The sequence below is a fragment of the Chenopodium album genome, chromosome 19 (assembly GCF_948465745.1).
Source record: "Chenopodium album chromosome 19, dcCheAlbu1.1, whole genome shotgun sequence".
Taxonomy (NCBI): Eukaryota; Viridiplantae; Streptophyta; class Magnoliopsida; order Caryophyllales; family Amaranthaceae; genus Chenopodium; species Chenopodium album.
The window spans coordinates 1,478,440-1,550,528 of record NC_137852.1 but is presented as its reverse complement, the minus strand read 5'-3'; the positions used below and the strand labels follow the sequence as shown (position 1 = coordinate 1,550,528).

The window sequence follows — 72,089 nt, the reverse complement described above, 5'->3', positions numbered from 1 at the left end:
CTAGTTGATCAACAGATTTCAGTGTTTTAATTAGAATCAATTGTGGGTCCAAAAAAGAATGTCTTATTCAAAGTAAATGCGTAGGACACGATTTAAATGGATGTGGATTTGGAACATTGCTCTCCACGAATGATGCTTAATGTAGTGAAATAGCTCATGATTCTTGGTAGGGTTAGGTATTTTTGTCTATTTTACGACGACTAGTCGACTAATTAAAATGTTAAAATATGGATTTTTAATCAATTTACTATGCTTAATGCATATCCCATTTGTTGTTGATAATGATTAATATCATGGTAATCTAGGACATTAAAGTCATGGTTTTTATTATATTATAAATAAGCATATGGTTTTACATAAATATGCATGACATCACTAAAGAATTTGCTTTAACCCATTTGGTGTAGAGAATGATTAATCATGGAATTTAGAGGTTACAACTTACAAGTCTTGGTTTTTATTATATTAAATAAGCGTATGGCATTATATGATTAATTATACGAATTTTCTAAGACTTTTCTTTTTAGAACATGACTAGATTGTGTGTTTGTGATCCACAATAATGTGTACCAAACTAACAATAATGTAAAGTGTCTTTTTTTAAAAAAAAAAAAAAAAAAAAAATTGTATTGATAAGATTCTATATACACATATTTTGCTCAATGGGATCTCATAGCCTCAAAGTCAATTGTGGCCCACTGAAGAATAATGTATTGTTTATACATTATATATGATGTCAAACTATACCAATTTCGAAGGCAAAATAGAAGCACACACTACTTAATATTATGACACTTTTTTTCTAAGTTTTTTTTATTTTTTTTTTATTATTTTTTTTTTTTATATATATATAAAAAAACATCTTTTACTAATGATTTACCTAGCTACATGATAATCTATTTTATGTATTTTTGAAATATATTCTAGATTATTAGTAATTTTAAGTACGTCTGATCTAATAAATTACTGCAAAATTTTCTAGTCATGTACTCCATATACTACTTACTCGAAAGTTAATTTATCAATTAGTTAATCAACAAATTTCTCATGTTGAGTTATACATATATTTGACAGGGCATGGTACTCTTGACAATGGTTGTTTCTATTAAGTCCTTCAAACCAACTTGTATCAATGGAACATGCAACACTAGCTCTTCACTTCCGGTCGTGTTGTTTTACACTTCCCTTTACATCATTGCCATAGGCGCTGGAGGCACGAAGCCTAATATTTCGACGTTTGGGGCAGATCAATTTGACGATTTTGATCCATGTGAGAAAGAGCTCAAAGTCTCTTTCTTCAATTGGTGGATGTTTTGTGCCTTCTTAGGTGGTTTATTTGCCACTTTAGGGCTTGTGTATATCCAAGAAAACTTGGGATGGGGGTTAGGTTATGGTATCCCTACCATTGCCCTCATCTTATCTTTAATGGTGTTCTATTTTGGAACTCCAACATATCGACACAAGCCTAAAAACATAAAGAGCCCTGCAGCAGATATTGTGAAAGTTGTTATCAATTCAATGGCTAATTGGAATCTTAAGGTTCCTGCCAAATCTAACCAGGAGGTTCAACCACCTTACTACATCACCGATGGAAAAACCCTAGAAAATGGACCTTCGATTTTCAGGTTAGTTAATTCAAATACTGGTCTATTCTTTGACATTTTTACGTTTCGTATGTAATTTTATACACTATTTAGTAACACAGTATTTTACATTATTGTTCATAACTCATGAAAAGACATCTCACAAAATTCAAAATACTTCATGGATGCACTTTGTATCCGAGTTTATATAAAAAAAAGATTCGGTCCTTTTGTACTACTAAATTGAATAATGACCTTTTCAAATTAAATTGCACATAGACCCTAGAGTGAGGGAAACATGTTTTGTTGGAGGAGGGACAATTGCATTATTGCAAGCTGTAGCCAGTTTATGTTGGAATATTATAGTTGATTCTATGGTTCGTTGAGGCTCATTTATAACATTGGTGTTGATATTTGAGATTCATGTGTAGTAGAATTAGTAAAAGTACGTACGTTTTAACAACATTTTTCATTGATGAAATTATGAGTAAATGTTAATGGGCCCAATTTGTCGGGTACTGCTGGGATTGTGCTACTACTATGAAGCCTAGGAAAAAGGATAAAAGCGTACAGTAGTTGGCCCATTTTCATTATTTCTAGGCCATCCATTCATAAATAGATGCATGTGCATTATTCCTTCTTAGAATTGTACTAATAGTTGAACCCAAATTATTGGGGCATGTCCTATGATCATATCTTCTCAATGTGTATCATGCTTTTAGATGTACTATGTCAAAATATGCGTGTCCAAATTCTTTCTACCTTTGACATATTTTGTTTCTCTTGAAAAACAAATAAAATGGAACTATCTAAATACTCCGTATTAATGTAGATTTGGAGTATTATTATTAGACTTTAGTGCTGAACAGTATTACTAGATTCTTTTTACCTTTTTTGGGCATTCTAAAATGTATAAAAGTCAACATATTAATTAAGCTAGGTTATGGTTACTTTATTTCATATACTAATCAATTATGATTCAATATAGATGAGGAAAAAAAAAAAAAATTGATTCAAACTGAATCTAAGTAAATCTTTAAGGTTCAAATTACATTACCCTTCTAGAATGAAATGAAAATAACCTTAGTGGACCAAAAGGCGAAAAATGGGCCTACACAATTATCGTATCCCAAAGTTTATTAATCGATAGTATTGTTCAATATATCATTGGCTTATTGCTATACATGCCAGAAGCTAGTTGATTAGTTAGTACGATTGTACTACAATTTATGATTTTCTAGATGGCCTAAATCCCTAATCGAGTACGAGTAGTAGCTTTTGACATTTAAATTCATATAAATGGACCTCAAAATGATGGGAAGATGCATTGTGATTGAGGGCACTCTTGCAAGTTGTTTCCTTCCAAGATTATTGGTTGAGGCTCATTTATACCTAGATTTTGGAGTTGAAGATTCCCTTTTATACATTTTATTGGCAGCCACCCATTTACTGAATTGTGATATAAACGTGAATTGTACTCTAACCTCAACCTTTCAATGTATCGATGTTTTTATCTGATAACTTAATTTTTTATTCGTTATTTTATTAATTAAAATTGTCTTTCCTTAGTTTTGGAAAAAACTTTCAATGTTTTGTTCACCTTTTTATTTATTTATTTATTTGACGTACACTTTATTTAAATATGAGTACCTTATTACTTGTTTCGGATCATATTAGCAAAAATAGTTTTAGTCCGTAGATTATATCAGATTAGAAAAATAAGTTTAGATCAAACCTTATTGTTAAATTTGAAATTTTATATCGCTAAATATTGACCATGTTAAAATAAACTTTAATTAATACAAATCAAATAAGTTAGGTGTGAGCCACTAGGAAGAATCTTTTATCATTAAAAGGAAATTGTGAGAATGGATAAATGTTTAAAGTATGGTCCTTTACATTTTTACTGTATTTAGGTTTCCACTCGTAAATTTATACACGTGCTCCCTTGAATATTGCAATATTACTTGCCTTTTTTTTTTTTTTTTTTTTTTTTTTTTTTTTTTTTTGGGTTTGGTTTTTATTTATATTTTATTTTTATATAGTACTCCATACGAGGTTGGTTCTAAATTGTTATTGTCATTTACTAGTTGTTTCCCTCCTTTTTCCTCTTCTTTTTGCGTCGTCCTTTAATCATGTACCTAGCGTTTTTTTATTCTACTCAGTTCCTCTTTGTAAGTTTAATGTTTTTTCAGTCGACATGCTAGGTTTGTTCATTTGATTTGATATCAACATCATTGTCTCAAAAAAATAATGCTAAAACGATTTATTGTACCAACATGGAGAGTCCACATCCAATAAATGAGAGAGGAAGAGGATAAAAAGCTTTTTTTTAATTAAAAAAAAAAAACCTTAAATGTATCGGGTTGAAGTGGTGGAATGCTGGTATTGCTTTGAACCACTCGACTTCAAATCTTTGTATATTGGGGTCAAATTTTACAAGGCTCATATGAGAGTTTTTCTTATCGTCTAAACAAGAATATACAAATTAAATTAAACAAAAGTTTCTCATAATACCTAATAATCTGTATGCATTAGATGTCACAGCTTTTATAGTATGAGCTTTAAAAAGGGTAATAATACAATTTTTAACACAAAAAAACTTCTAAATTTAATATGTTGCAAGTATTAAAAACGGAGGAAATTTATGAAAGTTAGTTTATGGCTTTATGCTAAAGTAGTAAAGTGGTCTTGTTTCATTAATCCCTTTACTTATCGACTAGGGAAGCAAATACCTTAGCTAGAATACATGCATAGCACGATTGATGGAAGAGTTTTACTATCTTATCAGTGTCAAAGGCCAGATCAATATATACATCATGAAAGTGACAACCGTACCTCAACTTGAGTTGGCTTGATGTTATATCCTATGATGGAGGGATGATTCCTTTAATTTGTGACAAGCCCTTTCCTACCTTCCTCATAATAAAACGATGTTATCTATAGTACATGCAATTAATTAATATGCTTTTGTTAAACACTTAAAATTACCGACTAGTTTAACCGACAATAGTAATAATAAAAAAAAGTTACTTACAATATGAATTTTGAATGTGTTTTTACTAGTTAGGAAAGTCACGTGCTGGTGTCTACACTCTATAATAATGCAACGTAATTTTTAAGTATTGTTGCACGCACATTAGCACGAGTGGTCGAGTATGATATGTGTTATAATTTGATAAGTATCATTTGTGCTGTAGGTTTTGGGACAAGGCAACAATAAAAGAAGGTAGCTCAAGGCTCCCATGCACAGAAGCACAAGTTGAGAAAACAAAGCAAGTATGTGGGATGATTATGATATGGCTAGTACTCCTTATTCCAAGCACAATTTGGGCTCAAATCAACACCCTCTTTGTTAAACAAGGAACTACCCTAGACCGTCACATAGGAAGTACCTTCCAAGTCCCGGCCGCCTCCCTAACTAGCTTCGTTACCCTATCAATGCTCCTCTTCGTGCCTATTTATGACCGCTACTTCGTGCCCTTCATGCGAGCAAAAACCGGCAATCCTAGAGGGATCACCATCCTCCAACGACTAGGCATTGGTTGCATCATCCAAATTGTGGCCATAGCATTCGCCTACGTGGTAGAGATGCAAAGAATGCATGTAATTAAAAAGGAACATGTACTAGGTAAAAATGATATGGTTCCAATGAGCATATTTTGGCTATTGCCTCAATATGTACTTATTGGTGTGGCGGATGTGTTCAACTCCATTGGTTTGCTTGAGTTCTTCTACGATCAATCACCGGATGACATGCAAAGCCTAGGGACAACGTTTTTTACAAGCGCGATTGGAGTTGGAAACTTCTTGAATAGTTTTCTCATTACCATGGTAAATAAGTTGACAGGTAAAAATGGGGGGAAGAGATGGATAGGTAACAATTTGAATGATTGTCACTTGGACTACTACTACTTGTTCTTGTTTGGGTTGGCTATTGTGAATATGGGGGCATTTTTATGGGCATCAAGTGCTTATGTGTACAAAAGGGAGCCTAAAATTGTGCAAGAGGATGGAAACTATGCTCACATGGAAGGGAAGATTGTAGATGCTTCACTAGGATTATAATTATGTAGTAGGTTGATTTAACTAGGAAGGTTGTTATGTGTTTAATTTGTAAGCTTTCTTTAGTGTACTAATCTAAGACTCTAAGTGATGATATAAATAAGAATGCATCACTGGATGTCACTTAATTATAGATTGTCTCGTATATAAGACCTGGTAAAAATCTATTCAATATCAATGGATTTTGACAAATCTTAACTACATTTGATAATCGATATCATTCCGATTATATGTGTACAACTCCGTAACCTGAATATGACCTGATTTAAGTAACAACTTGATCAATACGATCACTTATAGGCTTTTGCCACTTTCTTGTAATTTAAATCTCAATCTTTTTCAACCAAAATTTTAAGTCCAATAATTTGAATCTAATGCAATTATGCAGTTAACTATATCCATTTACTCGGTATATGACGTGATGTTCTTGAATTTCTAACATTTCTTGTTCAAATAGTTGGCTATTACAAAAGATTGGGCCTAAAATGAGTGTATAACGAGGTGATCATTCTCTGACGTCATAGAAGGGGAAATTGGAGGGAAAGTATTCATTGTTAAATTGCAAAGTTGATGATGATACAGAGTAAATAAAAAAAAAAAAAAAAAAAAAAAAAAAACTACAATCAGAGTTACGGAGTAGAAGTTGTAAGAAGGTCAAAAAAAAAGTTTTAAGAAGTGTGTTGACTCGAATGAACAATACAAGAGGGGGGTGAATTGTATTGTGGAGGAACTGGGGTAATTTTGCGTGGTTCTAAAAGAAACTCAAACAAAAACTTTAAAGTGCAAGAGAGATTTTACGTGGAAAACTTCTTGGCCCTAATCAAGAAGAAAAACCACGACCACAAGGGATTTTAAACTCAATTCTTAATAATAATAGGGCAAACAACCTATTACAAATTAAGACTCTAAACTCAAGTTCCTCTACGAACTTAAGTTCCCCCTCAACTGATCCCTCAATCAGTTGAGCTCTCAAATCTCTCTCTTTCTCCTTGCTTCACTCAAAGCTAGCAATCTACACACTCTAGAGTTTACCCAAACTCTTCCCAATACAACTCGAATTAAAACTCTAAGATGCTAAGTACAAAGACACTCAAGGACTTAAGTGGATTTTCACTCTTTTCGAAAAGCTTAGAAGATTGTAATGCTCAAGTGTACTCTTCAAAATAGAAAACTAATTCTATTTATACCAGAGGAAATCAGTTGAAAAACTCCCACGTCTGCCTTGACTTCCACTTCACCACAACTCCCATGAAACTAGGAAGTGCAGTTCGTGGAGGCTTGGGCAGCAAGCTGAAGGAAATGGTTTACTGCTTCCTTAAATATCTCAACCTCCTTGACCAAGTAAAAGAACCGTTAAAAGAGTTTCAAAGAAGATTTTACCAAGTCAGATTTTCCAAAACAATAGGATAAAGTTAAAACAGAAAATCTTTAAAATAAATAGAATAAAAGATAATTTTCCGAAAATAAAATAGAATCTTTTTTAAACAAGGAAAATAAAATCTTTATAAACTGAAATTCAATCCACTTAAAATCCTATCAATAATCAAAGTACTTAACATATATACAAGAAGCCTAAAATAAATATTAAAGATACAATAGACTCCTTGGAACTTAGTGAAGCTTCGACTCTGGAGCTTCAGTTCCTCACTCAAGGAACTTGGCTTCTGATTGTCTTCTATCCTTGTCCAAAGCTCTTCCTTTGACCTTGTTCCATGCTCCATTCTGACTCTAGAACTTCGTAGCATATAAACCTGTCAACACTTCAAAGCTAATAGACAAATGTTAAAGCCCTTATGGGTTTGCTTAGGTTCCTTGAGTCATCATCAAAACTTAAGATCAACAATATTCCCCCTTTTTGATGAATGACAAACCTAAGCAAACTCATAAAAAAATAAAGACAATTAGAAAAAGAAAAACTTAAAATAAAATGAACTAGAAAAGAAAAATTTAAGGAACTGAAAAAAAAAAAAAAAAAAATTTATACCTTCTAGACTTAGATGGATGGAGAGCTTGTCAACAATTGAGTTTGCCTTCTTTTCCCCCTTTTGGCGTTCATCAAAATTAATGCACACAAATATACATATCTAAACACAGCACCATGATAATGGTTTGTGTCCAAAGCATAGAACAAAACACATATAGGCAGAAATAGTATGCAAATAGTCATAAAGCAAACATGCAACATCCATATAGACAAACTGATGTTCCTCCAGAACATCCAAAAGCAAACAAAATACCCTGTTTAAGTGTTTACAGACCAAAAGAAGCAAAATAAGACAAAGTTCAATCCAGACCAAGTTCAAAGATAAAAAGTTTCATGGCTAAGACATAAGAGAAAACAGAATTAGGCTTCAGGGGCAGAGGATAGATGCTCTTCTCCTGCATCTTCTGCTGGCACCTCTTCAATGACCAGATCCTCCAACTTCTTCAACAGATCTGATTGCCCTTGAGATATACTGGAGGTGCTCTGCTGTACTGCTGATGTGAGCTCAGTAGAAGCCTTTGCCAATTCTGCCACCATCTTCTCCAGAGACTTAATCCTCTGGACTAGAACAGGCTGTGCATCAACAAGTTTCTGCACTGTATCCTTGAGAGCCCTCAGTTGTAGAGTAGAGCTGACAGAACCAAGACCAGTCAACCCCACCTCATCTTCTACTTGAACTGCAGCCTCAGTGAAAGTGCCCTGTTCCCCCTGAACAAAAGTTCTCTCTTCTCCCTTATCATCACATAAATCCACAACAGCAGTTGATTCAGCTTTGTCTTTTCCTTTTGGCCTAAAAGCCAACCTTGTACTCTTCCTTTTTCCAACACTAGGAGCACTCTTTGCAGGCATTGTGAGCACTTCCTTAGCCTTCTTTTCTCCCTCACCCTCACTGTCCTCTCCCTCCAGCCATCTATCCAACTCCTCTTCCTCCATTTTCTTCACACTACCTTCATCCTGCTTGGGTTTTGGAAGAGTTTTGGAAAGGAATTGGGTGACTCCATCTATAACAGTTAGGTTTCTGGCCTCGAGGGTTCTTGGTTGTACATAATGGTTTGTTTTTAGCTTGAGGCTTTCATAGTTAGTCATGGAGACACCACAGCTTTCAAGGAGAGTGATTAGCAAATTTTCATATCCAACCTTCAAATGGTTGGCAAGGCAGTGAGTGAGATGCTGGATCATTAGGGAGGGGAAGTTTATTTGTATCTTGTTTTCAAGGCAGTACATGAGCACAGCATCAAGGTGGTTAGCCTCGTTCCTGTGCTGGGTTCTTGGTATAATGGCCATGTGAACAAAGATAAACAGCAGTTTTTGGATGGGAGAGAATTGAACAGGTTATGGTTGGTTTTTACTTTGGAAGCTTTACCTCCAATTGACTCAACAATTTTTTCAATAGAAACATCATCAACACTTAATTCAGTTTCTCCTTTAAAATACTCATCAAACCCCTCATTAGGAGTTCCAAACACAGCAGCCAAATCATCAGCATCAAAACTAATTTTCTTATTTTTAACTCGGCTAGTACACACACCATTCACATTCTTAAAATTTGCACAAAATTCTTTTAACGGAGCATGAGCAATCACATTGTCATAACATTCACTAAACAACTTAACCCAATTTTGAGCCTCAAGAATATCAAGAAGTTCAGTATACTTACTTATCTCACACCACTTGAGATTAATGCAGAGACCAGCGATGAATCGATCAGAGCTTGCTTCAAGCCTCTTGACAGCAGGTGACTTTGATTTTTCCCCCTGAATCGGTTCACCGAGTTCCTCGTAGTCCAATTCCTCTTCAACCTCTATCTTCCTCTTCTTTGAATCACTGCGAGCCATGGGCTTGTTTTGTGGGGTTTCAGCGATAGCTTGAGTTGAGGTTTCAGTCTCAACTTCCATGGGTGATGCTTTTTGAGGTGAATTTTGGATTTTTGGTGAGATTTCCATGGGAACTGGAGAAGAATCACTGAAGACAAGTGTGTATTTTACGGAGTAGGGTGGTGAGGAACAGTGGTTAGGGTTTGGTTTCATTTTATAGTGGGGTGAATTCTGAGAGGTGAATTAGGTCGGTGGAATAGTGTAGAAGGTGAATTGAATGGGGTATGTGTCGTTTGAAGAGATATGGTAAAAATGCTTCTCACTTGGTCAGATTAATCTTGAAGTGATTTGGCAAGATGGTCTAGATTAATTGCTTGATTAGAATGAAATTAAATGCGAAGGTTCTAGGGTATTTAAAAAAATTCAGAAGATAGATTTGAATTCAAAGGATAGATATTTAAGGGATGATTCAAAAATTCTGAATATATGATAAGATTTTTCAAAAAGATAAAATTAATTAACTGACTAGCTAATTAATTTAGGAATAGATAGAACGAAATCTTAAGAAATTTTAGGAGGAACTTGGAACAAATCAACATAGTTTGTTAGTAATACAGATAAGCAAGTGCAATTTGATTTCTTCACATACAGCCACAATCCCATATGCAATGCCATACATTCTAATACTCAGGACTATGTTTTCACATATACACGTTGTGTAAGACAAATATAATGCATGCATGATTGACTTATACCTTGGGGAAACTTGAGGTCTTCTAACTCAATTGTATCATACCAAGTTCCATGCGCATCTTTTCAAATTTGTCCCTGCTCAAAGGCTTAGTAAGAATGTCAGCAATTTGATTTTCAGTCTCACAAAAATCTAATTTAATTAAGCCTTTTTCCACATTATCCTTAAGAAAATGATGCCTTATATGAATATGCTTTACACGAGAATGATGAACTGGATCTTTTGAAATGCATATGGCACTAGTATTATCACAATAAATAGGAATGCAATTATATTTCATACCATAGTCCCTTAGTTGTTGTTTTATCCAGAGTACTTGAGAACAACAGGCAGCAGCTGCCACATATTCAGCTTCAGCAGTTGACAAGGCCACTGTGTTCTGTTTCTTGGATCCCCAAGAAACTAGACATGGCCCAAGAAACTGAATCATCCCTGAAGTACTTTTTCTGTTCACCAGATCCCCTGCATAGTCAGCATCTGCAAAACCTTTTAAATCAAAAGTATCACTTCTAGGATAGAAGAGACAAAGATTGTCAGTTCCTTTGAGGTACCGTAGGATCCTTTTCACTGCTATAAGATGTGATTCTTTAGGAATAGATTGAAACCTTGCACATAAGCCAACACTAAATGCTATATCAGGTCTACTAGCAGTTAAGTATAAAAGAGATCCAATCATACCTCTGTATCCAGTTTGATCTACACTAGTTCCTTGTAGATCTTCATCTAACCTTGTGCCTGTTCCCATAGGTGTATGGTAGGTCTTTGCTTGGTCAAGATTATATTTCTTCAGTAGTTCCTTGACATACTTTTGTTGGTGAATTGCAATACCTCTTTCTGTTTGTTTGATTTGTAGTCCAAGGAAGAAGTTGAGTTCCCCCATCATGCTCATCTCGAATTCACCACTCATTAGTTCAGCAAAGTACTTGCACAAGTTTTTGTTAGTTGCTCCAAAAATAATATCATCAACATATATTTGAACAACTAGTAAATCAGTTCCTTTAGATTTTAAAAACAAAGTTTTATCTACTTTTCCTATTTTAAAATCATTTTGAAGAAGGAACTTAGAGAGCCTTTCATACCAAGCTCTAGGAGCTTGTTTCAGCCCATAAAGAGCTTTATCAAGCTTAAAGACATGATTAGGAAATTGGGGATTTTCGAAACCAGGAGGTTGTTCTACGTACACCTCCTCTTCAAGAAAACCATTTAGGAAAGCACATTTAACATCCATTTGATACAGTTTGAAACCCATGAAAGAAGCAAAAGCAATTAATATTCTAATAGCTTCTAATCTAGCAACAGGAGCAAAAGTTTCTTCGAAATCAATACCTTCTTGCTGATTGTAGCCCTTCACAACAAGTCTGGCCTTGTTTCTCACAATTGTTCCATATTCATCCAGTTTGTTCCTGAATACCCACTTGAGCCCTATAACCTTTTTGTGTTCTGGTTTCTCTTCAAGATGCCAGGCCTTGTTCCTTTCAAACTCATTTAGTTCATCTTGCATGGCTATTATCCAGTCAGCATCCTTCAGAGCTTCGTCATGATTTCTTGGCTCAATTGTGGATAAGAAGGCTTGGAAGGCACAGAAGTTCCTCATCTGTGATCTGGTCTGAGTTCCTTTACCAATATCACTTATGATAAAATCTGTTGGGTGAGAGCCTTGATATTTGAATGGCTTTGTATGAAACTCTCTAGCAGGAACTCCAATTCGAGGCGCTTCTTCTTCGGTTTCTTCTGCATTTTCCTCGTTGCCGGATTCTTCATGATCTTGTTCCCCCGGGGTTTCTTGATCAGGAACTTCAGCATTTTCTTGATGTTCTTGCTCAGGTTCCTCTTCTACTTCCTTGGTTTGCTTGGAGGCTTCTTCCTCTTCTTTCCTGTCTCTAATCATTCCAATTTCATAATCATTAATGTCTTGTTCCTGTACATTCATAAACATATTAGATTCATCAAATATCACATGAATGCTTTCTTCTACACACAATGTATTTTTGTTGTAAACTCTGTAAGCCTTGCTATTTGATGCATAGCCAAGGAACACAGCTTCATCACTTCTTTCATCAAATTTTCCTATGTTCCTTTTCCCATTATTATGGACAAAACACCTGCATCCAAAAGCTCGAAAGTGAGAAATATTGGGTTTTCTGCCCTTAAACAATTCATAAGGAGTCTTATTGATGATTGGTCTCATCATAACTCTATTAATAATATAACAAGCAGTATTAATAGCTTCAGCCCAGAAGTTCCTTGGAAGACCACTTGCTATGAGCATAGTTCTTGCCATGTCTTCTAGAGTCCTGTTCTTCCTTTCAACAACTCCGTTCTGTTGAGGAGTTCTTGGAGCTGAAAAGTTATGATCCATGCCATTTTCTTTGCAAAAGTCATCGAATCTTGAATTCTCAAACTCTGTTCCATGATCTGATCGAATGTGGATAATTTGATTTCCACTTGACTTTTGAACTCTTTTGGAAAAGGACACAAATTCATCAAAAGTCTCGTCCTTGCTAGACAAGAAAATCACCCAGGTAAATCTAGAAAAATCATCAATAATAACTAAAACATATTTCTTTCCACTTCTACTTTGAACACGCATGGGGCCGCACAAATCCATATGGATTAGCTCCAATGGCTTTGTGGTGCTGACCATGTTTTTGCTTTTGAAGGAGGACCTGACTTGCTTGCCTCTCACACATGCATCACAGATATGTTGTATGAGGAACTTGACTGAGGGAAGCCCTATGACCAAGTTCCTTGCTCTAAGTTTATCCATGAGTGAGAAGCTAGCATGTCCAAAACGTCTATGCCATAATAAAGGATCATCATTAATGGCACTCAGGCAGGTGAGGTTGTTCCTTGGAACAGAATTCAGATCCACAATGTGTGTGTTCCCTTTTCTAGTTCCTTCAAGAACAACCCTTCCTGTTTTATCATTAATGATGTTGCATGAATCAGAGGTAAAACTTACAGAGTTTCCTTTATCACAAAATTGTGATATGCTCAGCAAATTGTGCATTAAACCCTCAACCAAAAGTACATTTTCTATTGAATGAGAACTGGACCTTCCTACTTTTCCTTTAGCAATTACTTCACCCTTCTTGTTGTCTCCAAAGGTCACAGTTCCTCCTGGATAGGCCTCTAGTGAGAGAAACTTTGATTTGTCTCCTGTCATATGCTTTGAACAACCACTGTCGAGGTACCACGTGTTGTTCCCCCTCACTAGGACCTGCAAAAGAACTCATTGGTTAGATTCAGGAACCCAGGTTTCCTTGGGTTCCTTGGACGTTGAAGCAATATCAGATTTCTTTACCCAGACTTGTCTAACATTCTTGTTAACAGACTGTTCCTTCTTGTTACAAGTAGCAACAAGATGGCCAGTTTTACCACAGAAGGTACATACTTTATAGCTGGGCAGGTCTACATATTTTTTCTTGTTCTTATGCTTTGAACGTATGAATCCTAGACCTCCAGTTCTTTTGGTTTGAGCATTCTCAATCCACTTAGGAATTCCAACATGACTGATGCATCTTTCTTTTCGAAGCTCAAGTTCCTTCTCCAATTTTGCCTTTTCAATTCTTAACTCATCAAGATCAAATTTTAATTTTTCAAAATCCTCATTAAATTTAGGCAAAGATTCAGAGGAGGAACTTGGAGATATTTCAGCATTAGCTAGTTTGTATTGAGTCAGTTCTACATTAATCATAATATTTTCAAACTTGAGTTTCTCATTCATTTCTTTTAAGAGAAGATTCTTGTCAAAAAGTTCAAAAAATCTGCTTTGCACATCAGTTCGTTGATTTTCAATCCACGTACTGTGTTCCTTGCAGACTTTGAGAGCTCTTTGACACTCACCTAGACGAATACTAGTGTGAGTCCATTCATCTTCCATTTCAAACACTAAATCAATGAGAGCATCTTTAGTATAAGTTTTAAGTACATTAGGATCAAGGAATACCTCTTTAGCAAGCTCATCATTGTAAGCCCTGTCATCACGTTTGGCCATCAAACACAGATGAGCTGATTCTTCTTCAGGTTGTTCCTCTTCATCCTCACTTTCAGAATCTCCCCATGCAGCTATCATAGCCTTCCTTATGTCTGTTTTGTTGAAAGGAGTTTTGTTGTAGTTGCTCTTAACTTGTTCCTTTGCCTTCCCTTTATCTTTCTCTGTTTCCCAAAGTGGACACTCACGAATGAAGTGTTCCAGTGATCCACATTTGTGACAACCAGAGTCAGCCTTTGAAGTAGAGGGTTTCTTGGTGAAGTTCCTTGACCTGTTGTTTCTGTTGAACATTCTTTTGAACCTTCTCACCAGCATAGCTGCCTCTTCTTCATCTACTTCAGATTCTTCTTGATCTCCAGCTTTGAGAGCCAAGCCTTTTCCTCGGTTTCCTTCACTGTTGCTTGTTCCCAGGTGCAACTCATGAGTCATGAGGGAACCAGCAAGTTGCTCAATGTTGAACTTTGTGAAGTCCTTTGTTTCTTGTAAGGTTGTTACCTTGGCTCTCCATCTCTCATCTTGAGGGAGGCTTCTTAGAACTTTTCTGACCTGCTCATCAATAAGGATTTGCTTTCCAAGAGAAACAAGCTCATTAATAATGTTAGTGAATCTAGTTAACATTTCCTGAATTGATTCTTTTGGTTGCATTTCAAACCGTTCATATTTTGACATAAGCAAGTCAATTTTAGAGCGTTTCACTTCGTTAGTTCCTTCATGAGTTACTTGAAGTAAATCCCAAATTTCTTTAGCATTTTTACAACCCATAACACGATTGTGTTCATGGGGTCCAAGACCACAATGAAGTAATTTAACAGCAAGTGCATTAATTTCCATTTTCTCAAAATCTTCCTTATCAAACTCAGACATAGGTTTAGGTACTACCTCATTTTCACTGTTGGTTTTGGTAATTTCAAAATCACCAACTTCGATAACTCTCCAAACCTGGTAGTTGTCAGCTTTGATAAAGATCTCCATCCTGTTCTTCCAATAGGTGTAGAATTTCCCATTGAACATAGGAGGACGCTGCGTGGAGTAACCTTCTTCCAGTTTCTCGTGATTGTTCATCTTGATTCCAGGAACTTAACTCGTCAGGGTTTCCTGATTTCTTCGAGGAACCTGCTCTGATACCAATTGTTGACTCGAATGAACAATACAAGAGGGGGGGTGAATTGTATTGTGGAGGAACTGGGGTAATTTTGCGTGGTTCTAAAAGAAACTCAAACAAAAACTTTAAAGTGCAAGAGAGATTTTACGTGGAAAACTTCTTGGCCCTAATCAAGAAGAAAAACCACGACCACAAGGGATTTTAAACTCAATTCTTAATAATAATAGGGCAAACAACCTATTACAAATTAAGACTCTAAACTCAAGTTCCTCTACGAACTTAAGTTCCCCCTCAACTGATCCCTCAATCAGTTGAGCTCTCAAATCTCTCTCTTTCTCCTTGCTTCACTCAAAGCTAGCAATCTACACACTCTAGAGTTTACCCAAACTCTTCCCAATACAACTCGAATTAAAACTCTAAGATGCTAAGTACAAAGACACTCAAGGACTTAAGTGGATTTTCACTCTTTTCGAAAAGCTTAGAAGATTGTAATGCTCAAGTGTACTCTTCAAAATAGAAAACTAATTCTATTTATACCAGAGGAAATCAGTTGAAAAACTCCCACGTCTGCCTTGACTTCCACTTCACCACAACTCCCATGAAACTAGGAAGTGCAGTTCGTGGAGGCTTGGGCAGCAAGCTGAAGGAAATGGTTTACTGCTTCCTTAAATATCTCAACCTCCTTGACCAAGTAAAAGAACCGTTAAAAGAGTTTCAAAGAAGATTTTACCAAGTCAGATTTTCCAAAACAATAGGATAAAGTTAAAACAGAAAATCTTTAAAATAAATAGAATAAAAGATAATTTTCCGAAAATAAAATAGAATCTTTTTTAAACAAGGAAAATAAAATCTTTATAAACTGAAATTCAATCCACTTAAAATCCTATCAATAATCAAAGTACTTAACATATATACAAGAAGCCTAAAATAAATATTAAAGATACAATAGACTCCTTGGAACTTAGTGAAGCTTCGACTCTGGAGCTTCAGTTCCTCACTCAAGGAACTTGGCTTCTGATTGTCTTCTATCCTTGTCCAAAGCTCTTCCTTTGACCTTGTTCCATGCTCCATTCTGACTCTAGAACTTCGTAGCATATAAACCTGTCAACACTTCAAAGCTAATAGACAAATGTTAAAGCCCTTATGGGTTTGCTTAGGTTCCTTGAGTCATCATCAAAACTTAAGATCAACAAAGTGGCATAAAATTCAAGAAAATATCCCTTAAATCATTCAACATTTCAACACTACTACACTAGTAATATAGTGGTGGTGAACTTGTGACTGCCACTTACTGGTAATAGTACTCCGTATTAAGAATAAGTCAAGGAATTCTTTTGAAAAGGAGGGGTAACGATTGTCGACTGGCGCAAGTCAAAAACTTTCCCACGAAAATGCTCACTCAGAAAGTCAGCAATTTATCACCCCGCGAAGAAAAAATAAATGTCCAGGTAATTAGGTAACGAAAGTATTTATTTTCCTTTAATTTTTTATTTTTAAGCAAAATTGAAGCCTATATATAGACCATTACACAACCATTATTATCCTTCCAAACCATTAAGCGATTGTTCGTCTCAAACTCCCAACATTTCTGCTCAATGCTGATAGCAAAAAACTCTTTTGCCCCCTTTTTCTTATTTCAATGGATCGGAGTAGAAGAGTTTTTGTTATCAGCATTGCGCGTGGTGTTGTTTTTTCGACTGGGCTGGGATTGGCATACATTTGGCTTCACTCTTGGTAAATCTCTCCTTTTCTTTTTTCAAAATATATATACTACTTTCATTTCTTATTATGGTGTACACAGTGTGTAATAGGGTAGTTTTTTCCCGACATTTTACACTATGATTATAATTTTAAACGTTAGGATTATAATTTTTCAAAAAGTGTTCTGTAAGGTTATTATTATCATGAATAAAATTTTAGTTGTTGACAATTTATATAAAGATTTGTAATTTCTTTTAGAATTAAATAATTCAGGTGCCACATAAGCAGGTTTAACAAATGAAATTTTCAAGTTTAAATTAATCAAATATAAAATATTATTTTTTGACTTTAAGAATTTTATCTAAATATATAACAATTGGGAGGAAATTCACGATTTATTTTAAAATTAAGAAAAATAATATACATCGAATAAAATCACAAATTTTGTTAACGATCATCTTGATTTATTAAGAAACATGTGATCATTAAATTTCTGGTCGATTCACTTTAATTAGATTATTATTTGTTTTTTTTTTTTTTTTTTTGTCTGAAATTATTAAATACGAAGTAGTAAAATAATCAAATACAAAAATATCTTTTCGTGAGATTTATATATGAAAAATCGTGCATCGCACGGGCTTTCATCTAGTTACTTCTAAGTGAGAATACAATGTAATGATATGATTAATTATAATCCAATTATTGATAAAAATATTTTTAGTCCATTTAAATATAGTTTTTAATTTCTTCCACCTTTTAACTCTTTTCTAACCCCCTTTTATATAGTTGTAGCATGTTGGTGTTTTTGTTCTTTGCCAGCGTCTTTATAGGTGAACAATGCTAGCGAGCTTTAACAATGAGATGCCGTTTACTCAGGGTTGAGAAGCATTGTAAGGAAGCCTTCATTAATCCTAGGAGCGCGCGCTCCTAACTCCTAAGTCCTCCTTCACATACTGCATATTTTAATTTGATCAGACAAAAAGGGTTAATAAAATTAAAACATGTATTGGTTGGTATCAAATAAATTCAGATCTAATCAAAGGATTCGTCGTCATCATCAGTGTTTTTAGGTTTTTCCAATTTAAACCGGCAAAAAGGGCAAACACATTTTTTATGAAGCCATCTAAGTACACAAGGCTCATGAAACACATGCTCGCAAGGCAACTTCACAAGCGACTTTGCTTTAATTTCAACATTACTATGAACATCAGTATTACTAGTAGCAGTATCATTATTATCGATCTTTAGACCTTCATCATCCTCTTTGTTGTCCATGATTTTCAATTTCAATAAACAAATACCACATGTATCCTCTCTTTTCAAAAACTCGCAATCATCATCGAAACTAACCTTTTCTAGCCCCATTATAATTGGTATCTCCTCCTCAAAAAAATCCTTGCCGGACCATGCCCTAAAAGATCAAGCTTATACTCGTAAATCTCAACCTGTCTTTGATCACAATCATTGCCACGTAATGCCATGACGATCAATTTACACCATACATCATCACTTAGATGTTTCAACTCATTATTCACCCCATCAACAGACATACAATTCTTATGTACTAAAAGATATTTAGCAATAATATTTCGACATGAAGGACAAAAAGGGTTGAAACTAAAACATGTATTGGTAGGTACATAACGCAAACTCACCAATTTTCGACTGTTTGTATGATAATATATTAAGCTTTCGTACACGTCGAAGACTAGCCTAACGTTGAGTTTCTTAGAGCAAGAAGACGAGTCGTCGTGTGGTTTATTAGGATTATCATGGCAACAAGGAATTACGACACCAAGAACATGGAGCAACTCATACTTTTTAGTTTCCATACTTAACTCCATTACAAACAAGTATGCACTAAATTTAATTTATGACAGTGTAGGATATCTTTAATTTTCTAATGAATAATTAAAGCTAGGGATTAGAGGCTTTATATAAAAATTAAAGTTAATTGGGGATATATTTTTGTGGGATATATTGAGGGTAGCAACAAAGATTTCATACACAATCACATAGGATTAGATTGCGTTGTACAAAAATAAAGTTCGATATCAACTATGATTTTCAAATTTGAGTGGAAATTAAATGATGATTTTACATATAGAGGATAAGAGGAAGTTATTGATAATATCATAATATACATAGTAAAATAAAATTAATTAATTTTATAACTTACCTAGCCTATTTTGAATTACGCTGAAAAGTAATTTAAATACATATAGGAAACCATAAAACCGGTTATACTGTGTAATATAACCTAGCTAATGTTTTCTTGTATTACTAGAAAACTAATACAAATAGGAAACTATTGGAAATTTGGAACGATTAAATAATAATAATAATAATAAAATTCTAATGTTTTCTATCCTATATCAGACATATAACAAACTAATCATATTTTAAGAAGTTTTAACAAGTGACCAAAAAGTCAAAATTCACCGTCAATTAGTCAAACCCTTGTAATTGGACTTATGGGCTTGCATTGTCTGAGACTCTGAGGAGGAGTCCTCTTTTATAAATTGGCTATTACGGCCCCTTTTTTACTTAGCGTTGAAAGTTTGCATTTCTTGGATTAGCAAGCATTTTTGCTAATTATTGAAGCTAAAGTATACTTAATACAAAGTCAGATCAAGAACTTCAACTTAATTATTACTCCAATAATCATAGTTAGAAATAAATAAACCTAGTGAGCTACGGAATTGATGCAAATAATATAAGTCATGGCATATGATAGCATGAATGTAATTTTCGCCAAATTATAACTCTTTTTTTTTTTTTTTGGATAATTGATATAAGCTCAATAGCATATTAACCAGGGTTTATAATATACATAAGTAAAGTTTTTTTTTAAAAAAACAAGGAAATCGAAATTATGCTTCTCTGGTTACACCCATTCTTAATTTCTTAGTTCTTTAACATGAAAAATTATACGCTGCTAGAATCTTTGGTTCGTTAGTTATATCAATTGATGCTTACATAATAAAGTGTTTTTTTTTTCGTTGTTGAGGGAATGCCTAAATTAATAAATATACTTCGTATTTTTTTTGACGGGAAAAGCTACCATTTTATTAAGAGCTCAAAGAGTCGAGCAGCAAAGCATTACAAACCTAAATAAATACTTGATCATGTAGACACTAGACAGTAGACATGCATGCCATGAAACATTATTTCTAAAGTTAGGTAACCAAAATTAATCAAATTCTAATATTACTTGCATTCCAAGAATGATATGGTAATATAAATCTCACACTACAAGTATTATTTAAAGTTTCTGATAGAATATACAGAGATATATTATGTCATAGGAATGATAGGATAAGATATATTTTGTGAATATTGTACAGTATATCTTTTGAGATTGTTTAACACGATTAAGACTTACGTTTGTAACCCTATATATAAATATCAATGAAAATCACTTCACCTTCAGGAGTTTCACATCAAAATGATCTAATGGTTACTTCTTATAAGTTATAAGTGTTTTTAATAGTATCATATTAAAGGTATTATTGTAATCTTGTTATATATGTAGATATACAAATGACAAACTATCAAGAGCCATTAGCTCAATTAATATTCAACATTATATTCGAATCATAGTGTAATTAATTATCTTTTTCTGTTACGAACTTACTGCTCCCTAAATAAGGTTCTCTTGGACATGCGAAAAGATGGACATCTTTAGAGATACATTGTACTAGCTAGGGAGTTGGTTCCCTATCAATATCATACATGCAATATCATATCGTTAGTGGTTTTTGATTTTTCATCATCATTAATTACTTTGACTAACCTTTTAGAAAATAACAATAGATACATATACATATAACAATAGATACATATACATATATACCCAACATGTTTCTTTGTTTTTGTTGTGAATTTAAATGTATTTTTTTTTTTTAACTGGGAATTTAAATGTTTCTTTAAGAATAAGTAGTAAAAGATACTCCGTTAGTACATATACTTGATCAATTTGGAAATTGATTAAAAACTTCTACTCCGTATGTAACAGATATTTTACGTAGAATATCTTTTAATATCTTAGAAATCTTTACATATCTTTTTAGCTCTACTTGAGAAGTTTACATTATCTTACAAGAAGTTCCTTTTGTTTGGTCATATAAAAGATCATGTTTTAAATCAAATAGAAATAGCCTCTAACGGAGTAAGATTCAATTTTCCTAATTACTCGAAAAACATCTTAAATTTACCCATTTGTTGGCATATGACCAAGGGATATTTTCTTAATTAAGTTCATTGCAAATAATTTAGGAAAAGGTTCACCAATTGCCGTCAATAATGCTAGCTTAGAAACAAAGTTATGCCAAATAAAAAGTAAATCATCTTAATCTTAATATAAATCTTGTCCAATGAATTGCTCACTACTGGCAACAAGGAAAGGGGTAAGAATAAAATTTAACTACTCAAATTTATTTAACAAGTCAAAAAGTTGCATTGTCTTTTTAGAGTGCATTATAATATCCACGTTTATCCAAATCCGGAAAATAAAAATCGTTTTTGATGCATTATGCATACATCTGAACATCTCCATTAGTTTCACCCAAAGATAAATAATATTATAGTCAATATCTTCATGATATTTCTAATATAATCGTTGTCTAGAAACATTTTTTTTTTTTTTTTTTGGGTGTTGAACTGTTGATTGGATTAAGTTTTTGAGTTAGGTGACTTGGAAATGACCAAACTTGTGAAAATTCGACAAACATGCATATAGGGGAAAAAAATCAATAGCTATAATTAATAGTCCTGATCATGCTAATAAGTCTTGCTTAAAACTAGCAATATAACAATTAAAATATAAAAAAACTTTGCGCTATCTAACATAAACATATCTTATATCATGTTTATAATATACGCACTCCATCTTATCTATGTAATATATATATTTTGAAGAATATGTTTTAATGTTTGGCTTGGACCAATTTGCACGGATCAATCAGTTAGAAAAGATGTACTAATAACAATTTCAGTTTTTAGAAGTAAAAAATAAATTGTGGAGGGAGTAAATAAAGACCAACACATCATGTAATTTAAATTGCATAACTAATGACATCAATCTCTTAGTAACATAATGTTCAATTCGCTGTTATTGAGGCTAAAAAAAATATCTAAAATAGAGTAGGTTTTTTAAGGCTATTAGACAATATATATGTATTTTAGATTGATTGTACTATCTAATTTATTAGTTCTAACATTGATTATTCGATTCCTTAATGTGTCAAAATACTTTGAACACGATTACGTCTCCTTTCAAATCTACACTTTCATAATTTGATTTATGCTATCGTTTCTTTAAAGTACTTGTCGTCTTGTCCTAGTATCATCTTATGTCAGCTGTACTAATTGCTTCAATTATGGTATTCAAAACACACATGATAGTAGCCATTAATATTTAAAATCATACAAAAACATCTATGAAAAATCTAAAAAAAAAATCCATATTCTTGAAATTAATTACTACATGCACGTTGAAAATTCTAACAATATTTTTGAGTGGTTAAAAATATATACTAGTATATGAATAAGATTAACAAGCTTTTGATTACTCAAATAAAAATCAAATTATGCAATTTTAATAATGGATAAGTGATACTAGAAAAGTTACAAATTATATATGCAATTTCAAAAGCACTTTTTTTTTTTTTTTTTTTTTTTTTTTTTTTTTTTTTTTTTGTAAAGACAACGTTAAAAAAAATTGTTAGAATAAAGCTGAACATGGCGACCAATAACTTGCTCACAACTAACACTAGAAAAATTGGCTAAAATGAAAGATGATAAAGCATGAAGCTCATGCAAAGAAATTTAACTAAGTCAAAAAAGTAACACATACATCCTGTTAAAGGTGAGCACTATGATCTCCGCGTATTATCAAATCTTAATTATATGGAGTTGTTGAGCATACTTTCATATCAACTAACAACGTAGCAAATTTACCATAAATTAATTAATCACCTTTATTATTTTTGTCAAATTCTTAATGATTTTTTTAATCTTAATTTATTATACCTTTGTGTGGAAACGTAGAAATTTAGTTCCATTTTAACTTTCTACAAGTCATGGAATTAGGTGCCTTGAAAGGGCCCCAACCTTGAGAGTGTTCGACCTAAAATCCTACATGCAAGAACTTAAGGACTACTATAAATAGCCTTGAATTGATGATCTTGTTCTCAACACACTCTTTCATATACATACTTGCTAGATAAGCATTGAGTTGCTTGATTAGTAACATACAAATGGCTTCTCCGTCTCCTCTTTTGCTAGTCTTGTTCGTCGTTCTTCCACTTTGTATCGGAAGATCTGATGCTAATTTATACTATAATTCTTGTCCACAACTATTCCTGACTATCAGAGGTGTGGTGCAATCTGCTATCAACAAAGAGCCTCGTATGGGTGCCTCGTTGCTCCGCCTTCACTTTCATGATTGTTTTGTCCATGTAATCAACTTATACCCTTCCTTGCAAATCATATGGTGCATAGTGCATATTCTAAATTAATGCTTCCAACTTTCATCTCGCATAGTTGCACTATTCCATCTTGCATGATATGTTAACATACTTCGTACATACCATTTTTATTTTATTTATATATTATTATTTTTAAAATTTTCATGTAGTGATTTATGGCACCTTGGCATTTTTCATAAGAAGTTAATCGTACGGGCAAAGTCATGGTCCTTATACTACGTACAAAAAATAAAGAAAATGTTACAATTCTATTTAGAATAATTCATGATTTGGGCCGGAACCAAAAATCCTAGTTGTTTTAGCCCGTGTATTATTATGGGCCGAGCTAATGATTGGGCCACTCTCCTAAAAGATGTTTGATAAATTGGGCTGAACTGGATAACATTTTTAGCCCAAACTCATATCTATTGGACCAACTTTTAATATACTGGACTGGATATTCTTTTTTTTTTTGTTTGGTTTTTATTTTTTTGGTTGTCAGTTTGTCACACATACAAGATGTATTAATATTTATGTTTTGTGATAAACAGGGTTGTGACGCATCAAATTTGCTAGATGATTCACCTTCTTTCAAGAGTGAAAAAGGTGCAGCTCCAAACCGAAACTCTGCTAGAGGATTTGAGGTCATTGATCAAATCAAATCAGCGGTCGAGAAAGTATGTCCTGGCGTAGTTTCTTGTGCTGATATTCTAGCGATTACTGCTAGAGATTCTGTTGCTATTGTAAGCATTCTAACTCGATCTTGCAAAATTTGAAAAAAAAGGGCTATAAATTGTCTTAATAATAATAAATTGATTATACGTTTATTTGATGAACTATTGTAGCTAGGAGGACCTAATTGGGATGTGAAGCTTGGTAGAAGAGATTCATTGACAGCCTATTTCGCCGAGGCCAACGCCACCAATACAATTCCTGCTGCAAATGCTAGCCTCAGTAATCTCATTTCTAGCTTCCAAAATCATGGACTTTCTACCAGGGACTTGGTTGCCTTGTACGGTATGCACAACATCGTACTCATATCTAATTTTCCGGTATTTATATGTTTTACTTAAACAAGACTTTAATCCAAAATCACCAATCTTATACATGTAATACTCCCCTGAGAATATTAGTAGAGAAATATTTGTTAAATGTAAATTTGTACTTATTTTACAAGTATGATTTTTATCTGACATAGTGTTTTTCTATTATGTTTTAAATCGACAAAAATAATAACAGGGGCCCACACAATTGGAGAAGCAAGGTGCACAAACTTTAGGCAACACATATACCAAGACAAGAACATTGATCCCTCATTTGCAAAATCAAACCAAGGAAAGTGCCCTAAAAATAATGGAAATGGAGACAATAACTTGGCACCCTTAGATGCTCAAAGTCCTAACAAATTTGACAACACTTATTTCAAGACCCTTCTTAATAGACAAGCAATTCTTCATTCAGATCAAGAGTTGTACAATGGAGGAGGTGCTACTGATACGCTTGTTCGAACTTATGCTTCGAATCCAAATGCATTCATCTCCGATTTTACTGCCTCTATTATTAAGATGGGTAACATCAATATTCTTACTGGTTCACAGGGACAGATTAGGAAGAACTGCAGAAGAGTGAACTAATTGTTTATCTAAAGGTTATTATTTGAATTATAAGTTTGAGTTTTAATTTGTGATGTATTTTTAGTTTTTTACTTCCCATAAGAATTGTGAGTTTTTTTTTTTTTTTAATTATTATGTATTTTTTTTTACATCGTTTGTATTGTGAGTTGTGAGACAGAGGGATTGTAAGTTTAGTGCTGCATTTATCATAAACATTAACAACTTTATATTTAAGAAACATATTATCTACAAGTTCTGCCTTAGTTAATTGGTTGTACTTTTTTTTTTTTTTAATTTTTAATTTTTTAATTTTTTTGAGTTAATATAAGTAAACTTTAAAAACATAAAGAGTAAGTACAAATTGTACTTTGTATTCTAAAGAACTCTCTTATCCATAGGTTATTTACAATTTCCCCTCTCATTCTCAAATTAATATTTATTATGTTAACTTGGGTCGAATCAACCTATTCACGATTTTGTTCTAATTGGCAAATTAAATTCTCTATACTTTTAAAAGAAAAGGTTAATTTGCAATTGGTTGTATAGTCGAAAACACTATAAATCACATAGGATGAGTCATTAGATGAATATAGTTAACATGCTTTATACACTTAGTATTAACAAATATTATGTAGTCTCAATATCCTTTATCTATCTACTATACATGTGACAAGATAACATAAAAAGAATTAATAATTGCATTTGAATTATTCCCACCATACACTTTTCAATAATACATGAGCTAATTAATTAGAAGGAATTTAAGAAATCAAATAACTATTTTTTTATATTTTTTATTTATTTATATAATTTTTTTTTTTGAGAACATCGAATAACTATTAATAAGTAGTATTTGAAAGGTTTTAAGTGTCAAGTTTTTGATAGGTTGAAATTTGAAAGATCTCAAACGTACACATTATATAAATACGTAGTACATACAATTTCATTGATGTTATAATTATTTATGTAGGTTTAAAAATCGACTTAGCTAGATACACCCAAATTTCATCTTGTATAACCCTGTCTAACCTAAACAAGCTCAAAATTTAATGCCAGATTGTCAGAAAGAAAAATGAAAATCTCTAACCCTAAACTCCTTAAGAGCATTCAGTAAATTTTGGTTCCATGATTTTGAAATCATAAGCTTAAACAAAGTTTAATTTGTTTAACATAAATGTTTGATTATTAATATCTCTACTCGACATCATATGAGTTGAGCTTACAACTATACAAGTAATGTTGTTTCCTATGACATTTCCTTAAGATAGTTGTAGTACACTACCAAAAAGATTTTCTAGAAGATGAAATATCTTTTAAAAGAATCAATCAAAAATCTCAAAATTGGGTAAAGTTGACACAATCATAGGAGTAGTATCTATTTCGAATATAACAACTATAGTCAGCATTCACACGTTCAAAACCTGGACAATTACTCAAATTATTGTTCCTTTTATTTTTTTATTAAGTAGAGTCAAAGTTTGTTGGGTGAAACATTAAAGTGGTAGATGACTGTATCAAACCTTGGCATCGAACCAATTAGCAATAGTTGTTGGTAAATTGTAGGCACATGTCGTTATTCTTTGAAGATTAATTTATGGAATATTCTACCAAACCTTAGCTTTTATTTTGTTCGAGCTTTTATGGCGTGATATACTCACATGGAATTTTTGTACTTGTTAATAAGTATGACTAGATGAAGCCCGTGTGATACACGGGTTGATCTATTTTTTTAAAAAAATATTTTCATATTTATGTGATTACATTTGTGATTTTATTAGTTGTACGTAATATATCATTTTTTCCGTATTTGTTTTATAATATTAGATAAAATTCATAATCTCAAAAGATAATATTTCGTATTTAATTAATGTAACCATTAAAATCTCATTGGTCAATTATGCTTATGTGGCACTTGAATTATTTATTGGATATAACTATAATTTATAATCCTACGTCGCACGTTAACTAATCTTAGGTGGCATAATCCTATTTAACGTTTTATAAATATTAATCCTATATGGCGCTCTAATAATTTTTTAAAAATAAAAATCCTACGTGACGCTCTAAAATCTTGGGAAAAAACTCCCCTTTATATATATATATATTAGATTGTAGTCGTTATACAATAATTAATACTTTAATCAAGAAATCAGTATGAAACAGAGTAGCTATACAAATTTTTTAGTATTCTTAACAATTTTTAATGTGGGTTGTTGTTATATGGAATGAGAAAATATACGATTAAAGTTGACCAGATAAGTATCAACACATTTTTTGTACAAGTTTTAGTTAGCTTCCCTCTCACTCATATTATCAAAAAACACCTATGAAAAGAAGAGGTAATAAGAGGTACTTTAGAGAAATTATCACATCAATATATGTTAAGTTTTGGAAAATATGTTCAAAAGGACCAAGGAAAGTGACTCTTTTGTTCAGAAGGACCAATTAAGACAAAAGTTGTTTAAAAGGACCACAAAAGAGACTTTGGGTTGTTCAGTGGGACCAAGTCACGTTTTCAGGCGAGTCAACGCCGGACTCCGGCGTTGACCATCACGTGCTAGTCACGTGGGTCATTAAGTTGGGCTTTTTTTTTTCTTTTTCTATTTTTCCCATTATTCCTAACTAATTCCCCCCAAAATCAGATTTCACCCAATTTTTTTAGATCTTCTTCTTTCTCTCTCCTCGAAGTGACGAACCCTAGAATCAAAGCAAGTCTGCAATTGCGGCTCTTTTTGGTGACAAATTATTCGAGATTGCAATTGAGGAGACGAGGAACAAGGTTAGTACTGTGAATTTGGTTGCAATTTGTCGAATTTAGGGGATTTTGCTTGATGTTGTTCGTTTTTGTACTTCAAAATTGAAATTGCAGGAACATGAATATGGGAAAATTGAAGAGGACTAAGTGCAATTGTGGGATTCCAGTGGCGCAAAGGACATCGTGGACCCATGACAACCCAGGTAGACGATTTAGAAGTTGTAAATTTTACAACTTTGAAACTGGGCAGAGGGGTTGTGATTTTTTTGAATGGGTTGATGAAGACATGGTGGAGTTGAAAAAAGATGTCACTAATGTGCTGGTGAGTCAGAAACAAAGGTTAACTTCGGACATGAATTTGCTCAAGGTTAGAGTAGCTTGCATGGAACAAGAGAAACAGAGGCTAAGTGAAGAGAATGAGAGGATGAAGAGGTTGGGTGTGAATCAAGCTAAAATGAACTGTGGTCAACAAGCTGACATTAACAATCATCAACTTCTAATTTTACTTGTATTTTGTGGAATTTTATCAGTAGTTGTTAGTTTCATTGTAGTTAAACTTAGCATTTGAATAAATAGGTTGGTGAGATATGTTGTACTGCCAATTTGATTTAATGAATCAGTGTTTGACTTCCTTTATCTTTTGGTTCCTTGTTTGTTTTTTAATGTAATGCTTAAATCTGGTAAATCAAAACAAATTCAGAAAAATAACCAAAGAAAAAATAGGGGATATCACATGAAACATGAGCTAATCATTGCAATCAATTCAAAACAGCCAAGGTGAAGGTTTTAGTACAAAAATATGCTAAAATTGCAAAGTTGTTCAAAAAATAATGAGAAGCTCATAATTTTGTTCTTCAAGTACATCACTAATTTCCTGATACACAACTGTTTTGGGAAGGTTGTGATGCTTGGATGGCATTAATTGAGGCCGTCTTCCTTTTTTTGTTCCTTGAGGGGGCAGCTTGCCTTGAAGAGGTGGGTGCTGGTAGAGTTGAAGTAGGAGCAGCTTGCCTTGAAGAGGATTTTGCAAGCTGAGATGAAGTTGGAGCAGTTTGTGTGGCAGCTGCAGCAGAGGTGGTTGCTCCTTTGTCATTTTTGCGTGGTCTGCCTCCTTTGTTGACAGGTCCCTTCTTCTTTAGTGGCCTGAAACACTTTTTTGCATTGTGTCCTACACCACCACACCTAGAACAGTTATTCTGCTTGTAGGGTCTTTTGACATACTTATCTTTACCCTCCCCTGGTTCTTTCTTCCTTTTTTTCTTTGATGGTCTTCCAGGAATTACTCTATAAGGTGGTGGTAATGGTTCTGGCAGTGCAGACCTCTCCCATTGCTTTTGTCCAAGCATGGCATGGAAAGCAGGACCATATGTTGCAGCATATGTTGTAACAAGATAAGCTGGATGCACATACTCCTCATAGTTGTGTATTTTCTTGGCAATGCAAGCCAAAGCATGCCAGCATGGGATTCCCATCAAGGTCCACCTATAACAGCCACAACTCTTGGATTCAAGGTTTACCACATAGGTATCACCCTCGTCATCAACTTCAAACTCATGGACATCTGCCTGTGTAACCCTCAGATTATAAATCTGTTTTTGACCCCTCTCTATCATCTTCACAACACTTGGCATGATCACTCCCTCAAAATCTTTTAATCCCTCCCTCTTTGCACAACATCTCATCATAACATATCGCCTTATCCACTCCATCAAAGATAATATTGGCTTAGCCCTAGCCTCTTTCAAAACATTGTTGAATGATTCACAACAATTATTCAACAACATCCCTGATTTGGCTCTAGTGCTAAACCCATGCCTAGACCAATGACTAACTGGGATGGCAGCAAGGTAGTTATATGCTTCAACATTCAGTTTCTTTATGTCCTTCATGTGGCTATCAAATTGGTGCTGGGTTCAAATACACATGTATCAGATTCTAAAAATTCAGTAAACATAAACATATACTCATAAACATCAAATGATGTCCTTAACACACATTCCATCAATCATCTAAGTTAAAACAAACATGCATAAACATATTTTGTTTTCAACACACATTTCACTAAGCTACTAACTTAAAACAAACATGCATAATCATATAGACCATCATATTGAGTAGTATTTATGACAACCAACATTTAAGCTTCATACCTTTGTGGAAGATCTAGCAGCTTTCCAAAAACACTCCCTGTATGCCTCACCAGGGAACTTTCCCTTAAAATTTGTCCAGATATGTCTACAACAATATCTGGTTTCAGCATTTGGAATTACAGTCCTGAAAGCATCCAATAGTCCCTACAAGGCAACCAAGAAAGTCAAAAGAAAACCACAAAGCACAATAAAAATTGCAATACAAACATGCATAAACATAACACATACCTTTTGTCTATCAGACATAAAGGCCACATCAGTATCCTCATGCTCTCTGACCCAAGTAACTGATTCAGCCACAGAACCCAAGTCCTTCACCAGCAGATCAAGAAACCATGTCCAGCTTTCTGAGTTCTCAGTCTCAACCACTGCCCAAGCCACTGGGAATATGTTATTATTCCCATCCTTCCCTACAGCTGTAAGTAATATGCCTGGGTATGGTCCTCTCAAATGGCACCCATCAACCCCTAATATAGGCCTACAACCAGCCATGAAACCTTCTTTACATGGCTGTAGGCATATGTACATCCTCTGAAATATAGGTGGGGGGTTTTCCAGTCCTTGAAGCTTCACAACAGCTGAGCTACCTGGGTAATACTTCCTAATAGTCTCCACATACTCCCAAACCTTCTTATACTCATCAGCAGCTTCCCCATAAATCATCCTCAATGCTTGTTGCTTTGCATTATAACAATTATAGTATCCAACCTCAACACCTAGCTCCCTCCTAACTCTTTTCATAAATGCATTCATCTTGTAACTAGGGTCATCCCTAAAGTCCTCAAGGTATCTTTTAGCTAGATACTCTGCATTTACCTTATCATTCACATGCTGATGCCCACAAACATGAGTTAACCTCAGACTTTTTATTTGGAAGGTCTCTTCATCCTTCACTTTTGCAGCATAAACCTTAAACAAACACTTCCTCCTCTTCTTACAGTTACACTCAACCAATCTGCCCTTCTTCCATTCACAATCACACCTTCTTCTACAGTATACAGTTATTCTATGGCTTTTATTGTGCAAAAAATAGTAGTTATAGCCATTTTCAATGGCATGGTGTCTTAAAGCCTTTCTAAATACATGTCTGGTTGGAAATTTCAAGCCAAGTGAGAACTGGATGTTTTTTTTTAAAGTCAGTGTCTGGGTTGAAAACAGGGTAGGCATCTAATTCATCATCAGAACCATGTACACTATGCAGATCATCATCACTATCATTCAGATCTTCATCATCATTCAGTTGGATATCCCCACCAACCACTCCCTCAGCATGACCCTCACTTTCTGTATTCCTATGGGATCTAATAGGGCCACCCAAACTATTAGCTACTGTATCACTTATCTCATGGTCTACAAACTTGGCAAACAAATCATCATCACTCTTGTCTTCATAATCACCTTCACTCAAGCACACATCTGGGTCACTAACATCACTGAAGCTCTCAAGTTCAGATGGTTGTACTACATGTTGTGTTTCTGGGATGGGTTGTAGCTTTAGTCTCAATCTTTTTTTGGTTTTTTTCTGGGTTGGAAGTGAATCAGTTTGCTGGGTGGGTTTTGAAGATAAGGACAATGTGTTTTAGTTTGTGGTGGTTGAGGGAGCTTTTTGTGAAAGAGATTCCCCATTCTCAGATCTAGGGTTATCAACAAAAGCATCTTCTTCCTGGGCCCCACTACTAACCATGTGTGATTGTGTTGCTGAGTCACATTGGTTTGACTCACTAGTGGCAATAAAACTGCCCAGATCTTTTGTACCCCCCTCAGACTCTGTGTCAGTGTAAAATCCATTAATTGGCCCATTAAACTTAGTATAATCCACCCCCTTAGGCTCATGCACAAGGTAAAGATGATACCATCCATCATCTTCTCTCCCAAATAAAAAGTCAGTAATATCCCCATCATCTTTTAGCTCCTGCCTACCAGAAAACAAACTATGCCCAGCCTTCCTAAACCATAACTGACCCATTTCTTTATATCCCAATTCCCTTATAACCCAGTCCTTAAACACAAAATAAGCCAATTCATCCACATTTGGGTGCAGTGACAACCCATAGTATTCACTGTCACATGGCTCATAGGTTGTTTTGCCCTTTTTTGTCACAAATTTACCCCCATAATATAATCTTATGTTAATTTTTTCACTCATTTTAATCACTTCGTATGGCACGTGATCCCTACCGTTAAACCTGATTGAAAGAAGAAAAAATTTGACTTAATTTCCTTCCATTAACCATCAGCCCAGAACACAAAACATTGTAAATCACAATTCAGACAACCAAATCAAACTACTAACAAAGTATTCACATATAACTAGATATACTGTTATTTAATCACCATTACATTATTTTAATCTAACTTAATTGAATGGACCACTTTTCAACAACGAATTAAAAAATCGCAACTAACCCTAACCAATGCAAAATTGTGATTGCTTACCTCGACTTCTGGATTTTAGTGTAGCTGAATATCAAGTCATTGAAAATTGCGCGTCTTTTTCCCTTTCCCTTGTGCTTTCCCTTCCCTTTAGCCATTGTTAGGGTCGAAAAACAGAGAAAAACACAGAGAAATGGTGAGAAAGCAACTGAAATAAGGTGAATGAAATTGACTGGAGAGAGAAGAACTTAAAAGACTATACCTTTAACCCCAATTAAATGGCTGCTCTGACCTCACCAACAATGGCAGAACATACTAAATGCCATGAACAGTCGTCATTCGAGGAGAGAGAAAGAAGAACAATTAGAAAAATTGGGGAAAAAAAAGAATTTTGGGGAAAATCGTGAAATAATGGGAAAAATAGAAAAAGAAAAAAAAAAGGCCCAACTTAATGACCCACGTGACTAGCACGTGATGGTCAACGCCGGAGTCCGGCGTTGACTCGCCTGAAAACGTGACTTGGTCCCACTGAACAACCCAAAGTCTCTTTTGTGGTCCTTTTAAACAACTTTTGTCTTAATTGGTCCTTCTGAAAAAAAGAGTCACTTTCCTTGGTCCTTTTGAACAAATTTTCCTTAAGTTTTCTTAGTACATTAAAACAAGTCATAGAACAAATGATATAAACAAGTATTAACTTGATTATTAACCAACTAAGCTACTTATCATCCACACATTGATGCTAATTATGAAAAAAAGTAGTTAAGCGTCTTAAATTTTTAATACGCTTTAGTAGGGAGAAGTGATGGGCATTTGACCACGACAATTCGACAAAGGGTTTTTCATGCAATTGAAAGCATGCACTGTTTAGTTAGCCGATCTATTTGAATTGCTCGTTTATACATACATACTGTAGCTAGGTGGGTAGTGGGTTCCTTTCCAAATGGACCAAATCGTTTGCTTTATCTTTCAAAATAATAATTGTACGTCTTTTCTTAACAGATTTCATCAATTTGAGTAGCAAAATTCTAAGGTAGCTACTGTTTTTGAACTCTGGTATGCCCGGTAAATACCTAAACATGAGACAATAATTAGTCTCACAATCATAGGAATCTAGACAATAGGACAAGGGGCAGAGTTAGAATTTAGAAACTTACTTTGGCGGGCTGAAAAGTGTAGGGGGAAAAAAAAGAAAAATCCCTGTGTCGAGAAAAAAGGTAAAATACTATGTATAAATGAAGTATTTCGTAGAATATATACCAATACAGATTTTTGAAGGGTATACCAAAACGATGAATGAGTGTATTAATACTCCAATACGATGTACGAGTGTTAGACTGTTAATTAACCAAAAATATTCTTGTTATATATCCATCATTTATAGCTAAGTACTCCTAGCTAATTTAATTATCTTATACGAGTGTTAAGATTTTATGATTTATAGCTAAGTACTCGCTCTTTTGCTGATATTTCCTAGCATGAATGAACCTAAACTCAAAATTACTAATGAAGTAATCATTCATTTAGCATACTCCTATACAATTAGCTCACATTTTGATTTGAATCTATCAGATCCGATCAACTTTTAGCTTAATGTCTAGTACAATAAAAAAAAAACAAAAAATTAATTTAGGTGATAATATATAGAGTACGTACTTAAGATTTAAGATCATCGAAAATAGTGCTCCGCGTTGGTGCAAGGTGATAAGTACACTACCGCGTAATTCCATGAAAGTGACAGCCCATGAAATAACACTAATTTGTGAGCAAGTCTTACATGCTTCGGTGGGAGCAGCTGAGCAGCATGCAATGGTGCATTTACTAATTTGTAGACTTGACTGGATGTAATTATCTGCCTTAATTACATGACAAATCCATATCATCCAAATTTGACATTATGTCATTATCCCTTGCTGCTTTGGACCCCGTTATCTAAAAATATAATTTAATTAAGGACTAATAATTAAAAATTAATTCATAAAGCATTGTCCTTAAGAAAACTTATTGGCAAGGAGTGACTTGTAAGTATTACCATTTAAATAACTATGTCAAAATATAAAGATTAAGACTCCAGGGAACATGTATGTAATCACCACATTTATTTTTTAATTTTGTATTTAAACATGAATTGACTCATTCAATTTTATTTGACGACTAATAATGAGGAGGCGAGTTGGAAATTATACTCCATATTATTTTTGTGATTATTTTCAGTATATTTTTAACTATTTATTTATATTGTTTAAATATCTTAATAATGTCATGTTCTTTTCACCTTAAAAAAAATTAATATTCAGCATAGTAAAATAGGTTAAGTTTATTTTTAAAGACATAAAATAAATTAAGTTCAATTAAAATAAACGACTTAAATAAACAAATATAATAATGAACTAACTATTACGGAGTAAATATAATTTATTAAATGCAGAAAAAAAACAATTAAGGAAAAATAATTTAATTTTAATAAATGTAATTTATATTTGAAAATGAATAAAACATGGGATGCTCAATTATTTTGATACTAGTAACTATTACTTGAATCAATAAGTGAGTTAAACCATTGAAAATGTGTCTTCTAACCGACACTCATACGCTAAGTAATTTACACCCCTAGTTATTTTCTAAAAAAAAGTGGATAGGCTTTTTGCATGGATATATAAAGAAACACGTACACTTTACTTGGGACAAATTAAAGCGGACACTAACCACTAACTCATTAACTAATTAGCTCAATTATTACTTACTTCCAGATTTCCAAAAAAAAAAAAAAAAAAAAAAAAATATTAGTTACTTCCAAAAGGTTCACTATATGTAACAAAGTCAAACTTTCGCAATTTTATTGTTTTTTCGACAGAAAGCCAAAATTGAACATAGCGATCAAGGGCAGCAAACACCAAATTTGAAGGTCTATTGGATTGACATATAACATACTTCGTATAAGAATTGCAAACTGCTGAGCCTATGAATAATCCACATGTGAGCATTATCTTGTACAACACTAAAAGACTAAAGAGAGAGTGTAGTGGTAGCGGAGTCCCACATTGAAAGAATTCAAGAGTTACCACCACTATATAATACTAAGGGACTACCCTCCTCGTTGCCATATGGTTTTGAGGTAAAACCTTCTTGGTCTGTAAAGTGGTAGACTTATACTCTTCCGTGACGGTTATGGCACATACCCGTGTTTGACACCTTAAGATATAGAAGTTGAGATTATATGTCTGAAACTTATTATTTACATATATTTGCATGGGTACTGAGGATCTCATATTTTTTTCTTCTAAGCTGAAGCATTGACTTGTATGAAAGAGCGGTTGATTTAGTTGGATCGTTTTCGCTTCTTACCAAAATAATGGGACTATGGGAGTAGTAGTAGTAGTACTAGTAGTAGAATAATATTATTATAATAATAACATAAATTATTATAATAATATATGCAATACATATTACTTGTATTATTGACTTATTGTATACAATAATGCCTATGATCTGTCTTATATGGAGTAACTCTAGCTTGTAGTTTAATAAGAGTAACATCTAAATCAGCCTAATAGTTAAACTTAAAGAATGCGTATTACACAGGTTGAAAGCCGCCACTATTTTATTATTTATTTATTTATTTATATAGGGAGGTGCAACAGCGCACCACAAAAATAAATATTTATTCATAAATAATTATTACTCCGTATTCTACAATAATTGTTTATGTGTTGTACAAAATTTGCAATACTGGTATACTACTGTACTATATATCTTGTTCCTGGTCGAATACATTAGAAACTAATTGTATGTAAGTTTTTTTTTTTTTTTTTTTTTTTTTGTATGACTCATTATATCAGTTTTGTTGATTTGAGAATTTTAAATGAACAAAAAAAAAAAAAAAAAGAATACTATCTATACATAATCGATTTACCGTACCCTTAAACTATGAAACCTCTATATTCCAAAGTCTACCATATCTCGTAAGTTCCAGCTACTGGTTTGATATGTGACAGTTTTTATGATGAGCTTATTAAGTTATCTTAAAATAACAATTGTTTTTATGTCCAAAAAAATAAAATTGCTTGGGTCACACTTGCTTAGCTTCATTCATAACAAAATAATTCCAATAATTGACTTATCTTTAGAGGATCAAACATTAATTAGCCTACCACTTAAGAACACAACTCAAAACCAACATTCAATTACATGCAACTAGGCATATTTATATTGGACTATTAATTATTGGTAGGGTTTCTTATAATATACGAAGTATAACCTTGATAAATCTTATCATTAAGATCACTATATATATCATACAATTTTTCCTTAAGCTTCTTCAATCCAACAACACGTCCTAGTTTGTTAGCAAAATTCGCTTGTCATTTGGCTAACAAACTTCCTTTAATTTTGAATAATAATACAAGTATATAATATGGCTTCATCTTCGTTCTTAGGTGTGTTTGTAGTTGTGGCTTTACTTATGGTTTCTATAGGGAGTTCAAATGCCCAACTTACTACGAACTTCTACTCTAGCTCTTGTCCCAATCTCTTTTCTACCGTGAAGTCTGTTGTGCAATCCGCTATCAACAAAGAGGCTAGGATGGGTGCTTCCCTCCTTCGTCTATTTTTTCATGACTGCTTTGTCAATGTAAACATCATGTCCAATCATATCATCTTTCATTTCATTTTTAAATAAACACACGTGCAAACATCTTTTTATTTTATAGTCTCTTAATTTATTACCTTAAGTATATTTCTGATTCATTCTTTTGATACATAACAGGGATGCGATGGATCAGTTTTACTAGATGATACCTCTAGTTTTACTGGTGAGAAAACCGCAATTCCCAATAATGGTTCACTAAGAGGATTTGAAGTCATTGACCAAATAAAAACCGCGGTTGAGAAAGCATGCCCTGGCGTTGTCTCATGTGCTGATGTTTTGACCATTACCGCAAGAGATTCCGTTGTCATTGTGAGTAAATAGCTAAGATTCATTTAACTTCTCTTCACTATAGTCCATGCATGAAATAAACAAATAAAGATGTTACCACTATCAAAATACACAATTTAAATTTTTTTATTGTTATTGTAGCTTGGAGGACCAACTTGGAATGTGAAGCTAGGAAGAAGAGATGCTACAACTGCTAGCTTATCTGCTGCCAACAACAACATCCCACCACCAACTTCAAGTCTTAGTGGTCTCATCACTAGTTTCAAAAATCAAGGGCTTTCCACCACCGATATGGTTGCTTTATCTGGTATATATATAAACTACTTACTTTTACGACTTTTATTTCCCCTCCAAATTGCATTTTATTTGGTATAGCTTAAGTTAATATTGCCTTGCTTAAAGTATTGCATAAATTAAATTAGAGAAGCTCAAATAAAGTTAGAAAACCAATGTAATTTAGCTTATAATTTTGGAAAGGCTATTATTAGCTTATCATTGGGTTCAATTGTGTACGTACACATGGACATAGATCCCTTGCTACATTCTTTTTTAAAGATATGCTACATTAGTTTTTATAAGGAGTTAGTTACTGCATTGATATTAAAGCATGATAATTATATGTTTAATTAGTTGTATTTTTAAAGTATGCTGTCGAATATACTTCGAATTGGGGTTTTGAAAGGAGAGCAATAATAGTTGAATTATTTAGACAAAAAGGAGTTACTAGAAGAAAAAAGAAAAGGAGAAGAAAAAGAGTGAAATAAAAAGACACTGTGCTTTTGTGCTAGAAAGAAACATGTTACTTGCCGGTTTCCTTAAATTATTGTAAAAGGAGTACGAAAATATTGACTAAATTTATAGTGTTTACCAATTATTTTTGTCATTGTTTGTTATGATTAGAACTTTAGAAGGTCCACTCCATTTAGAAATTAATTCAATAACTATCTATTCTATTAAAACAAAGTAAATATTAATCTTATACTAAAACAATTATATAATAAAAAATACCATATGACAACAAACATGATTAGTGATTATTAGTATTATATATCCAGATCTCTCATCAAACTTTGTATATTTAAATTCTATTAAAATAATTTATGAGGAGTCGGTGTGAAAATGACACATGTTAAATATAAAACAATCTTATAGAGAAATTATCATCCTTAATTATATTCATAATTCAAATATTAGGTTGACGCAATTCAATGGGAGGATGTATAGTTTTCTATTAGGAGTTGAAAGGCATGTATAATTTTTTAAAACTTAAATATGAATACTACATATTACTAATCAAATATCTATATCAGCATTGGATCAATACACATAGATTGGCATTTCAAGTCATTATTTGAGTATCTTATTATACAGTGCGTCTCCATCGATATATTTATTATTTAATTAATTATGTCGCATTTGCTTATTGTATAGGTATACTATGTCATAAATTTTGATAATAAATTTTGCTCACATAATTTATCTATTAGGTGCCCACACAATTGGACAAGCAAGGTGCACAAGTTTCAGGACTCGCATATACAATGAGAGCAACATTGACGCATCATTTGCCAAAACAAGGCAAGCAAATTGTCCAAGTGCTACTAATTCAGGCAGCAACAACTTAGCACCCTTGGATGTCCAAACCCCAACTTCCTTTGATAACGACTACTACAAGAACCTTGTTAGCCAAAAGGGTCTTCTACACTCCGATCAACAATTGTTTAGTGGTGGTTCCACCAACGCTCGCGTCCAAACTTATAGTAGTAATCCTAGCCAGTTTAACTCCGATTTTGTCACCGCCATGATCAACATGGGTGATATTAAGCCGCTAACCGGATCCAATGGTGAGGTTAGGAAGAACTGTAGGAAGACTAACTAGTTTAATTAAGATATGATTGTAACTAATAATATATGAGCACATTACTATGTTATAGTTGGGTAATTTGGTTCAAAAGAGCCTTGATGTGCTTATTGCTTTCATCTTGTCCTCACTATTGTTAGTTGAACTTGTGTTCTATGAGTAAGTTGTAATTGTAAAATGTTCTATGAATCGGATTGGATCGAGTTTGTTATGTTCCTCTTGTTTGCCCCTCTAAAAGTTTAGATTAATACTACCTCCGTTACATATTATTTGCAACGATTAGACACTTTTCCTCTCTACTTTATGTCAGATCGTTGCAAATCATATATAACAACGTAGTAATTTTTAGCATTGAGCACTCATTTGGATGCATGTTTTTTTGAAGAAATTTGAATGCAATAAGGCTCTAGAATTATCTGGCCTAATGCCTTTTTCGAGCTTACGGTATGATATTGTAAGCAAAATTCCGAATTGCACAAGTTAAATTTGTACAAATCATGTAGGAAGCATATAGAACATATATAGATGGTTCTAGGTTAGGCACCATGTGGAAGCCTTTAACTAAGTATGGACGTAATTAACGAAGGTGTTAAGGGCCTTATGGCTCGTTTGCACAAACCATCCAATCAAACATATAAAGTTGTGACTTCTCAAAAGCAATCAAATTAAAGCTTTATTTTAATCATCTTGATCTATATTTGTTGCCTTCTAATCATCCCACACTAGCAATTTTGTAGACACTCTTGACCTAACTTAACTATCAGGTAATTGACTTTTTGGACAGAAGTGTAAAGAAAGTGTGGGCCTTGACATTGTGATAATTTGAGTGAAAATTGACAACACCTAATATTATCGTAATGCCTTTTTTTCACAAGGATATGATTGAAAAGTGTAAATTGATTTTATTTTATTTTAGGGAAATTATCAATGGTACACCCAAGGTTCGAGCTTTTATCAATGGTACACCTACTTATTTTTGTTTATCAGCGGTACACCCAACGTTTCACACATTTATCAACTGTACACCTAACATTAAACAAACGTTAATTAAAAGTTAATTTTAGGTTAGTCTAATTAAAATTAAAGGCTGAGATGAACACTTACCTTTAGCTATCAACAATTCCAGGAATTTTGTTTCAATCGCGTGTCAATTAGGGTACCTCACAGTAGCAGAAACAAGGGAGAGAGTGAGAAGGAAGAAGATGAATGATCTTCTGACTTAGGGTGTTTTTTATCTACGTAGTTGGAGTTTGGAGGGAGCGATGTAATGTATGTGGGGTAGGGGGGCAATTTAGTCATTCCAATTTAATTAGATTAACCTAAAATTAACTTTTAATTAACGTTTGTTTAACGTTAGGTGTACTGTTGATAAATGAATGAAACATTGGGTGTACCATTGATAAACAAAAATAAATAGGTGTACCATTGATAAAACCTCAAACCTTGGGTGTACCATTGATAATTTCCCTTTATTTTATTTATTTATTTTTTTTGACGGAGTGAATTTTGAATTTGAAATCAAATGTTTAGTCTAAAATGCAAAGTATGTATTTTGAATTTGAAATCAAATGTTTAGTCCAAAATGCAAAGTATGCATAGTTCATTAGTTTGTATTAAAAATGGATTTTTTTGTCACAAAATTTATTCATTTTATTGAGATGTATGGGTTACACATAATTGAATATATTCAACTTTATTTTAACTAATTAATTCATGGATTTTTTTTTTCTTTTTTTCTTTTTTTTTTTCTTTTTTTTTTTGTGAAAAATTACCTTATATAGCTTAGATTTTGTGAAAACCGCCTTATAATTGAAAAAAAAATTGTTGTTACAAACTATCTTATAAAAACTAAATGTTGTAAGTTGCTACCATGTGCTTGTTTAACAATGAAAGGGAAGATGAATTAGGGGTTAAGGGGGCTATGGGGAAATTGATTGGGTGGGAAAAGGAGATGAAATGGGTCATTAAACATCTCTTATTCAATGCAATAATCCGGCAAAAGGTAGCTTCTTACAACATTTAGTATTTTATAAGGTAGGTTTTTTCAACATTTAATGTTTTACAACATTTTTTTTATAAGGTAGTTTTTCACAAAATTTGAAATGTATAAGGTATTTTTTTCAAAAAAAAATCCTTAATTCATCTGATGAAGAGCTACACCGTATCTTAACAATAACTTCTTTATTTTGAGTTGTCCCTTGTGGTTGGTCTGGATCATTTCATTTAACTTTGGATCAAATCAAATACTTGCATTGTAAGAAGTTTTATTTTATTTTAGGTTAGATCAATTTAGGCCGGCTAACCACTTAACTTCTCCATGCATAGTGTACCGCGTCCAATTCAACAGGTATGCATAGTGTACCGCGTCCAATTCAACAGGTATGCATAGTGTACCGCGTCAATTCAATGGGGAAGATGAGCCCGTTAAACCTAACATATTAAATTTCTTGTAACTATTCTCTTAGTGACAAATTCAAACTTCCGTTTCGTTTATATTAATGTTCTAACAACTCTCGTTGGTTAGTCCACTGCGTCAGCTAGGTCGCTATGTGACAGATATGGCTTGGTCGGTTTAATTTTCCCATTGAATAATTCCAAGTACTTGACTTTCCTATCTAGTACACTCATATACAATCCTTCCGCTAATTAAGTATGTTGAAAATGTAATCATATGTAACTAGGCATGTCATTAGGGCCCCACTTATAATATAACCTTGATAAAGCTTTACCTTTGACGACACCACTATAAATATCATGCATTTTCTCTAAGTTTGCTTCATCCACACTTCCTAGTTTGTTAGCAATATTTGTTAAATTTGCTTGTAATAAATTAAATTTGCTTGTAACTTTGCTAAAAACTTCCTTAATTCTAATCAATATCATGGCTTCATCTTGTTCTTCTTCCATTGGTTTTTTGGTTGTAGCTTACCTTCTTGTGGTTTTGGTTGGGAGCTCAAATGCTCAATTGACCCCCGACTTCTACTCTAGCTCTTGCCCTAACCTTGATTCGACGGTGAAATCTGTCGTACATTCCGCTATCAGCAAAGAGGCTAGGATGGGTGCTTCTCTTCTTCGTTTGTTCTTCCACGACTGCTTTGTTAACGTAAGCATATATCTTAACATATATGATCTCATTCTAAGATGAACTACATGCATATACTTACACATTGTTAATTCATTTATCTGAGCATCTTATAAAATAAAAAATCATAATAAGAAATACTTGAATATTATGCATTTACAATAGTGTTTTTTGACATAAACCCTAACATGTGTATAATAGGGATGCGATGGATCACTTCTACTAGATGATACCCCTAATTTCACTAGTGAAAAGATGGCAAAACCAAACAACGGATCAGCTAGAGGATTTGAAGTGATTGACGAGATTAAGTCTGCAGTTGAGAATGTTTGTCCAGGAGTGGTCTCATGTGCTGACATCTTAGCAATCACCGCTAGAGATTCCGTTGTCATTGTGAGTAAAGATTATGATATCACCATAATCAAACTATAAACTTATTCACATATTCTTTTATTAATTAGTTTAATTTATTTGTTCAACTTGGTAAAAATAATACAAGTTAAATATAAAAGTTGGTCTAATCTTAAATTTTTATTGTTGTAGCTTGGAGGACCAACTTGGGATGTTAAGCTCGGTAGAAGAGATGCTAGGACAGCTAGCCAATCCGATGCAAACAATGATATCCCTCAACCAACATTCAACCTTAGTCAATTAATTTCAAGTTTCCAAAATCAAGGCCTTTCTACCAATGATATGGTCGCTTTATCTGGTATAGTCTTTAACTATATATACTACTGTAGTAAATTACTAATACGCGTTTCCAAACAATTATTTTTGAAAGTATAATCATCAAAGTATTAATCTAACATATACAATTTTAACTTACCATAAAATTATTTATTAGGTGCTCATACAACTGGACAAGCAAGGTGCACAAGTTTCAGGGATCACATATACAACGACACCAACATTGATGCGTCATTTGCTCAATCTAGGCGTGCAAATTGCCCGATTACTAGCGGCATGGGGGATAACAACTTAGCACCCTTAGACCTCCAAACCCCGACTTGCTTCGACAACAACTACTACAAGAATATCATCAACCAACAGGGTCTTCTACACTCCGACCAAGAGTTACTTAGCAATGCTCTCGTGCAAACTTATGGTGGCAACCTCGGTAGGTTTTACTCCGATTTCGCCACCTCCATGATCAAGATGGGAGATATTAAGCCTCTCACTGGATCCAACGGCGAAATCAGGAAGAATTGTAGAATGATTAACTAGATTATCTAAGGATATTTACGCGGCCCTAATCAAATAGTCAAATACTACACGTACACTTTACACGATACACCATAATTTTATGTTTATTTGTTGTAGTACTTGGTAGTTCTTTATTGGTTTTGGTAAGAAATTTTATTTGCCGTGTTTGAATTTTTCATATTGGTTTTAAAGGTTGTATTTTGTTATAATAGTTTGTTGAATGTAATTGTAAATCAAATTGAAATCGATTAAATCTCTTTAATTTACGTGTAGTTATATAAGATTACAATTCGGTAATAGTTGTTATAAAATTTTGAATCATAAACGTACAGGTCTCTTAATAGATATACTATATCTTATAGATTTAATAAAACCAATTTAACATTCTTTTTTTTTTTTTATAATTGAAGAAATGATACTTTGATAAATATTAAGACAAATTTAAAACGATACTAGATTACTAGTATTTTAACATTTTAACATAATATATACTTCGCGTTAAAATATTGTTATAATTTGAATTGTTATCTGTACAAACACCTTTTGAAAAAAAAAAGGGGTTTACTATTACCTTGACAATTATAAATTCCTTGTCTCTTTTGTTTTCCTTTTCCTTAATTAGCTTTGGTCATTCAACGTAGGTTTTAGAGGTTCTTTAGATCATCAACATCGTCATTATCCATTCATCCAAAAATACCAAGTCTACATCAGTTACCATTTACCAACAATATAGTAGTCTAAGTCGTCATTCCTTTTCTTGCAAAAACGTCCATCGATCGGAGCCGTAACTATCTATTAAAATGGCGATTAGAACACTAAGCGTACGTTACATAAGGGCATATATTTAAATTCGTGACAATGTGACATGCCCTTGACCAGATGTGGAGACTATACCTTCTAGATGGCATCCTTGATTTTACTGTACTATTTTAGCCATATACATAGTACGTAGTATAAATTAAGATTCAATCAAAGGATCATATTTCACCAGGCTATCAACAAAGAGGCTAGATAGGTGTTCATCTCCTTTGTTAATTCATCCATGAATGCTTCGTCAATGTAGACATTCCAAATGTGTGCATATAGCGTTAGTCTATTACATAGCTACATAAGGGAAGGACGATGTGCTCACATAAAATGACCTTTATGTCCTTACTAATTGATTGTATATCTTGTGGTTTAAGACTTTATTTCATTTCTTATATCTATCTTCCGTTCTATGTGACTTAAGGCCGTGCATGTACACCAATTTGGTTGTTAACATTACATTCTAAATTTGTAGATTTTTCACTTTCATGTTAAATTTATGGGACAATATCTAATTCTAGATGATCTCCTTTAGCTACCTCCACTCCAATTGCTTGTGGTTCCTAGCAACATTGTTTTCTTAGGTGCAAATTCCTAACAACATTGAATTGAAGTAGTCTATTTTGAGAGCAAATGGTGGAACACAGCTCAAACACGGTTTAAGAATACACACAATTAGAGATTGAAGTGTAGGTTATACATTATACAATTTGAGTAATGTTAGTTCTAACTAATTATTTAGAGAAATTGCATAGTTTATTGACAATTTAGTGGTGGTTTGTACTCAGCTAGCTCCCTTCATCCCAATGAAAATAAAAATTATACTTGTATAACGTTATACTACAGTCAAATATAATTTTAAAAATTTACTAAATACATCTTTAGAAGTAATAATAATTTAGAATTACTTTTAATTTTATAAAAGAATTTATTATGCTAACTTAAATCTAATAATATTCATTGTGTAAAAAAATAAAAAGTTGTTCAAGATTCTAAAATCTATGAACATAAAGGGTCAAATATGAACTACATCTAGGAGGTTTTTTTTTTTTTTTTTTTTTTTTGGTTAAAAGGCCGACAGCTTACATTACCATAATATTAAACAGAATCATACACGATAGGATAGTAGTTAAGTGGCAACCAGCCCAAGTTACATCTAGGAGGTGAATGGAATATATATGATGGACAAGTATTACGTTCTAGTCTTTCACCTTTTGGAATTTTCTTTTTCTTTTTTTTTTCCTTACATTTTTTTAGCTATTATAAGATTATCTATATTATTCTCAACTTTGGAATTTTCTCAAAGAGGCCGTTGCAAAGTTTTTGTCGTTATATTATGGTTGATTTTAGGATAAAGTTCACTATAATTGAGTGACTCAAAGTCTATATTAGTACCGCCATTTTTGTTTAATAATTGCTACAAGTTAGCAATTCAAATTATTCAATCATATTCATTGGATCTAATTTAATTTTGACAAAAGCTTTAGGTTGTTGAAAAACATAAGTACTTTTGCTTATTTTGTTTTTTTCACGATGTTACAAATATACATAGTCTAATTGTCTTGTCAACTATAGGACTAGTGGTTTAACATAAGGAAGGAGCTATTTCTATCTCGATAGAGATCAATCACTCCCAAATTAAATTTTAACTATATACAAAGCGGCACAGCATAGAACTTCTCTAATGGGCGAACATCAAAACATGTATGTCCATTATATTCAAAGAAATTGGACCTAACTCCGCAAACTATGTTCCTGCTTCAAAACTTTCCATGAACTAGTACATCTAAATATCTAATGATGTAATTAGTATTTTTTTTAATTATTATTTGTCCTTGCAACAGTATAATATACTAGTATTAGGCTCTGTTTGATTCACCTTAATTTTGCTGAACTGAAATTATTTTTACTAAACTGAACTTATTTTTACTGAACTGAAATTATTTTTACTGAAATTAAATTATTTTTACTGAACTGAAATTATTTTTACTGATTTTCTATTATAATTCTTCTTTAAGAAAACTGAAATTTTACTGAACTGAACTTATTTTTACTGAACTGAAATTATTTTTACTGAACTGAAATTATTTTTACTTAATATTATTTTTTTAAGGTGAAAAGAACAGGGCCTTACTTTGACATGTAATTTAAAATAATATTACGAACAAAATTACTAGTTTATGGTTTTAAATTATTTTTACCACACCTTCATTTAAGTTTTCTAATCTCTTACTTAAACTGTATTGCCAAGAAAATACTTCACAATTATACAAATTGAAGGTGTACAAAACTACAAAGTGAAGTTCTTTCAAAAAAAAAAAAAAAAAAAAAAAAAAGTGAATACCCCGTATATGTGACAAAGTCAAAGTTTCATACAACGTATTTAAAGTTTTATCCGGAAGAAGTAGAAGCCTTGATTCGATATTACTTTTCGAACAAATCTCTGTTTGGTTAGATTCAGCAGGTGTGCGAGTAAAGTAGGTCCAACTTTGACATTTTTACACCGAAAATACATTGACCAAGCCGTATATGTCTATTTTTTTTGTCCTATAAAAGTCTCTAAAACAGTTGTATAATTATGGCGTGTTGATTTTTTAGACTATAGTTTTGACCTTTATATTTTCAACCAATTATTTCCTTTATACTACGTTCAAAGAACTGTCGCATGCAAATTACATAAATTATTGGGGTCCCACATTAATGTAACCTCGAGATAACTTTACTAGAGCAAGATTACTATAAATACATGCATTTCCTTAGCTTGTTTCAAACACACTTCTTATCGTTAGCAATATTTGCTTGTGAATTTGCTAACAAAAGAAAAATGACTTCTTCTTCTTCTTCTTTCATGTCGCTCACAATTGTGGCTTGCCTTCTCTTGGTTTCTATTTGTAGTACCAATGCCCAACTCTCCACGAACTTCTACTCGAGCTCGTGCCCAAATCTCGATTCTACTGTCAAATCTGTCGTACAGTCCGCTATTAGAAAAGAGGCTAGGATGGGTGCTTCTCTCCTACGTTTGTTCTTCCACGACTGCTTTGTTAATGTAAACTTCTTAACATTAATTATAGTCTTATTTTAAATACCATTTGCATGCACATGTTAGCATATGATCATATACATAGTGAATATTTTATAAGGATCCAAGGAAGTATAATATGTGGTAGTACAATATATTTTAGCATTATATGATACAAACTATATTTAACATGTGTACATTGCACAGGGATGTGATGGATCAATTTTACTAGACGACACTTCTACTTTCACGGGAGAGAAGATGGCAATTCCCAATAATGGCTCAGTTAGAGGATTTGAAGTGATTGACCAAATAAAGTCAGCGGTAGAGAAAGCTTGCCCTGGTGTTGTCTCATGTGCTGACATATTAGCAATTACTGCTAGAGACTCTGTTGTCACTGTAAGTAAAAACGATAATAAACTCACGTCATCAAACTTAAATGACCATCTCCAAAAACCATTGCCTAATCTTACTTTTGCTTGTTGATTATTGTAGCTTGGAGGACCAACTTGGAATGTAAAGCTAGGCAGAAGGGATGCTAGGACAGCTAGCAAATCCGCTGCAAACAATGACATCCCACAACCAACTTTTAGCCTTAGCCAACTTATCTCTAGCTTCCAAAAGCAAGGCCTTTCCACCTCTGAAATGGTCGCTTTATCTGGTATAACACACTTCCTCCATTCTTTAATAATTGCAACATTTCTTTTTTTATTTAAAACACTATTCACACACTATCATGTGACAATCTATCGTAACTATGCGTTGTCCACTTAGTTATAGCTAATGGTGCAATATTTTTGTAGGCGGACACACCATCGGACAAGCAAGATGCACAAGCTTTAGGACTCGAATTTACAACGAAAGCAACATAAACGCGGCATTTGCCAAAACAAGGCAAGCAAATTGTCCAAGGACTAGTAACACAGGGGACAACAACTTAGCACCCTTGGATGTCCAAACCCCAACTTCCTTTGACAACAACTACTACAAGAACATCGTTAACCAAAAAGGTCTTCTACACTCTGACCAACAGTTGTTCAGCGGTGGTTCCACCAACGGGCTTGTCCAAACTTACAGCAGCAACCCTAGCCGATTTAGCTCCGATTTCGTGGCAGCCATAATCAAGATGGGTGACATTAAGCCACTTACTGGATCCAATGGCGAGATCAGGAAGAACTGCAGGAAGACTAACTAATTTAATCAGTTAGGAAATTGTGTTACGTTGTTTTAGTGTTATTATGAACTGTACTAAAACATAAGGTGATTTTGTTATAGTTCGATTTAAAGGGGCTAATGTAAAGGCCTTATTAGTTTTAATTTTTGTATGTTCAGCAATATTTATACCATTTAAGTGTGTGAAGCTTTCATATTGTTTTCACAATTGTAGAAGTTGTTTTACAGATATTTGAGTGACTAAAAAAATATTAAGTGTAACATTATGCTTCTTCTTTTTTAATTGCATTACTTAGGCTTTTCACATAATTAATACTCTTTTACCATTTTTCTTGATTTTTTTTAGTAATAATATAGTTTTGTGAATTCTATAGATTGCTCCATTTTATTCTTTCAAAATATTAATTTGCTTTATATTTTTGCGAATATATAATTAGAGATGTTAATTTTATAAGAGAAAATGAATATTACGATGAACATCATTTGCACTTGAAGTCGTAGTTTCAAAATTCTAAGTAAAAAACTAAAAGAAAAAAAATAAACAAACGCTTGAATAGATGTTTGAAATTCATCTAGTTTTCTCCTTTCAATAAGCTACATTTTGAATTGAAGTAATCAATACACAAATTTGATCCTTGTAATTTTAACAATCGACAAATATAATATAAGAAATTAATATTTAAAATATTCGAATGTTTCCAATAATTATATATAAGATTGCATTTATACATTACGAAGAAAATCCATGGTAAAGTTGAATTTGTAAATTGTGCACAAAATCAAAGTAATTTAAGAAAATCAAATGAAGGGAGTGTATGTAGTAGGGCCTGTTCTCATTGACTGAACTCAGCTGAACTGAACTGAACTCAGCTGAACTGAACTGAACTGAACTGAACTGAACTGAAATGAATATTTTATAAGAGAAGGAAATTAGGAGCTGAACTGAACTGAACTGAACTGAACTGAACTGAACTGAACTGAATTGAGCTGAACTGAACTGAACTGAACTGAACTGAACTGAACTCAGCTGAACTGAACTGAACTGAACTGAACTGAATTTCAACGTAAGAGAACAGGCCCGTAGTCTTCACTCTTCAGTTTAACAAAGGCCTGTTAATACTTACATTGGGTTTGGGCCTCAATTTTATCATGAACTCTCTAAGAACAAATGAGCTTATTTTGAAAACATCTTTTATCATTATTTAAGAACAAGCCCATAATATTGGGCCAGTAGGTATGTTCACTTTTTTTTTTCACTTTTTTTTTTTTTTTTTTTTTTGACGGGAAGCATGTTCACATCATACCTTTTGCTTTTCATAAAAAATATTACGAAGTAATCCTATTTTAAAATTTATTAATGGAAATATGGAATACAAAGTTTCTTGCATAGTTTGGAGTATATTATAGACAGACAAGCAAACTCGACGAAGATAATGCGAAAGCGAGATGAGAATACCACAATGTCAAGCAACCATGACATCGGACCTAACCCTACACTATTGCATTACTAATGTGTAATGATGATTCTTATTAAAATTTTCATTTGGTCTAAGTAAGACATGAGGTGTGTTTAGTAGTCTTTTAGTCTATTAAGCTCATACTTAGATCGACGTGAGTCACTTCAGCTATACAAATTAACGCCTAAGAGTATAAGAGAATTCCTTACTCCCAGGTACATGGACATACATGGGGCACACACTTATCACATCAAAGTTACAATGTCAGTTATACGTCTTTTGTTCAATTTAATTAAAATTCATACTAGACTAGGGTTGTGTTTTTCATAAATATTTTCTTTTTAGGTGTTATAATAATCTCGAAGTACCTGTAATTTATCAAAAACACAAATTATTATTACGAGTATTTTTTTTTTTTTTTTGACAATTTTTATTTCTTTTATTTCAAGCATATAAATAAGTAAGAACCTTGTATTGACAGTTGGAGGGTTGACAACGTTGAAAGTTAATGCAACATTGTCCAAATAACAAGCAAAGCTTTAGCCGACCTCCTAATTTGAGAACAAAATTAAATGGAAATTGATAAAATAAATATGCACAAACAATCATGGCACGAAGTCCACGGTCAAACCGCGATCCCTCACACGTGCAAAAGTAACATTTTTACTTTTCTGAAAGTTTAATTCATAAAGCTTCAATTTCCAAACATGGCAATAGCATGCATTGGTACCTAATTTCATGAAATTTTTAATTACATTAAGCTAATGCTAGAAATAAATGTAACTCTATAAGTTCAATCTGCCTCTATAACACAAGTACTAACATAAATGAATATGCATTAAGACTAGTCAACCTCACTTGTTAATTTATACGGAGTACATATACTACTGAGTAGGAAAGTTTATAATATATCACTCTTGCTACTTTTCGATGTTAGGGTTGCTAATTTTGACATTAGCTACAAAATTTATTATTGAAAAAAAGATATGGACCGGAGTTCTCCATATATATGAAACCAAAAGAAAATGAATTTCATACCTTTGAAGGTTGATAAAAGTATCTTTCTAATTCGAGCATAACTTAGGTCAAAATATAGCTGCACTATAGACACATCAACGAGGTCTTTTGCAATTGATCAGATACATACGCTAATCTGTACAATATTGTATATGCATCCATATAACCAAATACTCATATTGTAGACGTCAATCATTTGAATTAATTAAAGTATCACATATTTTAAAATTGAACATTATTTATCCTTTATATATACATACACCTTATTGTTGGGGTGTCATCCCAAGTCCCACATGGAAGGAGAAAGGAGGAGAAGAGCTCCTTATAAGTGAGTGCACACTCCAAATAGTATGAGGCCTTTTGGGAAGGTGCCCAAAAACAAATCCGTGCGGGCTAGGCCCAAAGCGGACAATATCATACTAACGTGGAGTGGAGTGTGCGTGCGACCCGTCAAGGTGGGTGACCCGGGCCCAACACTTATATGCCCAAAAAATCAAATGTAGCACATACATACACTCAAATATTAAAACAATGGAACTTTCAATTCATAATTTAAATTTAATGTTTGTATCAATGTCTGTCATACAAACTATGCAAAAAGAAATAATTATTCCTCAACCATAAATATCTCTATGAGGAAGAATAATTTTACCACACTAAGGGCTTTTTACATCAATTCCACTCTACATAAACAAAGTAAGCTCCAATTTCCAATGAAGAAACTTAAAGCTAGAATCTGGATATTATAATCCTCATCTTATTACATTATAATTAATAATAATGATGTTATCAATCTTGGTTACCTTAAGATCTATGTTTAACCAAAGTAGGAAATGTTTTCATTAGAAATGGAGCTAAAATGATCATGATCAGGATTAGATGATGATGATGGTTCATGTGTATACATGGAGGAAGAAATCGAAGAATCGGGTGGTATACTATGATGAGGAGGCGGTAGTGGTGGAGGAGGCGGCGAAGGGGGTGGAATGGATGGTGTTAGTGGTGGTGGCACGGCTATAGAAACTGACACCGGTGCACCGGAAGAATAGAAAGAAAGATCATGAGAAGAGGGTGAAGGAGTAATATTATTATTATTGTTGTTGTTATTAGTAGAAGTACTAATATTATTATTGTTATGATTATGATTATGATTAGTATCTCTAAACTTGTACTTAAGAATCTCAGCTCTTACAGCATTAAGTTCAGCTTGTAAAAGTTGAATTTGTTGTTGTAACGCTGAAATAGCACCCATGCAACCGTAAACTGGATCTCTAAGTCTCACATTTGCTTCGTACACCAAACTGTTTGCTGCGTCCGCTCTTTGACTCTCTGGTACTTCCTATATAGATTCACCATAAAACATCAATATATAAAGTATATAGTTTTGAATCTTAATTAAATTATCATGTTTTTTTTTTTGGTAATGCGTTAGATTAATAAAAGATTTGAGCAATGAAATTTTTAGAAAATAATTCATAAACTTTGATTTTTGATGTGTTATTTATCAATTATATAATCTCTATTTTAATTAAATTATCATATAGTTTTGAATCTTAATTAAATTATCATATATTTTGTAGTTTGAGGCAATGCCTTAGATTAAGTTGATTGTTTTTTCTTTAATTTCTCTCCACCATGACCCACTTCCCTAGCGAAAAAAACCCAATAACTATAGGGAAACATTGCACACAACTAGAAATTAAAGGATAGAAAAAACACAATTTGACATATAAAAACAAGCAATGATTTGGCTCTTATTCAATTGAACTTTGATTAGAGATCAAGACTAATAGTTGTAAGTTGCAAGGCTAAATTTATAATAATTATCATATTATAATTGAGAGGGTTTTTCTTCCCCAAATTTTTGATAAATTGTATGAAAATAAATACCTAGCATTATTTACCTAAAAACAAGTACTAAAGAATAAGACAAAAACTTTGGAAGGCATTACCAAATACCAACCTATACAAAGTATATACTTCTTGCTAAAATAAAATCATTGGCTTTTTATTTCTTGGTGGGTTTGTGATGAGAAAATTAATTAATTAACACACAATGATACAAAAGATTAATTGATAAGGAGGAAAAATCAATTAGGGTTTGTACAATATATTACCATGAGCATCTTAGAAACATTGCTAGCACCAAAAACTTTGTGAACGGAGGCAAATTTTTGTGGTTCATGAGGTGAGAAGTAAGGTGAAAAGGGACATTCTTGAGCACATCTTCTCCTCAAGAGCTTACAAGCGGCGCAAGGGGTGATCGTATTAAGTGTTCCGGGAGGACCTAATTGAAAATGCCGCCTTCCTCCTCCTCCTCCTCCTCTCGGAATTGCATCGTTGTCTCTCTTGATCTTCTTGCCTATCTCATCAAATCTCTCCCTGCCAAAAGTTTGGGTAACACCCTAATTAATTAAAAATATAGCCTCATTCTTCAACATTTATTTATGTTTATGCATGTATATATACATTTATAGGGTTTTCATGTACATTATATATGTACATATAACAAAAAAGAGTTGATAACGTTATGAAATTAATTTGTGAGTATATTAGTTGTATACCTTTCTCTGGACATTCAGGCATGCTCAAGGTATGGAGGGTGGGGTTTTAGAGAGAGAAATAAGAGAGAGAAAGTTGGTGTTGAAGGGGAAAATGAAAGGAAAACAAGTGCTTAAAAGGTAAGTTACTAACAATTGAAGTTAGTACATTAGTGAACAAGGATAATATTAGCGGACCAAACTTAATATAATATAAGTCGAATTAATTACTATACATAAGCTAGGGATATTATTAGAAGCTTGGCCTTATTAAGATGAATGAATTTAATTTTGTTTGTAATGTAATTGTGTTAGTTGGTGAACTGACTGTTTTGATTGATGTACGAGGATTAGTGAGCAAACAATAATTAATCTTAATTACCATATTATTGATATTACATCATAATCAATTTGATGTGTTTGAAAGCTTATAATAGCTATTAATGAGAGACACTAGCTCCCAGGGTTTCTATAACGGCTCTTTTAATTATTTACCATATTTTGTTCTAACGAGTTACAATATGTAGAGATAAGTTGAATATTGAGTAGAATTTGAGTGAATAAAACAAACCTTTTTAGTTGGTTGATTAGTTACTTCTAATTTTGAAACTAATATAACAGATGGGGAAAAAAAAAATAATCAACATACAAGAATAATACAAATTTTACGTGATTTACTAATGATGAATTAGCTCATTCACTGATATTCAAGACCCCTATATGATCCTTGCTTAAAACGAGACTGATGACTAATTGATTAATTTAAGGCATATTTGATATAACATAAACATAAGTTACATGTAACTTTATTAGGAACATCCCATAATTTTTAGCACGAAATATTACCGAAATACTTAGTGTAATCCCCTTAGTTATGTGTTTATAACTTAGTTACAAAACTAACGCATACATCATTTCACAATTAATCGTGCTTGGCGATAGTAGCAAGTATACTACTTGAAGCATCTGTTTATCAGTTTATAGAGCCCAAACATATTGGAAATAGGAATATCACAAACAACTTAACACCTTACTCGTACATTATTATTACGTACTGTTCTTGAGCATGCCCAATCATCAATAGAGTAATTACATAATTAGTAACTTTGTTAAGAGAATACGTGGCATGTAATATTAATAGTAGTGGTAGTTTCTTGTCAAAATCAAGAACCCACCTTCATTAAAATCATCACAATCTGGGATCTAGTTCCGAAAACGATATTTATACTCCTTATATATTTGTATGTATCAATATCAACATCCCCGTGTAGATACCGCCACCTTACTTTGAAATATGGCTAGCTTAATTAATCTCCCTATATAATTACTGATTATGTATACCTAATCGCCTACTTTAGTGTACCTTTTTGTCATTTGTTTTATACACATCGTATATATTGTATTGAAAGTACATGGGTGCAACCTTTGCGCCGTGCATTTTATGCATCAGCGTGTGAGATACTGTATCTAATGTATACATTTAAATGCAATGTATGACATGCAGTATTATTAGATGCTATATGCCTATATCACTTTTATGTAAATATTCATTCGAGTTTAACCAATTATGTTGCTTATTGAATTAGGGGATAATTCTTGTATAAATTTTTGTTGTGCATGATAATTGACAATAAACAAATTAGAAAGTGTTCAATAACATGGATTAAATTGATGTACGAGTAATTAGCTAGAAAGAACTATAACATTTTAGTGCACCTAAACTCTCAACCTTACACACCTACTCCAGAGTATATGATCTATACATAGAATTGTTAATTAGATGAGTTTACAATAAGTGATTTATTCGTACTATTACTATTTAGTCAATTAAGCTTGCACTAATTAGCAATCTTCACATACTTGATTTATTATTGATCAATGCTCAATGTTTAGGTTTAATGTAAGCATTATACATACATCATAATATAATTTTACCCCCTTGATAGTCATAATAGATTAGACAAATTGCTATTGTTACACAATTATATATTTGGGTACATGAACTACGCGTCTACGCACAAAGATGGAATAAGTACATATAATTCCTCAAATGCATATCTTTGAATGTAAGATACCCTTTTGGCCTTTACCTTTTAAAATAAAATTTAAACCTAATAAGCTACTTACATGGTTAATTTTTGAACTTGTACACCAGCCTCAAAACATCCTAATACAAAATAATACAGTACTTCGTAAGAGTCCAACCAAATGAATCATGTCTTACTAATTAAAATATGACACGATAGTCTTTAATATATACTTAGAGCGAGTGATAACTATATTAGCATTGGCATTAAATAAGCTAAAAGCCGTGGAGAAGTACAATCTTGCTTTCATTTTAAGCAAATCAAACTATCAATTCTTGTTTGACCCGTATTTTGTGCCTACGTTTACTGATTTTTTTTTTTTTTTTTTTTTTTTTTTCCTTCGTGAAAATCATCTTTCTTCATTTACTGTCTCGTTTCATCAATTGGGCCGCTACATGACTATTGCTTTGTTGTTAACCTTTGAAGATAATATTTTGGACTTTAAGGCCCAATTAATCCTAACATGGCCCAATTCTAACTCTGACTCAGTCCAGCGTTTTTAGGGTAACTCCATTCACTTACTTTTTGAGTAGGCCTACACTCCTAAGTCCAATTCCATCCATCGATATTCAATTTAACTTCTAACAAAATGTATTATTTTGTTTAAAGAGCCACAGGGGCGAGCGATGAGGATCGATCTTAGAATTGGGTCTAGTCGGTGGAACCGGTGAACCACGCGCTGGAATTGAAAAGAAAACTTTAACCACTTGAGCTATCCCACCGTGCTCACTTTCAAAGAAACAATATTATGCATTAGCTAACTATTAATTAATCTTGCACAACAAAAAAATACTCCATAGTAATTAAAACTGAAGGTGCTTATTGCATAATACTTTGTACTTCTCTACATCCGTAGGTATCATTTTCCAAATTTCCAAATAAAGGACTATAAAAAGTACTGTACGAAGTATATATCAAGGAAAATATTCAATATAACTTCTAACAAAATGTTTTTTTTTTTTTCAAGTAAAAATACAGAACATTTTCTTAAGTTAAGTTGGTAAAAGTCTTGTAGTACCCAAAATTTCAAATTCCGTCTATATAACTATTCTTTTGTGAATTGTGATTAATCATGATTAATCACCCATCATTAATTAATGATTAGACTTTTCCTGAAATGCTTGACGCTGATACAATCGGGAAAAACGTGAACAAACCTACAACCTCTCACATTGGTAAGGCGACTTTGATTTCAACAATAGGGCCAGCATTTATTTATAATCTTCTCGCACCCAATATAATTTCTTAGGTTTTGAGCTTAATTAGTTAAAGAGTTTAATATTTAATGTATGGAAAATGACTAATTATATATAGATGAGTTTAACACTTGTATATGGAAAATGACTACGACATAGGACTGTAGGAGTATCCGAGTATGCATGAGTATCTTACTCGTATTTTATACTTCATACTACACATGAAGTATCAAATATTATACGAAATAACTACATAGGATTTTTATCATTTTATATACGGAGTACATATACTTGCTATATAGGATATCAATATGTATTTGCTCCATATACTTAGTATTAGCTAGGGTTTTGAGTGCAAGTTATGGCCAAAAAATAAAGATGCATAAATGGTAAAATAATTTGATAATCAACTACGTACATAAATCACGAAGTGAGAAAGATGCAAATAATAATGATTATAATAAACAAAAAAAGTGTAAGAAAGATACAAATAATAAATTTTTTTTTTTAAAAAAAAATGTTGTAAGTATTGTTTTGCAATAGTACTGGTATAGTCGTATATGAAAATTACACCAAGATAAAATTATCAAGACTTATTAATCTATGGATAACAAGAAAATCTTGATTTAGCAAACAAACACCACAAAATATGATTTTCGATAATATGTTGTCCAATTAAATCCTCTCAAAGTATGTATATTTCACATGCTATGAAATAAAGTGTGTATTTAAAGGCATGCAGGTCCATTAAAAAAAATCTTGCAAATTAAACGACAATACTTGAATCAACTCTTAAACAATAGACGAGTCAATAAACACACCATAAATCCACGATACCAAGCCATTAAAATACAACAAAATTGAGGAGATTACACAATATTACAAAATATATATATATATATATATATATATATATATATATATATATATATATATATATATATATATATATATATATATATATATATATATATATATATATATATATATATATATATATATATATATATATATATATATATATATATATATATATATATATATATATATATATATATATATATATATATATATATATATAATAATAATAATAATACATGATACATAAGAGAACATGTAGAATTTCACTCTGAAATTAAACATAACAATCAATGCTACAATATATTGCGGAAAGAATAGCAAGGGACTAAAACATGATACAACAACGATGACAACCACAACAATGCAATGTACCATCAATATTGTGTTACATGCATACAAGGTACAACTGGTAGTCTGGTACAATTAACGTGAAAATTAACTGGAAGTGAACTTATAAGCGCCATGACATAGGGTACCATGGTCCCAACTGGTATGAATAAGCTCAGCCTTCCACTTGTCACCAGCCGCCCCGACGACAACGTGCAATGGATAAAAATGCTCCGGGAATGGATGTGCTAATTCCCAGTTTGGAGCTTTGGTTTCATATGTATTCACTTCTTCAATCCTAAAAACCAGATAACATATTGTACAGTTATAAGGTTTATGAATGCATAATAATTTATATGCAAATTGGTGTAAAGAATGTTATATTTCATACTCCCTCCGTCCCTAAATTACATTCCTATTTCTAGCATTTATTTCTCATATAATAGAGAGAAATAGGAATGTAATTTAGGGACAGAGAGAGTATATCTTTGTTAGATTTCGGGAAAACTCCTCAATCTGGAGTGTGTACCATTGATCAAAATATATAGAGTTTACAATGCTAGGCCTAATTACATTAGGAATCCTAGATACGATAAACATACAAAATATACATTATTATATCCTAATCTGTGACAAATATTATCCTAAATATAATATCTATCACACCCCCGCAGTCGTAGCGGGAGGAGGTTGTACGCTAAGACTGGACCTAAATTCCAGAAATAATTCCCGTGGTAGGCCTTTAGTGAAAATGTCCGCAAACTGATATCTAGTAGGAACATGCAGAACCCGTACTTCCCCCAAAGCAACCTTTTCTCGAACAAAATGAATATCCATCTCCACATGTTTGGTGCGTTGGTGTTGTACCGGGTTGCCAGAAAGGTAGATAGCACTGACATTATCACAATAAACTATAGTAGCCTACCGTAGAGGACAATGTAACTCAAGTAATAAATTACGAAGCCAACACGCCTCAAAGACAACATTCGCGACACCTCGATATTCTGCTTCTGCACTCGACTTAGACAAAGTATGTTGACGCTTAGATGACCAAGACACGAGGTTGTCCCCAAGGAAACAACAATAGCCCGAAGTAGAACGCCGGGTATCGGGACAACCTCCCCAGTCAGCGTCAGTGTAAGTAATTAATCGATGAGAAACAGTAGGATATAAATGTAAGCCGTGATCAATGGTACCCTGAACATAACGCAGAATGCGTTTCAATGCCTCATAATGAGGTTCCCGGGGATCCTGCATAAATAGACACACCGGTTGTACCGCATAAGAAATATCTGGCCTGGTGAATGTGAGATACTGAAGAGCACCTGCTAAACTGCGATACAAAGTAGGATCCCGAAAAGGTGGTCCTGCATCTGCACGAAGTTTGGACTTAGTGTCAACTGGAGTAGCTGCAGGCTTACAAGAGGCCATACCTGCACGCTCTAAAATCTCCTGTGCATACTTTTCCTGTGAAAGTAGCATATAAGAGGGCTTGCGGGTCACCGCAATCCCCAAAAAATAACTCAAAGGACCCAAGTCAGTCATAGGGAACTCAGTTTGCAATTGTGAAATAATTTCTGTACGCAACCTGTCAGAAGAGGTAGCTAAAATAATATCATCAACGTATAAGAACAAATATGCCATATCATCACCCTGCCGGAAAGTAAAAAGAGAGTTGTCACTCTTGGCAATGACAAAACCCAATTTGATGAGAAAATTCGCAAAACGTTGATACCAAGCTCTAGGAGCCTGTTTCAAACCATAAAGAGCCCTGCGAAGCCGACAAACATGAGTGGGAGCCCTCCGATCAACAAAGCCCGGAGGTTGATGCATATAAACAATTTCCTGCAAATCACCATGTAAAAAGGCATTTTTGACATCTAATTGATGTACCGACCACTTTTTAGCCAAAGCTAAACTGAGAACAGTGCGAATAGTGGTCGGTTTAACTACCGGACTAAAAGTCTCATCACAATCCACACCAATTTCCTGTGACCTGCCATCACATACAAGACGAGCTTTGTGCCTTTCAAGGTCACCATTAGACTTGTATTTATGTTTAAAAAGCCACATGCAATTAACAATATTCACCCCCGTAGGCCTAGGCACCAATTCCCATGTCCCTGTTTTAATTAAAGCACTATACTCATCATTCATCGCCGCATTCCAATTTTGGTCATTTAAAGCTTGTTTATATGATTTTGGAAGAGGAGATTTTTGGTGAGATGGACCCGAGTTTTGAACGGTGAGGTTGCAATACTTTGGGTTTGGCTTAAATATGCCCCGTTGACTACGGGTGACTCGAGGTGATGGGGGTGGTGGCCGAGTGGGCTGTAGAGGGGTGAAGCCACGCATCGGGGGCGGTGAATAAGTGCCCACGGCTGGGCTAGGTGGCGAGGGAGGCAGGGGAGGGTGCGGGCTGCCTGTGGCTGGGCTGGAGATGCCACAGGTGGGCCGCGACCTGGTTTGGCAGGTTTGGGGTGAGTGTGTTGCTGGCCTGGTTTGCGTGGTGGGGAGATTTGGGGTTGTCTGGGCCGCTGGTAAACCAGCAAGAGTTGGCCCAGTTTGAGGTGTGACAGGTGGGCTTGGAAAATGGGCTTGTTGTGTTTGTTGTGTTGGGGCAGACTTAGTAAGGTGATTTCGTAGGAGGGGATGAATTAGAAAAGGGGATTGATCATCAAATCCTAAGAAGTCATATTCCGCAAGTTTATATTTAGTCAAATTTTTATAAGGAAAAGTTGACTCATCAAACACCACATGCCGAGAAAGAATGACTTTGTTTGTAGTAAGATCAAGGCATTTATAACCACGATGATTAGAGGGGTACCCTAAGAACACACAAGGAGAGGATTTAGGAGATAATTTATGAGGCATAGTAGCCGACAAATTAGGGAAACAAAGACACCCAAAAGCCCGAAGGTGATCATAAGAAGGGTTAGTGCGAAAGAGAGCTTGAGCCGGGGTTAAGTTCTTTAAGGACTTGGTCGGCAAAATATTTAATAAATAAGTAGCGGTCTCTAAAGCATGTGCCCAAAAATTGGGTGGTAAGGAGGCATGGAATAGTAACGTGTGCTTGAAATTGTTTATAGTCCGAATCATACGTTCGGCTTTACCATTTTGGGAAGAAGTGTGAGGGCATGAGAATCTAAAAACCATACCGTGGTCTAGACAAAATTATTTAAACGGGTCATTGTCGAATTCACGACCATGATCACTTTGAAAGGATTTTATGGGTCTTTCAAATTGAGTTAAAACATATTGTCGAAAAGAAAGAAAACATTGGTAGGCTTGAGATTTAGATGCTAAAGGAATTGCCCAAACATAATGAGTAAAGTCATCTAAAAGAACCAAATAATATTTGTGACCATTGCTACTACGAATAGGAGATGTCCACAAATCGGCATGAACAATATCAAAAGCACAATAAGTATTACTATTCGAAAGATAAAAAGGAAGTCTAACATGTTTCCCTAATTGACAAGAATTGCAAAAATTGGAGTCAAGCTCCTTATTACAATTAATAAAATTATTACTCCTAAGAAAGCTTATAGAGGGTGCTCCCGGGTGTCCTAGACGGTTATGCCAAGTGGAAGGAGCGACTGTGGTGAGAGATGTGGCAAGACAAGTGCTTGGTTCATTGGTGGTGATGGGATAGAGATCTCCGGAACTATTGCATCTGGTGACTACCCTCCCCGTTCGAAGATCCTTCACAGAAAAACCATTAGGGTCAAATTCAATAGAAACCGAATTATCAGATGTAAATTTACGGACTGAAATTAGATTTTTAATAATTTGAGGGGCTAGAAGGACATCTCTAAGGGCAAGTTTGTTTGGGAGATTAGTATGACCATAACCAGTAATTGGAATGCGATGACCATTACCAACTAAAATATGATTATTTGTGCTTAAATTAAACAGGGGTAGAAGATTACCGGAATTGTGAGTCATGTGGGTGGTAGCTCCCGAATCCATATACCATCCATTATCCGGTGTAGATAGCCCCGGTGAAGAATAAGCACTAGCAAACTCCGTTGGCGTCATGGGTGGACCGTACATAGGAGACCCCATATAGTAAGCTTGTTGTGGGTGTTGAGCATTGGGTCGCTGCTGAAATTGGCCCATTGTAGGAAAGGGGGCTGGTGGGATAGCCCAATATGGCCAAGGTGTTTGTTGCTGTTGGGCCCAAGGCTGTCCAATAGGCCCAGCAGGTTGTTGAGAAGAATTGGAAGCAGCAGCTTGTTGTTGTTGCTGTTGCGGTGTGCCACGACCTTGGCCACCACGAGCTTGTCCTTGGCCTTTGCCCCGGCCACCCTTGCCCTTTCCTCTGCCGCGACCTGAGCCGCCGCGTCCACCACCAGCAGCCGGTGGCTGTTATTGCTGCGTTGAATCTGCAGAGCTTTGTTGCTGTTGCGCAACAAAAGAGGATGGTGGAGTGGTGGTCTCGTTGTTCCGACGAGACTCCTCCAATAGTAGCCTTGAACGTGCGTTATTGAAAGAGGGCAAGGGGTCAGTCTGTGCGATCATGGTTGCTACCGTATCATAATCGGTTTTGTTGAGTCCGGCCACCATACGAAGCACCAATTTTTGATCGGAGATTGGTTGATCAACGTTTGCAAGTTGATGGGCAATGCTTTTTAATTGCTGGCAGTAAGCAGTTGCATTCGGGAAAGAATCCAGGTGGATTGCATTGAGTTGAGTCTCAAGAAACACCGCCCTCGTGCTCTTGTTGTCTTGGAATATGTCCTTGAGACGATCCCATGTTTGTTGAGCCGTAGACTTGCGAACCAGAATTGTTTCAAGAAGATCAGTGGAGATGGTGCCGTAAATCCACTGTTTCACGATTGCGTCCAAGCGATCCCACAAAGAGTCAGAGACATTGGAAGGACGAGGCACTTTTGGATCAATGTGATGTAAAACATTGTATGCAACCATGTGATTTTCAAACAATTCGACCCAATTAGAATATTGGACTTTCTCAAAGTCTAAAGTTAGAGGAATGGCGTTCTTGATGTTTGTGACAGTGAGTGCCGGATGGAACTCATTGGACGGTGGAGGAGGTGGCGTAGGAGGGGACTCATCATCCTTCGCCATAGCTGACTGAAACTAGCTGGGAACAAGAACAATAAAATAGAACTTGTTTTGAACGAAATCTGGAAAGAAACACAGAACAGAAACAGGGGAAACGTTGCGGAAAAACGTGAAGTAGGTCAAGGTCCCAATTAAAACCAAAAAAAAAACCAAAAAATTAATTTGGGAAAAAAAAAATAAAAAATTTGAGATCTAAAACCTAGGCTGTGATACCATGTTAGATTTCGGGAAAACTCCTCAATTTGGAGTGTGTACCATTGATCAAAATATATAGAGTTTACAATGCTAGGCCTAATTACGTTAGGAATCCTAGATACGATAAACATACAAAATATACATTATTATATCCTAATCTGTGACAAATATTATCCTAAATATAATATCTATCAATCTTTTCTAATTTAGCTCCAAATCTACATAACGCAGCCATCAGGGTTGCATAAAAATTTAAAAAATAAGAACAGTACAATTAATTATCGGAGCAATAGTTACACAGATCTGTAATAAATATATCTACATTCGTCCCAAGAAAGATTTTCCTAATTAACATACACAATCTTTAAGCCAAAACTTACTCTTATTTTTCACCATCAATATGTATACTTATATATTACTCAATCCTAATATCTTCATCGAAAAAATAATTGATATTAAAAACAAGACATTGAGATAAATCTAATAATATCTCACATGCAATATTTTGTCCAAAATTTTAAAGCTTGGTCACAAAAATTAGAACATAATTAATCATTTTAGAGTGGAGGAAGTAGTATATACGAGTACAATCATTTATATCATACCCAAAATCTGATACCCTATCATTCATTTTGCTCCAACCAAAAGAGTAAAAAGCCCTATCAATAAATGTACTTGCTACATAGCAACAAAATCCTAATATGGGGTCAACTTTTTTGAATTTCATTCCATTTTTGCATTGATTTTGTCTAAAAACGAGGGAAAAGAAGACATAAACAAGGGGAAAATCGATTTAGACATTGTTTCACAATCAGCATAAACAACAAAAGATAAGGTCTACATCAATCTATATGTGCTTGTCATTTCTAATTATCGATTGCATTATTCTTCTCACATTTATTTCAATAATTACCTTTTTAAAGTTTAAAATTTAAATTTAAAAAAAAATTAAAAAAAAAATAAAAAAAACCGATTAACATATATTGGTTGATTGACGAAAATATATGTTGGATATTATTATTATTTTTTCCGATAAAATCATTCATTTATTTATCACCTTATTGTTGTTGTTGTTATTATTATTATTATTATTATTATTATTATTATTATTTATTACAAGACACATTCCCAAGAGAAACTTTTTCAATTTTTTGAAAAGTCCAATTACCAATTGTGCTTGATCACGTAAGGTAAGTAAAATCCAAAAAAAAAAAGACAAATTACTTTAATTTGTTTTTTTGACAATAATACTCCCTCCATTTTTAAATACTTGCTTCATTTTTCCATGCACGGAGTTTTAGGAGAAATTGGATAAAGTAATAAAATATGGAGGTAGTAGGGTAGTTGAGAAAATAAAAAAATTGTAAAAAGCATAAGTAGTGGAAAAATAAGAGGAGAGAGAGTATTATGTTGGATCCACTAAGTGTGAGAAATGAATTAAATATTGTAAAACCTTTCCAAAAATAAAATGGAACAAGTATCTAAAAACGGCCAGAAAAAAAAAATAATAGAACAAGTATTCAAAAACGAAAGGAGTAATAAATTGAATCTTCTAATTTCAATTACCACCATTTATTAAACATGGTCATAGTAGCTCGAATATCATGTCAAAGGGTTCCCAATTCAATATTTCAATGTCCTACGGTCCTACCAACACAACAAATTATTGGGGAAGAATTGCCGACATAGGTGATGGGCTTCTTTTTGACACCAATATTGTGCACAAAATAAGTACAGACGTACAGTACACGGATAGTGATATCTCCCAAGCCAGTGAGCCACAACCAATATTATGACACTACGTGACATGTTACTATAGTTGAACAAATAAACAAAAGACATGATAACGATATTTGTCATATTTCTAACATGTCATCTTTACTTTGGTTTGTCGGATATCTTTATTAGGGAACATACTGTTATTATTCGCATACAATACAACCGTCGTATACAAATTTTACTATAAAGTAAATCTAATTAACAGGGTTAAAAAAAAGTTATTTACCTTCCATTAGTTAGAGCAGTGTCAAGCCAAGAATCAAACTCGGCAGCCCAAGGAGCAACACCACCATGATAATGAGGGGTTTCGTCCAAAGGGTGTGTTGCACTTCCGGAACCAATGATGAGTACACCTTCGTCTCTTAGAGGCGCTAACGCACGTCCCAAGTTGTAGTGGTATGTTCCGTCCATTTTCGGCTGAACGGAGAGCTGACATACCGGGATGTCGGCCTCCGGATACATGTACATAAGAGGCACCCATGCACCATGATCAAGCCCACGTTTTTGGTCAATGTGCACGGTTTCGAACTTGGATATGTTGAGTAGTTGCTGCACCCTTTTTGCCAATTCTAGAGACCCGGGAGCCGGATACTTAAACTGGAAATTTACCAAATGAAGAATTATGTTATTATTCCAACCACAAATTAACTTCCAATGTTTAAATAATTGCCTGCCTAATGATTAGACCAACAAAAATATGTCAATTTAGACGCAGCATTACGCACCAGTGTAAATTGTGTGATACTTATTTAGGTTTGTCATGGCACAAAATGGACTTGGTTCACACTAATTTATTGTGGACCACTAACATTAGAGAAACTATGATTATTTTATTTATAAAAAAAAAGTCACTATGATAAAATAAAGGTCACTATGTTGAAAATAAAAGTCATTTTTGTAATATATAGACTATAAGAGGTTAATTTTTTTAATGATATATTTTATAAGGTCAATAAAAATAATAAAGTTCACTATGATAAAATTAGGATCATAACGCCGGAATTCAAGTTCACAATAGTATTAAACGTTATACAACTTTTAATAAAGGTTACCATGTTAAAAATAAGGCTACTATGTTAAAAATAAGGGTCACTATGTTCAATGTAATGTCAGTTGCGTGTGTATAAAGCTCGGGTCCACGCAAGTATTTCTGAAACAAATTCTCAAATGAACCTGGTTCACACTAATTTATTATGGACCACTAACATTAGAGACTATATGATTGTTTTATTAATAAAAAAAAGGTCACTCTATTGAAATAAAAATTATTATGTTGAAATAAAAGTTAGTGTGACATTATAAAAGTTATAAGAGGTTTATATTTTTAATGAAATTTTTAATATAATGTTCAATATAAATAATAAAGATCACTATGTTAAAATTAGGTCACTATTCAACATAATGTTGTACTTAAAGTTCATAATAACATTAAGGGTTACACAAGTTTTTAAAAAGGTTACTATAATAAAATTAGGGGTCACTATATTAAATATTATGTCAGTTACGTGTGTATAAACCTTAGGTCCACATTAATGTTATTGTGGACCAGGTCCACGCAAGATTTTTTGGTTGAACTTTTAGTATAATTAAATATCAATTAATTAAATTAATAAATCTAATTAAAATTATTGAGACAAATTTAATAATAATTTTTTTAACATTTCAAAATTAAGGTACTCCATATGAAAAAAAAAAATCAAAATGATGCAAAAGTAGTAATAAGCAAGACTTACCCAAAATTTTAACAATAGCAAACATGTTTTTAAGCTATAGTGATGGATGCAGCTCAAAGCTAATTAATTATCTATTATATTATTTTATTATTAAGAAATGTATGGTAAAACCACACAAAATAAAAAAAATAAAAAATAAAATTTAAAAAAAAAACGAAGTATTTTATTTAACTTAATATTTCCACTTTTGATAAGGTAAATAAATCGATCATATTCCTTTCATAGCAACCCTACAAGGTGAAACCGAAGAGCGCAAAATTATTAAAGAAAAGCATGGAATTAATAATGATATACCATTAGAAAGAAAGAAAAATACCTTGTGTAATATGATAATTTATATAAGTAAATATCTTTTGTCAAAAAAAATATAAGTAAATATCATCTTCTTATTAAGATTACTTAAAATGCATGGGAAAACCTAATTTTATTTTATTTTCCTTTATTTTATTTCATGGCACATCTTCAAGTTTCTGAATATTTGCTAATTATTCAAGCTAAGTTTTCCCTACCATATATTGTTATCTTGAGCCTGACAGTATGTATGTACCTACTAGGCCACTACAATAAACACAAAAATAAATAATGAAAGAGTAATAATTGTAATTTTTTTTAAAAAAAATATATATTACCTTGTACATGGCTTCAGGATAGTCATCAAAATCGTAGATAGTATCGTTGATATGAACTGCATTAACAGCAGGATGATCAGTCTCCCAGTGACCAGAGATCACAAGTATCGCCTTCGGCTTCTTCGAAAATATTTTTTCTCTCCATGTTTGGAAGAATGGCCTTAAGGGATGTGAGTCTTCTACTGTCAAAATTGGGTTTCCATGGGTTATGAAGAAGGTTTCATTGAATTTCATTTCGTTATTTTTTCCCTCTTCAACAACCATTTTCATGTTTTTTTCTAAGTAGAAGTTAACAATGAAACACTCACTAGGATTTCCTTTTTTTTTGTTTTTGTTTTTGTTTGTTTTTTTGTTTTGTTTTGTTTTTTTTTTTTCCTGCTGATTTCTTGTGAATTTGCAGGTGAACTGTTTAGGTTACGAAGGATGGTTTTATAACAATGGTGTCTACAAGCTTTTCACCACGAAGTCCAGTGGCGGGATCAATGGGGGGCCTATCGGGGTCCTGGCATTGAATGTTGCTAAATATGGCATGAAAGATCTTTAGCACAATTGATTTTCCCTCCTTAATGTTCCATATCATTTTATCAATAAGGCTAGCACAAATTTTAAGATGTACCATGGTGCACCTAGAACTAGGTGCACCACGCCTATACTTTTGAACATTTAGTAAAAAAAATTTGAATAATTGCAAATTTTGAACATGTAGTAAAAACATCTAAATATCGCAACTTTTGAACATTTAGTTAAAAAACTGAACAATCTCAATGCATCATGCCTATACTTTTGAACATAAAGTAAAAAAATCTGAATAGTAGTGAATTTTGAACATTTAGTAAAAAATATTGCAAATTTTGAACATTTAGTAAAAAAAATCTGAACAATCGCAATGCACCACGGAAATACTTTTGAACATGTAGTAAAAAATATGAATAATAAAATTTTTTGAACATTTAGTAAAAAATCTAAACAATTGCAAATTTTGAATTATTACGAGTCATACAAATTTTGAAAGAAGTTTGTCTGACTCATAATAATTCAATAATTTTGTAATATAAACTAAACATTTAATGTATATAAAATTAAATGAACATTTCTTTATAAAATATGAGCATAAAAATTGTATGTTTATGTTCGTTTTTTGTAACGTGTTCATTTTTTTTACTAAATGTTCATTTTTTTGTAAAATGTTCAATTTTTTTACTAAATGTTCAAAAGTATAGACGTGGTGCACCTATTTCTAGGTGCACCATGGTGCACATAATACTAATTGATAATGCTGGTGGCAATTGGGTTATTTGAATTGGACTCAGGTCATGTCCGAGTGAAGAATTGTTCGAATTTAATTTTATGTCATTTGGTTTTATTACCAATTCGCTTACAATGATTATATCGGATATGTACATTATGCAATCATTAATCACATTGGTAATCAGATCTAGTCAAATCAAGTCAATTAATCAATAATGATAGATAGAGTTTCAGGTCGGATATGAATAGTTTTGTCAAATCATTGGCAAAGTATTTACTTTTATTCCATGTACTCATTTCTTACAATAACAACAAAAATAATACAAGTAATAATAACAATAACAAAAAAAACAACAACAATAATAATAAGATCTAACAACAACAAAAGATAATAATAATAATAATAATGATAATAATAATAGTAGTAGTAGTAGTAGTAATAATAATAATAATAATAATAATAATAAATAGGGGAATTAGACAAGGATGCTATTGCGTTGCTGAAGCGGGTTCAGGCGTTCTCTAAGACTCAGGATATTGGTGCTCGTGCAGCTGCTCACATCTTCAGTAGGATCGGGTTCGCTATAGCTAGAGGGGTGGGAGCCCAGATTGTATCTCGGCTCCCTACCAATTTCTTGTAAATTGATTGAATTTGTAGGTTTTTTTTTTTTTAATTTTATAATAATAATAATAATAATAATAATAATAATAATAATAATAATAATAATAATAATAATAACAATAATTCAATAGTTTATATATTTCTCAATTGAATTAAGTTTTTAAAACCTAGTATATATGGCTTTAATTTTAATTAAATGGAAAATTTTGACAGTTTTGACTCTATTAAGTATTTAGGTATATCTTCAAATTTTTCTAGATAGATAAATTCAAAAAATATTTAATGAGTTTAAGTCAGACAAATTTGTGAAAAATAAGTCTAATTAATTAGGTTAAAAACATTGATAATAAAGTTTTACAAAATATTGAATGTGGTACATTTGTACACCTAAAATAATTATTACTACATATTAAGTACTCCAGTTAAGCAATTTCAAATAATAATAATAATAATAATAATAATAATAATAAAAGAAAGAAAGAAAGTACTTCAGTTAAGAAAAAGGAGTAAATAGTTTATTACATTGTTTTCCCGTGAATCAACGATTTTCCTATTTACAAGTACAACCCATTAAATGTGGTAAATGAGGGCAGTTTAGGCCCTTTTTTGTTGAACGGATTTGGTGAAAAAGAAAAGAAAGGAAAAGGTTTTAATATGTTTTCATGTTTAATTTGATGAATGACATGAGAATCTAAAGGAAAGGAGGGGAAGTGAAAGGAATGTCTCTTTACCAATTTTCAGCTTTCCTTTCCTTCATTACCTTTCATTAACCAAACGTTGAAAATAAAATCTCCTTCTTTTCCCCTCCCTTCCTTTCTTTTCCCCTCCTTTCCTTTCTCTTCTTTTCCTTTACTAACAATGAACCAAAAGTGAAACAATTATTCTAAAAAAAAAAAGTGAAACAATTATTAGTAAGATGACAAGAAGAATGGCCAAAAAAAAAAAAAAAAGATTTTTGAAGTTAGGTTAATTCTTTCAATTTTTATTCAACTCATCAATCATTGAATAATTCCATTAAGGCCCGCCTACTGAAAATGGGTTTAGATCTTTCCCGATTAGGTATGAAACAAAAAATCACGTGCATTTGTGGCTATGCCCATTTTTGGGATTTTATTTAACGTCAACTACCACATTAATAAAACGTGGCAAGTGGTTGGTCGTACGATGGGTTTCATCCAGCTATTATCTTTTGATTGGTTATTTTCTAATTTAATGAATGAATTAAATTTTTTTTGTGGCCAAAAATACAATAATGTATCAATGCAATTAGTATATGAATGTGACAAAATACGGGATTATTACTTATCATGCAATTATTCCTTTTTATTAAATACATTTGTCATTACTCAATTGATTTTGAGGCTTAGATTTTGGTGGGAATGTCATAAAAAAATCCGGGAACTTTGTCAAGCAAATCAATTTCTGGTAGAAATTATAGTTGGGGTCGTTAATAATATCAAATTTAGTAGTATCTTGGTGACTAGATTTTATTAAAAAAAAAAAAAAGGGTGATACTAAAGACAATTGTACCAAGACTAGTTTTAATTCGATATTGTCTTAGCAGAGAATGTTTTTTATGATAAAAGATGCTTTCGTTTAAAATTGAATAGTTTTTGTGTAGCTGTAATTGAATTATTATGAAAACGGTTTTTCATGTTTAAGATAACATTCTCTTTACCTAAATTTCATTTATTTGAATTTAAGTCTTATTGTCTTGATTAATTTATATTCATAAAAGAGTTTCAAGCATACACGTGTTATACTCCTAGCCTATTATTATTTTATCTTATTTTGTCTTGATTTTAACTTATTTATATTTGGCCTGAACTTAAAGCATAGATGTCGGATTTTCCTTAACTTATCTAGCTAGGCCAGCTTATCTGGATTAATCTAATACTCGTACTTGAATTTATATTAGTTGAGCTTATGAATATTAAACATATTTTACTAAACTTGTAATAAATCTAGTTAATGTACTTGAAATTATATTGTTTGAGCTTTTTTTTTTGAAGGCATATTGTTTGAGCTTAGTAAACATAAATTGATCGATCTTATTTGAACTTAAATCATAAGCTTATCTTACAATTGAATTCATACCCTCTAAAGACCAATGAATTTATGGTTACTAAAGACGAATGAATTCATAAGCTTATCTTACAATTGAATTCACACTTGGTCTTGTAACAATTACGAGTATATCCTATTTCTGACTATTTGAAGTTTTGAACTAGTAAGTGGACTGCTCTAAGCACGTTTTTTGTTTGTTTGTTTGTTTGTTTTTCAAAATCATATATCCTTCTCTTCTATTACTTGCAACACAGCTTTTAGGCACGTAGTTTTAAGAGGTTAAAAGTGAAAATAAATGAACTTTGTTTTCAAATAATTTTAACACTAGAATTAGAGAAGGGTTAACAATCATTGCATGTGTTTAAAAATTATTTTGATTAATTTAGTCAATTACATTATGCAACCTCGACCTCAAATTGAGTGTCACAAGACTGTGTTGCAAATATTTTATGGAAGAAGTATACGATATACGTAGTATGTATGTCATATGATAAATTTAAAATTGGTCAAATTTATTAAAATTATGACAATATTAAAAAAATAATACAAGAAAGAAGAAGAGGAGGAAAAGGAAAAAAAACGTGCTTAGAGCAGTCCACCCATCATTTATCAAGGCCCAGCTCCCTAACCATTTCGTATAAGTCGGCTCTTTAGTCTTTTTTATGATGCGAACTTAACCATTTGTGGTTAATGCGATTATGAACTATCAACTACCACATTACATGACTAGGCCTGAATAAGTCCCTATTCTCTTATGTATTGGCGTGGCCTAGAAATCCTCAATATGATCTCTTGATTCCTATTTATCAT

At 33.0% G+C, this 72,089-nt stretch overlaps 7 protein-coding genes and 1 pseudogene across 8 annotated transcripts in view; 5 read left to right on the top strand and 3 right to left on the bottom strand.

The window, feature by feature from the left end:
• LOC145595373 (protein NRT1/ PTR FAMILY 5.1-like) overlaps window positions 1-5,877 on the top strand; it is a 7,159-nt gene extending 1,282 nt beyond the window's left edge. Inside the window, exons 3-4 of the mRNA XM_081651770.1 lie at window positions 1,075-1,625; window positions 4,784-5,877. Coding sequence (XP_081507896.1) covers window positions 1,075-1,625; window positions 4,784-5,651 — 1,419 coding nt within the window. The 3' untranslated portion in view covers window positions 5,652-5,877. The remainder of the gene's footprint in view (window positions 1-1,074; window positions 1,626-4,783) is intronic.
• Window positions 5,878-18,026: 12,149 nt separating this feature from the next.
• LOC145596076 (uncharacterized) lies at window positions 18,027-18,359 on the bottom strand. Its single transcript, XM_081652506.1, has one exon. The coding sequence runs from the start codon at window positions 18,357-18,359 to the stop codon at window positions 18,027-18,029; it is 333 nt and encodes a 110-aa protein (XP_081508632.1).
• Window positions 18,360-23,254: 4,895 nt separating this feature from the next.
• LOC145594500 (peroxidase 4-like) lies at window positions 23,255-25,432 on the top strand. The gene is made up of 4 exons (XM_081650808.1): window positions 23,255-23,455; window positions 24,016-24,207; window positions 24,310-24,481; window positions 24,704-25,432. Exons 1-4 carry the CDS (start codon window positions 23,255-23,257, stop codon window positions 25,096-25,098), a joined length of 960 nt encoding a protein of 319 aa, XP_081506934.1. The 3' UTR covers window positions 25,099-25,432.
• Window positions 25,433-36,686: 11,254 nt separating this feature from the next.
• LOC145593723 (peroxidase 4-like) lies at window positions 36,687-39,365 on the top strand. Its single transcript, XM_081650050.1, has 4 exons — window positions 36,687-36,982; window positions 37,118-37,309; window positions 37,430-37,595; window positions 38,776-39,365. The coding sequence occupies exons 1-4, from the start codon at window positions 36,767-36,769 to the stop codon at window positions 39,165-39,167; spliced, it is 966 nt and encodes a 321-aa protein (XP_081506176.1). The 5' UTR covers window positions 36,687-36,766; the 3' UTR covers window positions 39,168-39,365.
• A 2,621-nt stretch (window positions 39,366-41,986) lies between these two features.
• LOC145594576 (peroxidase 4-like) lies at window positions 41,987-43,878 on the top strand. The gene is made up of 4 exons (XM_081650895.1): window positions 41,987-42,252; window positions 42,433-42,624; window positions 42,775-42,940; window positions 43,076-43,878. The coding sequence occupies exons 1-4, from the start codon at window positions 42,031-42,033 to the stop codon at window positions 43,453-43,455; spliced, it is 960 nt and encodes a 319-aa protein (XP_081507021.1). The 5' UTR covers window positions 41,987-42,030; the 3' UTR covers window positions 43,456-43,878.
• A 3,174-nt stretch (window positions 43,879-47,052) lies between these two features.
• Window positions 47,053-48,694, top strand: LOC145593722 (peroxidase P7-like). Its single transcript, XM_081650049.1, has 4 exons — window positions 47,053-47,287; window positions 47,468-47,659; window positions 47,756-47,921; window positions 48,064-48,694. Exons 1-4 carry the CDS (start codon window positions 47,066-47,068, stop codon window positions 48,453-48,455), a joined length of 972 nt encoding a protein of 323 aa, XP_081506175.1. The 5' UTR covers window positions 47,053-47,065; the 3' UTR covers window positions 48,456-48,694.
• A 2,987-nt stretch (window positions 48,695-51,681) lies between these two features.
• Window positions 51,682-56,097, bottom strand: LOC145596075 (LOB domain-containing protein 15 pseudogene; annotated as a pseudogene). Its single transcript, XR_014103071.1, has 3 exons — window positions 56,057-56,097; window positions 53,025-53,289; window positions 51,682-52,246 (listed from the first exon to the last, which is right to left on the bottom strand). The product of XR_014103071.1 is annotated as an LOB domain-containing protein 15 pseudogene (transcript).
• A 1,887-nt stretch (window positions 56,098-57,984) lies between these two features.
• LOC145594908 (4,5-DOPA dioxygenase extradiol 1-like) lies at window positions 57,985-67,637 on the bottom strand. Its single transcript, XM_081651258.1, has 3 exons — window positions 67,343-67,637; window positions 65,207-65,577; window positions 57,985-58,216 (listed from the first exon to the last, which is right to left on the bottom strand). Exons 1-3 carry the CDS (start codon window positions 67,610-67,612, stop codon window positions 58,027-58,029), a joined length of 831 nt encoding a protein of 276 aa, XP_081507384.1. The 5' UTR covers window positions 67,613-67,637; the 3' UTR covers window positions 57,985-58,026.
• Window positions 67,638-72,089: the final 4,452 nt, after the last annotated feature.

Coding starts and splice junctions, on each gene's coding strand:
- LOC145593722 (XM_081650049.1), top strand. CDS start 47,066: ATGACTTCTTCTTCTTCTTCTTTCATGTCGCTCACAATTGTGGCTTGC. Junction 47,288..47,467: donor TCCACGACTGCTTTGTTAAT/GTAAACTTCTTA, acceptor TACATTGCACAG/GGATGTGATGGATCAATTTT. Junction 47,660..47,755: donor CTAGAGACTCTGTTGTCACT/GTAAGTAAAAAC, acceptor TGATTATTGTAG/CTTGGAGGACCAACTTGGAA.
- LOC145594908 (XM_081651258.1), bottom strand. CDS start 67,612: ATGAAAATGGTTGTTGAAGAGGGAAAAAATAACGAAATGAAATTCAAT. Junction 65,578..67,342: donor ATCCTGAAGCCATGTACAAG/GTAATATATATT, acceptor GTAAATTTCCAG/TTTAAGTATCCGGCTCCCGG. Junction 58,217..65,206: donor ACTGCTCTAACTAATGGAAG/GTAAATAACTTT, acceptor TCTGGTTTTTAG/GATTGAAGAAGTGAATACAT.
- LOC145596076 (XM_081652506.1), bottom strand. CDS start 18,359: ATGGGGCTAGAAAAGGTTAGTTTCGATGATGATTGCGAGTTTTTGAAA.
- LOC145594576 (XM_081650895.1), top strand. CDS start 42,031: ATGGCTTCATCTTGTTCTTCTTCCATTGGTTTTTTGGTTGTAGCTTAC. Junction 42,253..42,432: donor TCCACGACTGCTTTGTTAAC/GTAAGCATATAT, acceptor TGTGTATAATAG/GGATGCGATGGATCACTTCT. Junction 42,941..43,075: donor TGATATGGTCGCTTTATCTG/GTATAGTCTTTA, acceptor ATTATTTATTAG/GTGCTCATACAACTGGACAA.
- LOC145594500 (XM_081650808.1), top strand. CDS start 23,255: ATGGCTTCTCCGTCTCCTCTTTTGCTAGTCTTGTTCGTCGTTCTTCCA. Junction 24,208..24,309: donor CTAGAGATTCTGTTGCTATT/GTAAGCATTCTA, acceptor GAACTATTGTAG/CTAGGAGGACCTAATTGGGA. Junction 24,482..24,703: donor GGACTTGGTTGCCTTGTACG/GTATGCACAACA, acceptor AAATAATAACAG/GGGCCCACACAATTGGAGAA.
- LOC145593723 (XM_081650050.1), top strand. CDS start 36,767: ATGGCTTCATCTTCGTTCTTAGGTGTGTTTGTAGTTGTGGCTTTACTT. Junction 37,310..37,429: donor CAAGAGATTCCGTTGTCATT/GTGAGTAAATAG, acceptor TTGTTATTGTAG/CTTGGAGGACCAACTTGGAA. Junction 37,596..38,775: donor CGATATGGTTGCTTTATCTG/GTATATATATAA, acceptor TTTATCTATTAG/GTGCCCACACAATTGGACAA.